Source organism: Apium graveolens, chromosome 3 (assembly GCF_009905375.1).
Source record: "Apium graveolens cultivar Ventura chromosome 3, ASM990537v1, whole genome shotgun sequence".
NCBI lineage: Eukaryota > Viridiplantae > Streptophyta > Magnoliopsida > Apiales > Apiaceae > Apium > Apium graveolens.
Genome location: NC_133649.1, coordinates 146,054,742 through 146,126,830, shown reverse-complemented (window position 1 = coordinate 146,126,830; position 72,089 = coordinate 146,054,742).

The window sequence follows — 72,089 nt, the reverse complement described above, 5'->3', positions numbered from 1 at the left end:
ATAGTATCTAAGTGTACTATTAATTAAGTAATAATTGCCATGCCATTTTTTTCTATGTGTTATTTGGATTAAGTGATGCATATATTACTTGTAATTAGTTGAGTTTAAGTGTATATATATATATAGTTATATATGGAAGGGTAGTTAGGAAGCATTGTGACGAGGATACTATATATTATAGGTTCAAGTAGGAGGCTATGAAAAGATCCCATAGACGATTCCATTCAAGTACTTAGTAAGCGTAGCTCAGGCAAGTGAACTCTCAACTTACCTCTATAATTATGTTTCTTGTGATTAAATACCATGTGAATGCATGACTACGGTTTTGATAGAATTAAATAGTCCCTGACATCACCCAATGATTAGACCTTGGATTTAGTTAATCACTTTCATACTTGAATTGACCCATTTTCATCATATATTACCTCATACCCATATAAATACCCTACAATAGTCCCTTAATATATCATGTGAACCCTAAATCCCTCATAAATTTGAATTATTTCTTTTGGGGAACCCTGATCTTAATAACATTCCCTCATTTTAGATAACTTGTCAGTTGAACCTTGACAATACATACACTTGTTATCTTGTCCTTGATCAAGAACCCTTTTGAATTGAAATAAATTGATTAAAGAGAATTGGATGGTATTTTTTAATAAGACTGAGGTTCCAGTCACTGTTATAATTTTAAAACCTCAGTAGCAGGGAGCCTGATGGTTTTATATGGCCAATGTGTGCCGAGGATCCTCAATAGTTGTGAATCACTTGTTATGTGGTTCGGGGCTTTGATGTGGGCTGATCACCTCTCATTGCTCATAGCGCCGTGCAGATTTCCAATTCCAATCACTTATTAAAGACTTGAACCTTTATTTGAGATTTCATATTGTTGATTTACCTTCTGTTATTGTTTTATTGAGCATACGATGAATTGTTATACACTATTATTCACTTGCTGAGCGTTTTGCTCATTCAATTTTGTTATTGATGTTATCCCTTCAGTGAAACCCGAAGATATATCGTTTCAAGCAAACCGCGCGTAAGACATGTGGGGACTCGGGGTATGCCTACAGTCAGATGTTGGAGCAGGTAGGGAACTAGTGGTTCCCTAATGGGTATAACTTTGGGTTTAAAACTTGGTAGTAATTTGACTTAAGATATTTTGGTCTATAATATTAAAAGATGTTAGATGTTGTTCAAACTCATTCCTGTGGATTCGGGGAATTGTGGTTAAGGCTTGTAGCTTTAATATTCTATCTACTTATAGTACTTTGCTGCTTAATCCATATTATGCATATTTCCGCTAGTTAGTAATGTTGGTCCGTCACAGGTTGGTATCAGAGCCACATGTTTGAGTCACTGAACAACATAGGACAAACGAATATGAGATAGGAATTTAGAGCATAGGATGAACTTCCCGTGTATATATATAACTGTTTGACATGCATTATCCTCATCGACTCCTGGATTCCCTACTACTGTGCCCTTCCCTCTTTACGATCATATGGTAATGATGGTTGATCGACTGAAAGGCGAGAAGGTGAAAATTTGACGTAGGGTGGACCAGTTGTACAGCGAGAACTATGATGACGAGCCCAACCGACCTTGACTGATATCCAGGCTCGAGGAGATCATCCAGATGGTTGAGGACCGATTGGCATTGGTGGTACCACACCATGAGAGAGAGAGTCAGATCACTCTTACTGCCATTGCCGACGAGCTTCACCGAGTGATTAGCCGTCTCCGTGCCCCTGTTCCTCCACCACCCTCTTAGACTATCATATAGTCTATTTATTTCCAGCATCGTTGATGATTAGTACTTTTATTTCCATTTGTACCTTGTACCCGGATTGTTTCGGGAAGACTTTATTTGCACTTTATTTCCTGTTCGTACTTTATCCGCACTTTTCATTTGAACTAATGTTAATTTTGCACTTTGATTATCTTTATAATATTGCCATCTCATTACCATGATATATGCTTGCTTAGATAGAATTTTGTTATTTAAATCCTGTTGACCCCTACAGAACTTGATCATGTTTAATCTTTCCCTAAGATATCCCGTGAATATACCTTTGCATATATAATTATATCTATCAGTTGTGATACCTTGTACCTTAATAAGTTGCACCTCATCATGGAATAAAAATAATAGTAGACCCTTGCATTGTTGAACACACCTTGAACAAGTCCTTACTACTTAATATTTACTCTTGTTATAACTTGTGTATGCAAATATTGAACTGTGAATAAACCTTTCTTGTCTATATTCAGTATCATGCCTCCTCGTAGAGCTTGCAACACCAATGCCGGGGATCATGAAGATCCACCACCCAACTTGGCTCAACTTATGCAAATACTTCATCAATAATCTGTTACCCTTGCTCAACAACAACTCCTTCAACAACAACTTCAACAACAACAACAACCACCTCCACCACCCCCAACCCCAACAACTTTCAAATAATTCCAAGCTGTGAAACCACCAGAGTTCTGTGGAACTCAAGACCCTGTAGAATCCCAATCTTGGCTTAAAGAGATGGAGAAATCTTTCACGCTAGCTGTTGTAAGGGAAGAAAAGAAGGTGGATTATGCGTCTTATTTTCTGAAAGGCGAAGCGGACTATTGGTGGGAGTCAGCCCATGTATTAGAAGAAGAAGAAGTTATCACTTGGGATAGATTCAAGAAGATTTTATTAGACAAGTATATTCTGAGGTATATGCAGACTCAAATGGAATTGAAGTTCTTTGAATTGAAATAAGAAGGAATGACTGTGGGAGAGTACGGAAAGAAATTCACTGAGTTGGCTAGGTTTGTTGGAGATTATGTGGACACGGATAAAAAGAGAGCGAAGAGATTTCTAGAAGGATTGAAGCCTTGGCTACGAAGCAGAGTGGTTGCTTTTGAATTGGCCACATATGCTGAAGTGGTCTAGAAGGTGATGGTAATCGAAGGAGAAAGTGATCAAAACTTGAAGGAGAAAGAGAGTAAGTAAAGAAAGTTTGGAAGCAATGGTGAAGGAACAGCTCAAGGGAGCCAAAGTGGAAGGAATTTCAAGAAGTTTAGATTCCAGAACCAAGGAGGACCCCAAAGCTTTGAGAAGGGTGCTAATAAGAGTCAGAAGAATAGGATTCAAGGGCCAAGTGGTCAAAGATCCCAGCAAGCAACAAATCCAGAATGTAAATTCTACAACAAGAGACACACGGGTAACTGCAATAAGGCTGACATCGTTTGTTTCAAGTGCAATTTGAAAGGTCATTATGCGAATGAGTGTTGAAGCCTGAAACCTTCTGTTATGTGCTTTAAGTGTGGAAAGACCAGTCATATGTCGAGGGATTGCAAGGCCCCCGGAAACAATAAGTTGATGCAATTGACGGCCGTCCCTTACAATCAAGCAATGACATCTTCTATTCCAACTCTTCAACTACCTTCAAATCAACCTTTTGAATCTGCAGCTCCAGTGTTCCCTCCCTCCTATCCTGCTCAGGCCAGGACATTCAACATGAATATCAAAGATGTTGTTCAGAGTTCAGAAGTTGTGGAAGGTACGCTTTCTGTCAACAACACTAATGCTAAAGTACTATTTGATTCCGGAGCTACTAGATCTTTCATATCTGAATCTTTTTTTGGCAAGTTGAATTGTGAAATTGAACTGTTAGTTGAACCCTTATCTATCATTTTGGCTAATCGAGAACGAGTATATGTTAAAAGTACTTGCCCCTGGTGTAAAGTAGAGATTTCAGGCTATAGTCTCCCTGCTTCCCTTATACCTTTTCAACTAGGAGAATTTGACGTTATATTACGAATGGATTGGTTAGCAGAACATGGTGCTCAAATAGATTATAAGATGAAGAAAGTGATTCTTAAGTCCCCTCTAGGAAAGAAAGTAGAGTTTAAAGGGAATAAACAAGTTAAAACATTTTTGACGATGTTTCAAGCTAAAAAGTTGTTAAGACAAGGGTGTGAAGGGTATTTGGCTCATGTAATTGATAGATCTAAGGAGACGCCGAATATAGAAAGTATCCTGATAGTTAATGAATTTCCTGATGTATTTCCAGATGAACTTCCCGGATTGCCGCCTGACCGTCAAATTGAGTTTTCTATCGACTTAGCACCCAATGTGGAACCTGAATCAAAGGCACCTTATCGTATGGTGCCAGCAGAAATGAAGGAATTGGCCAAACAACTACAAGAATTATTGGATAAAGGAGTTATAAGGCCGAGTGTATCTCTGTGGGGTGCTCCAGTTTTGTTTGTGAAAAAGAAAGATGGAAGTATGAGATTGTGCATCGATTATAGAGAGTTGAACAGATTGACAATTAAGAACAAGTACCATTTACCTCGTATTGACGACTTGTTTGATCAATTTAAGGGAGCAACTTACTTCTCGAAAATTGACTTACGATCGGAATATCATCAGTTGAAGATTAAGCCGGAAGACATACCAAAAAGACTGCTTTTAGAACCAGATATGGACATTACAAGTTTCTAGTTATGGAATTCGGATTAACAAATATGCCAGCCGCCTTTATGGATTTGATGAACCGAGTATTCAAGGAGTATTTGGACAAGTTTGTCATTGTGTTTATTGACGACATTCTAATATACTCAAAGACCGAGGAAGAACATGTTGAACATCTGAGAATAGCTTTGGAGACTTTAAGAAAGGAGAAGTTATATGCCAAGTTTTCGAAGTGTGAATTTTGGCTGTGAGAAGTTCAGTTTCTACGGCATACCTGAATTTTGGCTGCGAGAAGTTCAGTTTCTAATTCAACCCTTAGAGATACCTGAATGAAAGTGGGAGCACATTGCGATGGACTTCATAGTTGGATTACCAAGGACAAAATCTAATCACGACGCTATTTGGGTAATAATTGATCGATTGACTAAGTCGGCTCATTTTCTACCAATCAATGAGAGATTCTCAATGGACAAGCTGATTCATATGTATCTAAAGGAAATGTTACTCATCATGGAGTTCCCGTATCTATTGTGTCGGATAGAGACCCCCGTTTCAACTCCAGGTTCTGGAACCAATTCCAAGAATATTTGTGAACTCGACTTAAGATGAGTACTGCCTATCACCCACAGACGGATGGACAAATTGAGCGCACAATTCAGACCATAGAAGATATGCTAAGATCTTAAGCTTTGGACTTCAAAGGAAATTGGGATGAACATTTGCCTTTGGTAGAGTTTCGTATAACAATAGCTTTCATGCCAGTATTGGAATGCCTCTGTACGAAGCTCTTTATGGAAGGAAGTGTTTATCACCTTTATATTGGGATGAAGTTGGAGAGCGAAAGGTAATTGGCCCCGAACTGATCCAACAAATGAAAAAAGTGATAGATTTGATTCGAAATCGATTGATCGCGGCTCAGGATAGACAACGAAAGTATGTTGATCCACACAGAATGGACGTAGAGTATGAAATAGGAGAAACCATTCCGTTGAACGTGTCGCCCTGGAAAGGGATAGCTAGATTTGGCAAGAAGGGAAGGTTGAGTCCAAGATTTGCCGGACCTTTTGAGATTTTGGGTAAAGTCAGAAAAGTGGAATACGAGTTGGCCTTACCGCCTCAAATGTAGCACATTCACAGCATTTTTCAGGTATCATTGCTTAAGAAGTCCAACCCCAACACCAAATGTATCATAGAAAATGAACCCGTAGAGATTGAGCCAGATTTATCTTATGTCGAGCAGCCGGTTAGCATTCTAGATAGAAAAGATAAAGTGTTAAAGAATAGAATAGTTCCTTTGGTTAAAGTTTTATGGAAAAATCCCAAAGTTGAAGAGTCAACATGGGAATTAGAAAGCGATATATTGGATAAGTATCCTCATCTGTTTACTTAGATTCTAGGGATAGAATCCTTTAAGGGGGGAAGGTTGTAACGCCTGCAAATATTTGATATTAATAGTATAATATTCCATTTTGTGCACTATGTAATTTTTTATGTATTAGATGTCAGAAATTGTGTGAATTCAATGTGTTCGTATATATTCTTCGTTATATGGCATTGCGAATATTGTAAGATTATTTATAAGAGTATAATTAATTGTACGCAAGAAAATTTCGTTACGCGATTAAATAATATTTGAGTTTATCGCAACTAGATAATAATAGTTGCGATTAAATGATAAATTATAATGTGTTTAATAGTGTCTTAGAATCAAATTATTTGCATTTTTCTTATGTGATTTAGAATTGTTAATTATATTTTTGTGGCTTGTATATTAGAATATTGATCTTAGAAAATTCTTTTAAAATATATTCTTGCTCAAAATTTTTGAAAACAATTTTATAAAACTTCTAAAATCTCATAGTATTTATGGTATTAATTTTATGATTTATGCAATTATACTTTATTTACTAAAATCTATTCTTTTTAATCATACTTTTAATAACTATTGGATTACTAGTATACCCTTGCATGCATTTTAGCTTATAATGGGGTCCAAGGCTAAGACCGTCAATTCCAACCCCCTAACTTGCTAGTTCACTTCTTTAACCTTGCATGTATTTTTGTCACTACTAGCAAGAGGGATACTTGTATAAATTCTCCATTCCACTACCATTTTAATCAAATTAAAGTCACAAAACCAAGTGAGTGCTCTCATTTTTCACCACACATCCACTCGAACGCCTCACCCTCTCATCTCCTTTCTTCCTCTCGGCCGAAGCTCACCACCACCCCCATTCTTGCCATTTTTCTTCACTTCTCTTCATTTTATTTCACTTCTCAAGGTATTCAAGCCAAGATCTTCATTATCTAGTAGAGTATCTTCATATTGAGGTGAGTTTTGTACATGCATGTTGATGAAGTCAAAGTTGAGGCCTTAGTTCTTTTAAACTCAAGGTTTCAACCATGGTGACTTATATAAATGAGCAATATGTGATCTTAGAGAGGTGTTACAATTCTATTTTTCCAAGTCATTATCTTGTTCATAAACATTTGGCAATGATTTCCTAAGAGCTAAATGTTTAGAGTGTTAATCTTGAGAAGTTTTATGAAAAATGACCATGCATGTTGTCTTTTGAAAGTATTGGCCTTTAAAAATGTTTTTTTTATCAATTTTAAACTCTTGGATGCCATTTTTCCTTCAAGATACATTAGGTTTAGCACTTGCATGTAGGATTTAGCACTTGCATGTCGGTTTACAAGTGGTTTCCGAAGTAAAAACTATACTTGTTAATTTTGTGCTTTGATACTTGAATTTTATGAGATGCATGCTATGGTTTTAGTTATAAAAATGCCATATGAAGTATTCCATGATGATAAGTGATTATATTCAGTAGATATTAAGTGATTATTTTGGATATATAGATCAAATTTTGCTTAAAAACTTGAAAATGTGTTACTTTCTTGCCTTTATAAGTGATCTTCATGCTAAATAAATTGCAAATGGACCTTATAAGTTGTTAGTAAGTATATTTTAGTTTATGTTAGGACTTGCCTTGGTTGGTTGTTGATTGATTTTGGTGTAATGAAGGGAGTTAAGGTGGAAGGAGTTGTATTGGTCTTAGCAGGACAAAATTTTGTACTAGAAGTTTAGGTCATTTTAGGTGAGTTTTAGTAAGTCCTTGGTAGGCCTGAGCTCCGGGGAGTTGGGACTTGGTTCATACATGTGTCCGGTAGCTTTAGAATCAATAAAACCTTGCATTTGGTTAGGCCCACACACACAAACCCGAGAGCAGCTCAGAATAGGGCAGATTTGAGTAAACTTGACTTTTGGTTAATTATCATCATGTCATAGGTTAGGCCTTCATGGGTACTTGGTCTAAATAGATATAATGAAGTCTTAGGAAGCTTAACAAGTCATTAAAACCACTAATTGAATTAGATAAATAAGTTTTAAGTTGGTAAAATTAGGGCAGTTTGGAAATCAGGGGAGGCAGTTTTGTGTCAACTTCCACTTAAGGCCTAGGGAGGTCTGAGTGAGGTCTTTGAGTTATTCCAACTTTGAGAGTCAGTTTAGAGTCTTAATAACCTTTGAGAGTTGTTTGGATTAAAGGACCAAGGTGGAGATACCTTATTTCCACCAAAAACCCCTGAGAGTCACATTAGAGTTACCTTTGGAACTTTAGAGGAGTGCATTGCATTTGTGTATCTTTTAAGTGAGGCCTTGATGTCAAAAAAATTGAAACAATTAGCTTAAAGTCATAAGAATCCATAGGAGTCAGAGTATAGCAAAGGCCCGGGTAGAAATTCATAATTTTGCCAAGGCACACAAATGGTGTCAAAGTGTGCATTCGGGTAAGTTAAGTAGTGTGCATTGCATTTGTGAGTCATTTAAAGTGAGGCATAAGTGTGCCTTACTAAATTTTGGTTAATTTGAGGTCTGTAAAGGAGGATTAGGAGTATTGGTCATGATAATTGTATGTTATATGGTTAATTGCTTAAGTGACTAAGGTAGTAAATAGAATCTAAGTGTACCATTAATTAAGTGATAATTGCCATGCCATTTCTTGCTATGTGTTATGTGGATTATGTGATGCATATATTACTTGTAATTAGTTGAGTTCAAGTGTATATACATATAGTTATATGCGGAAGGATAGTTATCAAGTGTTGTGACGAGGATACTATTTATTATAGGTTCAAGTAGGAGGCCAGGAAAAGAGCCCATAGATGATTCCATTCAAGTACTCAGTAAGCGTAGCTCAGGCAAGTGAACTCTTAACTTACCTCTATAATTCTATTTCTTGTGATTAAATACCATATGAATGCATGACTATAGTTTTGATAGAATTAAATAGTATTTGGCATCACCCAATGATTAGACCTTGGATTTAGTTAATCGCTTTCATACTTGAATTGACCCATTTTCATCATATATTACCTCATACCCACATAAATACCCTATAATAGTCCCTTAATATATCATGTGAACCCTAAACCCCTTATAAATTTGAATTATTTCTTTTGGGAACCCTGATCTTAATAACTTTTCCTCATTTTAGATAACTTGTCACTTGAACCTTGACAATACATACATTTGTTATCTTTTCCTTGATCAAGAACCCTTTTAAATCGAAATAAATTGATTAAAAGGAATTGGATGGTATTTTTCAATAAGACTGAGGTGTCAGTCACTGTTATAATTTTAAAACCTCAGTAGTGGTGAGCCTGATGGTTTTTATGACCAATGTATGTTGAGGATCCTCAATAGTTGTGAATCACTTGTTATGTGGTTCGGAGCTTTGATGTGGGCTGATCACCCCTCATTACTCATAGCGCCGTGCAGATTTCCAATTCAATTCACTTATTAAAGACTTGAACCTTTATTTGAGATTTTATATTGTTGATTTACCTTTTGTTATTGTTTTATCGAGCATACGATGAATTATTATACACTGTTATTCACTTGCTAAGCCTTTTGCCCATTAATTTTGTTATTGATGTTATCCCTTCAGTGAAACCCGAAGATGGTTCATTTCAAGCAAACCGCGCGTAAGACATGTGGGGACTCGGGGTATGCCTACCGTCAGATGTTGGAGCAGGTAGGGAACTAGTGGTTCCCTGATGGGTATAACTTTGGGTTTAAAACTTGGTAGTAATTTGACTTAAGATATTTTGGTCTGTAATATTAAAAGATGTTAGATGTTGTTCAAACTCATTCCTGTGGATTCGGGGAATTATGGTTAAGGCTTGTAGCTTTAATATTTTATCTATTTATAGTATTTTGTTGTTTAATCCATATTATGCATATTTCTGCTAGTTAGTAATGTGGGTCCGTCACAATGTGACTGAGTGCTGACTAGTTGGCACTCCCCATGAGTTGGCGGATCTTTGATTTGAAGATGGGGTTCTGTCAAACAGTGATCTAGAATGACTTTCAGCGTCTATTGAAGAATGATCATCAACGGATGTTGTATTTTGTCTTTCAATGGATGATGCTCTTTGTCTTTTAACGGATGCATTTCCTTGTCTTTCAACGGATGCTGCACTTTGTCTTTCAACGGATGCTAAACTTTGTCTTTCAACAGATGCAGCTCTCTGTGCATCAACTATTGTTGTTCCATTTAAATATTCCTTTTCCATTTCTTCTTGATCACTTTAATCATCACTATCATCATAATATATCTCAACATTATCAAATTTGAGGCTTTCATGGAAACCTTCATCCTTTAGTCTCTAAATCTTTTTATCATCAAACACAACATGTAAAGATTTCATAACAATGTTGGTTCCAAGATTGTAGACTTTATATGCATTTCCAACAGCATATCCAACAAAAATTCCTTCATCAGCTTTTGCATCAAACTTTCCATGTTGGTCAGCTTCATTCCTTAGAATATAGCACTTGCATCCAAAAACATGCAAAAAATTTAGTATTGGCTTCCTTCTCTTGAACAATCAATAAGGAGTCATGCCTTTGGATTTATTGATCAAAGAAATATTCTAAGTGTAACATGCAATGTTGACAGCCTCAGCCCAAAAATATGTTAGCAACTTTGACTCCTCTAGCATAGTCCTTGCAGCTTCAATCAATGACCCGTTCTTTCTCTCAACCACTCCATTTTAAAATGGTCTCCTTGGAGCTGGGAACTTGTTAGGAATATGTTGTGAACTTGATGATTATATTAACAAAACACCTTAGTAGATTTAACTTAGTGAAAAATGTAGCACCCGATGGATGAATAATTATAGTCTCGACGGATGACTAATTGATATCCATCGGGTGAGTAGCATATGTAACAATAAGTCATGTAGCACATTTCTGCAAACATCTTTGTACATATTCTGTAGTAGCATATAAGTCATGTTGACTTTAATTAGATATGCAGAATAAGTTGATTAATTGTAAATATAAGATGTCTTGTAATTCTGCATAAGTCAAATGAAGTCAAATGTCAAATAGCTACCCGACAGATGATCAACAAAGCTACCCGACGGATGATTAACAAAGCTACCCGACGGATGACAAGCATGTACCCGACGGATCATCAATTCAAATGTCTGTTGACAGTGATAACACAGTCACATGCGTTGGGTGTTTGCAAAAGGAATGTGGTAGCCTGTTTAACAGGAAATGAAGAACAAAGAAGCATTACCATTTCCATGCAAGTTAAGAAGGTTTTCAAAGATGCTGGAATAGAGTAGTGAAGCAGCATGGAGTTTGACTTGATAGTTTTGTTTTAATATCCAGTCTTATTACCATGTAAACTTGGTGGTATATAAACCAAGTGTTGCAAGTAGAACAAATAACTAAGCAAACACTTTTAGAAGAGAAATAGAAAAAGTTGTAACTGTTAAGAATTTCTCTGTAATTTATTTGTTCACTTGTAAAGCAGTTGTGAAACAATTATTCTTCACAGAGTTCTTAAATTGATATATATATATATCTGGTGGATACTTTCAAATCCACTAGAAATTTTTTAAAGACTTATGTTTTTAATTACTTTGAGTTTTTGATTTATTTAACTTGTGATTCCGCACCTTGCAAATTAAAACACTTATATATATAGTTTGAGTTAGAACATTTTATGATTCAGAAAAAGTTTACTAGAATTACATTCAACCCCCCTTCTGTAATTCTTGTTGCATTGTTAGGGACTAACAATTGGTATCAGAGCAAGCTCTTGAAGTACAAAGAGTTTAAATATCACAACAAACAGCAAGATGAACAAGAAGGATGTTGGAATCAAGATTCCTTTTCTGGACAAAGATAATTACCATCACTGGAAGGTAAAGATGCATCTTCATTTACTTTCTCAAGATGAGGCATATGTGGATTGCATAGAGAGAGGTCCTCATGTACCAATGAGAGCTGCAGCTAGAAATGAGCCATCAGTTCCCAAGCCAAGGCATGAATGGTCAGATCCTGATATTGAACAAGTCAGGAAAGACAAGAAGGCCATAAATATTCTGTTCAATGGAGTTGATGGTGACATGTTTGATAACATCATTAACTGCAAGACAGCCAAGGAAGTTTGGGATACCATTCAAATAATCTGTGATGACACTGAACAAGTTAGAGAAAACAAGATGCAGTTACTAATTCAGCAATATGAGCATTTCCAGTGTGAAGAAGGTGAAACTCTCACTGATATCTTTAGTAGATTTCAAAAGCTACTAAATGCTCTGAATCTGCATGGAAGAGTCTACCAAACCAAAGATTCTAACCTCAAATTCCTGAGATCCCTTCTAAAAGAATGGAAACCAATGACAGTCTCCTTGAGAAATTCACAAGAATACAAGGAATTTATACTGGAGAGACTGTATGGAATTCTAAAGACTTATGAGCTTGAAATAGAGCAAGATGAAAGAATGGAGAAAGGGAGGAAGAAAGGAGAGTCCATTGCACTGGTTGCTGAATTAGAGAAAGAGAAGGAGATGAAGATAGAAGCTGTTGAGTCTACTTTAAAGGTTTGTGAAAACAAGGGCAAGGGGCTGGTAGCAGAAAATGAAGATTCTTTGAGCCAAGATGATATGGATGATATTGATGAACATCTTGCATTTCTTTCCAGAAGATTTGTCAAGCTCAAGTTCAAGAAGAACTTTGGAGCAGCTAAGCCAAATAGAAACATGGTGGATAAGTCAAAATTCAAGTGTTTCAAATGTGGCTTGGCAGGGCACTTTGCCAGTGAGTGTAGAAAGTCAGATTCCAGCAAGAAGAAGTTTGAGCCTGTGGATTATAAACAGAAGTATTTTGAGTTGCTCAAACAAAAGGAAAGGGCTTTTATTACACGAGAAAATGACTGGGCAGCAGATGGTCTGATGAGGATGAAGATGTCAGTTATGTCAATCTAGCTCTAATGGCCAAGTCTGATGAAACAGAGACAAATTATTCAAGTAATCAGGTAATCACCACTAACCTTGCACATTTATCTAAAGCTGAGTGTAATGATGCAATAAATGACATGTTTATAAAATTATATCATTTGCGTGTTACACTTAAGTCCCTCACTAAGGAAAATGCTAAAATCAAAGAAAACAATTTGTTTTTAAGTGTATGGAATAATGTGCTAGAGTCTCAGTTTATTGAATTTGAAAAATTGAGAATAGAATGTAAGATTGCTAAGGATGAAATTAACTAAGTCCTTGAAGAAAGAAGAAATTTTGAAGAAGCAGCTTGAACGAGAACAGGAGGTGATTAAGGCATGGAAATCATCTAGAGATGTCCATGCTCAAATCACCAAAGTTCAAGGTATTAAGTCCTTCTGTGATGCAGCTTGGAAAAAGAGTAAAGAGAAGCTAGAATTCAATTTGGTTAAAGGATTGCTAAAAGATGTAGACTCGACGGGTGATGAGAGTCATCCGTCAGATAATCAAGAAGGTTATCCTTCGAGTGACATAAATCCTCATCCGTCGGCTATGAGCAAACCTGTGAGTAAAGCCAAACTTTCCAAGTTAAATGAAAAATATGGATCAGTTTCCAAAAACTTTATTTTAGGAGAATCAAGTCAAGTGAAGAAGGAGAAGAACGTGAATGTTGGTCATCTGTCCATCAAGCAATTGAATGATAGATTAGAAAAGATTGAGGTTAAAACAGAAGCTAAAAAGAAAAACAATAGAAATGGGAAAGTAGGAATTAACAAACATAACAACTACACACCTGATAAGTATGCTCCAAGAAAAATCTATGTTAAGTGTGGTAGTACTAATCATTTGTCTGTTAATTGCGAACTTGCCATGCCTACTCCCATATCTTTACCACCTTCTTTTCCCAATATGAGTGCTATGCCTTCTATGCCTTTGAATGCTATGTCTGCACAGAATACGAATGCACAATTTGCTAATATGCCAATTGTACCTAATCCTTATTATGCTGAATTTAGTATGCCTCAAATGTCATTTAGCATGCCCTACTGGAATAACATGTTTGCAAATAGCATGCCATTTCCTGTTAATCAAAATGTGCATGATAATTCTGTTTTAATGACTGGTTTCAAAGGTCCAACTCAGATGACTAAGGATGAATCTGATATCCTTAAGTCAAATGAGATAAAACCTAAGAAACAAAAGAAGAAATCTAACAAGGCAGGACCCAAGGAAACTTGGGTACCAAAATTAATTTGATTTGGTTTTGATGTGTGCAGGGAAATCAAAAGAATATGTGGTATTTGGATAGTGGTTGTTCAAGACACATGACTGGAGATTCTACCCTGCTCACAGGGTTCAAGGAGAGAGCTGGCCCAAGTATTACTTTTGAATATGACAGCAATGGTTATACTGTGGGATATGGCTTGATTTCTAAAGATAATGTCATCATTGAGGAGGTTGCCCTAGTGGATGGTCTCAAGCATAATTTGCTGAGTATCAGCCAGCTTTGTGACAAGGGCAATTCAGTAACCTTCAATTCAGAAGCCTGTGTTGTGACAAATAAGAGGAGTAACAAAGTGGTTCTCACTGGAGTGAGAAAAGGAAATGTGTACCTAGCTGACTTTAACTCATCAAATGCAGAATCTGTTACTTGTCTTCTAAGCAAGTCAAGATGAAAGTTGGCTATGGCACAAAAAGTTGTCCCATCTAAACTTCAAGACCATGAATGAGCTTGTCAAGAAAGAACTGGTTAGAGGTATTCCTCAAGTGAAGTTTACCAAGGATGGACTATGTGATGCTTGTCAAAAGGGAAAGCAAATCAAAGCATCATTCAGAAAGAAGCTTGATTCAACAATTGAAGAACCTTTGAAATTGCTACACATGGATTTGTTTGGACCAGTCAATATGTTGTCCATCTCAAGGAAAAGATTTTGCCTAGTAATTGTGGATGATTTCTCAAAGTTCTTTTGGACATATTTCCTAAAGTCTAAAGATGAAGCTAGTGAAATCATCATCAATCACATAAGGCAAGTCAACAATCATCCTGATTTTAAAGTAAGAAGAATCAGGAGTGACAATGGAACTGAGTTCAAGAATTCTGTGATGAGATCATTTTGTGAAGAAACTGGGATTATGCATGAATTTTCTATAGGAAGGACTCCACAACAAAATGGAGTGGTAGAAAAAAAGAACAGATCCCTTATTGAAGCTGCAAGGACAATGCTTGAAGAATCAAAGTTACCAACACACTTTTGGGCTGAAGCTGTGAACACTGCCTGCTACACCCAAAATATATCTTTGGTGAATCAAGCAAAATGCATGACTCCCTACCAATTGTTCAAGAACAGGAAACCAACTCTAAATTTTCTTCATATCTTTGGCTGTAAATGTTATATCTTGAAGAATCAAACTGATCAACATGGGAAGTTTGATGCTAAAGCAGATGAAGGAATTTTTGTTAAATATGATGTGGGAAAAGCATATAGAGTCTACAATCTAAGAACAAACATTGTTGTGGAATCGATACATGTTGTGTTTGATGATAAAAAGATTGAAGGACTACAAGATGGAGATTTCCATGAGAGCCTTAAATTTGACAATGTGGAGATGGTAAGTGATGACAGTGATGATGAAAGTGATCAAGGAACTACAACTAAGGATAGTGCAAAAAAATCTACAACTAATGAAGCTAATAACTCAACATCCATCGAGTTAGAAAATGCTTCATCCATCGGGAGACAATCTGCATCATCCATCAGGAGACAATCAGCCTCATCCGTCGGAACTCAAAGTGCTTCATCCATCGGGTCATTGAGAGAAGCTAAAAGTCAAGGTAGATCACTCACAGAAAGTTCCCCTCTCTCAAGTCAAAGATTCACTAACTCAGGGGAAGTTTCTCATTATCAAAACTCAGTCACACATCAAGACAACAATGAGGCCTCTTCATCTAGAGCAAATCTACCACAATAGAGAAAATGGAAAAGAGATCACCCCTATGAGCTAATTATTGGTGATGCATCTTCTAGAGTTCAGACAAGGAAAACAACTCAAGAAGAATGTCTATATAGCAGCTTCTTATCTAAGGAAGAACCAAAGAAGGTAGAAGAAGCTCTGTTGGATCCTGATTGGATTTTAGCTATGCAGGATGAGCTAAACCAATTTGAAAGGAATAAAGTATGGAAGCCGGTACCCAAGCCTAAAGGAAAGAATCCAATAGACACCAAATGGGTATTCAGAAACAAGATGGATGAAAATGGCATAGTAGTCAGGAACAAAGCTAGATTGGTTGTTAAGGGCTATTGTCAACAAGAAGGAATAGATTTTGATGAAACCTTTGCTCCTGTTGCAAGACTTGAAGCCATCAGAATCTTCTTAGCCTATGCAGCCCATGCCAATTTCAAGGTCTATCAAATGGATGTCAAGAGTGCTTTAATGGTGATTTGGAGGAGGAAGTCTATGTCAGTCAACCTCCTGGTTTTGAAGACCCAAATTTCCCAAATCATGTCTACTATCTTTTGAAAGCACTCTATGGACAGAAGCAAGAACCTAGAGCCTGGTATGACACTTTATCAAAGTTCCTTTTGGAAAATCACTTCAGAAGAGTTATTGTGGATAAAACTTTATTCTTTAGAAATGTTAATGGCTCTAGTATACTTGTTCAAATCTATGTAGATGATATTATATTTGGCTCTACAGATGAAAAACTTTGCAAAAAGTTTGTCAAATTGATGCAAAGTAAGTATAAAATGAGCATGATGGGAGAACTAACTTACTTTCTTGGTTTACAAGTTAAGCAAGTTAGTGATGGAATATTCATTAGTCAAACTAAATACATTCATGATCTTTTAAAGAAGTTTGATCTAATGGATTGCACATCTGCAAAAACTCCCATGGCCACTGCAACTAAGCTTGAATTAAACACTACTGAAAAGTCTGTGGATATTTCAAGTTATAGGGGCATGGTTGGTTCACTTCTGTACTTAACAGCTAGTGGGCCAGTTATAATGTTTGCTACTTATCTTTGTGCTAGATTTCAGGCTGATCCTAGAGAATCTCATTTAATAGCTATTAAGAGAATTTTCAGATATCTCAAGGGAACACCAAAACTTGGCATTTGGTACCCTAGAGATTCTGGTTTTGATCTAACTCGTTATTCAGATGCAGATTATGCAGGTTGTAAAATAGACAGAAAAAGTACAACAGGAACCTGTCAGTTTCTAATAAACAAGCTTGTGTCCTGGTTCAGTAAAAAGCAAAATTCAGTTTCTACTTCTACAGCTAAAGCTGAATATATTGTTGTTGGTAGTTGCTGTGCACAGATTCTATGGATGAAAAACCAACTGTTGGACTATGGTCTACAAGTGGATAGGATTCCTATTTTCTGTGATAACACAAGTGCAATTGCCATCACTGAGAATCCAGTACAGCATTCAAGAATAAAGCACATAGACATCAAGTACCACTTCATAAGGGAACATGTGATGAATGGTACTGTAGAACTACATTTTATTCCAAGTGAAAAACAGCTTGCAGATATATTTACCAAGCCACTGGATGAATCCACATTTTCAAGGTTGGTAAGTGAGTTAGGTATGCTTAATTATTCTTGAATTATTTCAGATATTTTTGCAAGTTGTAATACAGCCAGAAATTTAATTATTTTTTCAGTCTTGGATGAAATTTTGGGTAAGTCAAAGTTTACATCCCGACGGATGATCATTATCATTGAGTTTGATCATCCGTCGGAATATAATTTGTTAATAAAATCAATTATTTTTCTGGAATATTTTATAACTCGACGGATAACTGATTTATCCTCATCCGTTAAATTGTCTCAATCCTAGCCGTTAATTCTCTGAACATTATCCATCGAGTATACTTACAGTTTGTAAGCATAACACGACGTATAAGTGAAGGAATTTTTACAGTTTATTTTTTAAACGGCTATTTTGGGCAACTTTTATTGGTCACTTTATTTTACTTTATTATTTTTTACAGTTATTTTCTGAGATAGTATAAAAGCAATTTCATTTTTATCCATTTCTTTTATCATTCTCAATTTATCTGCTCTAACTTTTTTCTTTCTCAAAAGCAATTACCCTCTCTCTCTCTGTAATTTTTACTCTTTAACAATGGAACCAGTCGTCCAAATCATGTCTCAAACTGGGTTTATCTATGAGAAGAACAATTTCACAGCTCTAGTGAGCAAGGGGATTCAACATTCTGGCGACTACCACAAAATGATGGATTTTGTGCAAGGCTGTAAGCTCAACTATGCCATGCTAGAGTCTCCCACTATCTACTGTGAGGTTGTGGAGGAGATATGGATAACTGCAGTGTACAACTCAACTGACAAGACCATCACTTTCACTATTAAAGGTAAGGAATTTTGTGTTAATAGTGACATTGTTAAAGCATGCTTTAGGATTCCTGATAATATTGTCACTGCTCCACACACAGACACTAATATTGTTAACATGTTAAACTCCATGGGTTATGCACTCACCATCTCTAAATTAAGTGAAATTAGGAGATTGGATCTTAGGAAAGAATGGAGTTTCCTGTGTGATGTAGTTACTAAAGTATTTTCTGTAAAAACTAGCAAATTTGATTCTGTTAATGTTATTCCCAGTGGACTAACAATGAGATTTACAGAAGGGGGGTTGAATGTAAATCTCAAAACTTTTTCAAGTTTTGAGCAGTTTCTAAGGCTAAGTGTTTGAGTGATCAAATGTGTGTGAATTGCTTGAAGCTGATGCAGACAGATATATATTCAAACACAAATGTAATGAGCACAAAGAACTTAAAAACTTTTCTGGTGGATTTGTTGTTCCACCAGAGATGTGTTATTTCAGAAAATCTGTGATTCAAAGAATTAAATCACAGCTGCTTCCTAGTACAAACTAGATGATTTTCTCTTTTGATATTTCTAAACAGCTCAGGAAAATTCATATCTAATTACTAGCTGCTACTTGGTTTATATATCACCAAGTTTACAAGTGAAGATAAACTGTAAAATACAATTGAAAAGATTCTTCACATGTTTCTTCTTCATTTCTCTATCCAATGCAATCTAGGATAATCTGTAAATCTTTGAATACTTCCTTGTTTGCATCAGAATGGAAATGCTGCATTTTCTTGATTCTTCCTAGAGGCTTCCACATTCCAGTATGTCTCTGTCAACCCATGTGCCTCTGTCAGCTTGTGAATTGTCACTATCAACTGCTAATGAACTAAGCATCCGTTGAAGCTTTCATCCGTTGATGCCTTATCCGTTGAGGCTTTATCCGTTGAAGCTTTATCCGTTGATGCATTATCAGTTGAAGTCTTTATCCATTGAAGCACTTATCCATTGATGGATATTATCCGTTGAAGCATTAGAGACATCCGTTGAAGCTTTGTTTCTTATCCGTTGAAGGTCTTCAATATCCGTTGACACTTCTTCACTTATACAAAATTACAAGGCATGAAATATTTACAATTAGCCCTCCTATTTGTACATCCATTAGTAGTCAACATGACTGATTATTTCCTAACAACATCTAAGAATTACAGCTTGAAACCAGAGAGTGGAATGTGCTACAATACTAAACTTATTGCTAAGTACAGCTACTCCTTCAACGGATAGCCAAGATGGTCTTATCCGTTGAGGCTACAAACACTAGATTTCTACTTAAGTGTTTTGCTTAACTTATCATCAAACTAATACACATATTCCTAACAATCTCCCCCTATTTATGTCTACTAGAACTGTAGGCATGGGTTTAGCTTGATGATAACAAAACACTTAACACATATATAAACTGTAATAAAGCAGAAATTCAAAAGTGCTACAAAAATGTATATGCTGAGATGGAATTGAAGAATTACATTATTTCCAAGGGTGCTCCTTTAGCCTGAGCAAATTACTTTCTTTTCCTTTGATCCCTGGTTTTCTTTCCTAGCCTCCTGTCATTCTCCTCTATTTGAAGTTGAAGTTGTCTGTAGAATTCAGCTTCATCTTCTTCATTGATATCTAACTTAGATTACATATCCTTGAGAGTTTCATTACTGGAAATCTTTAGCTGATCTTCAATTCTGAAAAATCTTCTGACTCATTTGTTGTCTCTGAACTCCATCAACCAATGAGGTGATTTGTGAATTGTAATTCCTCTTTCTTGAATGAGTAAAGTTCTAGGCAAAGCATTGGGCTCCCTCCAAGTTTTCCTTATGTTGGCAATCTTGTTGAGAATCTCAGTCTTGGCAGTCCTGGTAAAGCTAGAATCCCTTTGTATGGCTGAGTAGACTCTAATCAAGGTAGAGTAGCCTTCATTCAGAATTCTGTGAAGAGGCCATGTTCTTTCTCCAGCTCCTTTGTATTTGAACACTAGTCTTTCTGGTAGCTGTCTGTAGGCAGCTATTCCCCTTACTTCCTCCAGCTCATCCAGATAGAGTTCAATGTCTGAAAATTCTTTTATGTCACAGATGTGAACATAATCATCTTTAGATGTTTGAGGTTTAGGCTTAGGCTTCTGTGTGAATTTGATTGAGGCTTTAGAGGGTGTTGATTTGATTCTTCTTTTCTGCTTCTTTGATGGTGGAGAAGAGGTTAGGAAGGTGGGCAATTTGATGGTGTCCCAATCAATTGGTTCCTCCTTGGGAATGATTGTTTCACCATGAATGTTCATGAAGGGTTCAGGTATAATGGGTTCAGGAATAGAGGGTAGTGGTTTGGATATTGATTGGGTTTCTTCAGTCTTATCTACCTTCTTTCTCTTTGCATTGACCTTCTTTCTTTTCCCTTTCTGCCATTCTTCCTTACTTCTTTCCTCCATCTCAGTACCAACCATGTCCCCCATAGCTTCATCTTCACCTTTGTCTTCAATTTCTTTCTGTTCTTCAGCCTGACTTGACTTTAGCTATTTTTCAAGCTTTGCTTGTGCTCTTTTGTCAGCCTTTAGCTGTTTGGCTTCTTCCTTCAACCTTTTGGTTTCTTCCCTCTTGTCTATTGAGAATTTGGGATGTCCTTGCATCACACATATGCTCTTTCCCTCTCTGAAGATAATAGCCATGTTTCTCCTTACAGCCTCATCCATGGTCTCTTTGAGATATGCAATACTTCTACCTAAAAGCTTGTCCTCATCAGCTTTTGGAAGAGGAAAATCCACCTCTTTTAGAGGATTCTTTGTAGAGTCCTTATTGGATCTGTTGTTGGGCTTGAGAACCATAGGTTGCAGATCTTTGGAAGAAGTTTCTCCATCCTTATGCCTCCCTACTGGCTTGAGTTCCATAATAATTGATTCCACTTTTGTGCTATGCTTCACAGATTGTGATTGAGAAGTTGTAGAACCAAATATTAGTTACATCTTTTCATCAATCTTCTTCCTTTGCTCTTTGACTTGCAATTCAGCTGCTGCTATCTGGATTAGATCAATTCCATCTAGCTTTCCTTTGACTTGAATTGTTGGAGAAGTTATGATGACAGGAACTAGCACTTGAGAAATCTGAACTGTTGTAGATGGCTCTCCTTCCCCTTCCCCTTTATTCTCCCCCTTTTTGTTATCATCAAGGGTAGGGGTCAAGCCTTGTGCTTTTGCCAGCTGCATGAGTAGATTTGTTTGAGTTTGTTGATTCTGAAGAATGGTGACCATAGATTCTTCAATGATTTGAGCCCTATCTTCCAATCTAGCCAGCCTCTTGTCAGCATCAGATGCTTTCCTCAGTCTCCCCAACAAATCTTGCATAGTACCATAGGGTATAACTGAATCCAATTTCTCAGCATTGTAGGATTTCAGATCAGCAATGTCCTGCTTGAGCTCATCCACACTTAGATTTTGCTGGTAATGCTGCAACTGGAAGAGATGCAGAGATTCCAGATGAGCTTGAAGAATCGCCTTGGTACCAGCATCTTGAGTCTCCTGAAGGGCCTTCAGAATTGTCATGACTTGTCTGACCAAAGTGACACCAAACTCTCCTGGTGTTGATGGTTTTGCCCATACCCATTCAGGAAGATCAGGAACAGAACTTGGGCCTGCTACTCCCCCTAAGTTCATGCTCTCATTCAAAGAATTAGAGTCATCATCATTAGAATTTACTCCAAATTCTTCAGATGGCTCACCAGCTTGAGAAGGCAGCCTGTTGACAACAGCATTGTCTCTGAGAAGAGATTCTGAAGTGTGTACAATGTGTAGTGTCTGTTCTGCCTCCACATTGCCCTGTGCAGCTAATAATTGATAGGCTGAAATAGGGTGAGTAAAAGTGTCAGCATCCAAGGAAATGTTATCAATGACAGCTTTGTAATGTTGCTGAAATTGTCTTTCCTTTTCTGCATCATCCACTTTCATTAACTCACTAGCAATGGCTGGATCCACCCTTATAGCTTCTGTACCTGCCTTTCTCTCAATTTCTCTCTGTTCTTGCATCAGGGGCTCCCCCTGGCTCACACACACCCTCACACCCTCACCCTCACCTTCTAAAGTGGCACTCCTCTCACTCACTTTTGCCATGCTGGAAGAAATAGCATGCATATGGTGACTCTCAACCTCTCCTTTTGCCTGGGAGCAACCCAGCCTCTCACTCAAAAGATCACTCCCTTCCCTCAAACCTAAAAGTGATTGTACAGTTGCCATATCCTCTACAGTTGGAATTGTTTCTGTTAAGTGTGTAGAGACCATCAACGGATAGGGAATATCCGTTGAAGTGGAAACTGATGGTATCAACGGATAACTGCTGTTAAGCTTATCCGTTGAAGAACAACCACTTATCAACGGATGAGAGATATCCGTTGAAGAAGGAAAAGATGTAGATATAGAAAGTGACATAATTGTTGAATCTGTGTGGATTGATTTTAAGTGTGGTGACACAGATTCTGCAACTACATCTGAAAGAATTGGCTGATGATCCAACAAATCATCTAAAAGATGATGATCACCAGGTTTTGAGTGGGGCTCCTCCCTGAGTTTTAATGAGGGAGAATCAGGAATTGATGTGAATATCATATCCACATCCAGAGAGGGTGTTGGAGAGTTTGATGAATGGTGTGTTTCTATATTGAGAGAATGGGGCTGTGATTCCACATTTGCTGGAATCACATCAAGCTGAATTTGAGAAGGCACAGATACAGGTGGATGTATCTGTGCTGTGTGTGTCCCTTGTGTGGAAACTAGGGTCTTGGCCTTCTTCTTCCTTGAAAAGGCTTTAAATGGTAAATGTGTGGCTTCAGTGTCCCTCCCTCTTTTGTTCTGTGTCCCTGGTTGGGGACTATTTTCAATAGTTACAACCTTTTGGGAGGATGCAACTAGGGATGTGTTGGACTCCTTTTGAACCACCACAGTCTTTTGAGAGACTGTGGCTTGGCTGGTTTAGGTACCACTCACCTCTCCCACCTTATCCTGGGGGGCTTTTTGATGTTCACCCCTCCCCTCACCACTCACACCCTGTTCACTCCCTTCAGGGTTTATGGTAGTTGTTACAACTGTTGTCTTTTGAGAAACAACAGAGGTAGGTTTCTTTGACTTGACTTTGGAAACTTTAGATTTGGTGGCTTTGGTAGGAGCCTGTTTGGACAAAGACACAGGTTCCATAGCCACACTAGAAGGCAAAGAAACATTGGGGTTGGAAATAGTAGGAGTTATAGAAGTATTTACCTCACTTACCTGTGGTGCATTCATGATTGGCAAGTATACCAATGGCACCTGGCTGTTGAGGTTCATTCTCAAAAGGTCTGCAAGGACCCTTTTCTCTTGTGCCCAACATTTGAGTTTATTATTCTCATTGGATATAACCAAACCTTCAGCAACATGGTTAGCCAATAACATAAAGAATCTAGCATAGTAGATGTTATGTGGTCTATTAGCTTTGTTACCTAATCTGGAACCTAATTCTAGCATAACACAGTTGCTAAAATTAAAGTACCTATCAGAAACTAGCATATAGAGCATATTAACAAGAGATGAAGTGATAGCATCAAAATTGCTAATCTTCCCAGAGAAAACCTTAATAAAGGCATATCCAAGAAAACTCCATTCTTTCCTAAGGCCTTTCCTTCTAATACTACCTAAACTAGCAGAATCAAAAGCATAGCCTATGGAATCTAGCATAGCAGAGACATCTTTATCAGTGTGTGGTGTCATGGCATTATTCTCAGGCAATTTAAAGAAAGATTGTATATCATCACAATTAATGCAATAGTCCTTACCTTTGAGAGAGAAGGCAATAGTCATATCTGTGGAGTTGAACTCTGCAGTTGTCCAAATCTCCTCAATCACCTCACAGTAGATGGTTGGGGCTTCCAGCATTGCATAGCTTAGTTTGCAGTTTTTGATGAAGTCCATCATCTTGTGATAATCAGAATGGGCTTCATTCTTTTCAACCAAGGCTATGAAATTATTCTTTTCATAAACAAATCCTGTTTGAGACATAATTTTGACTACTGGTGCCATTGTTGTGAGTAGAGGTTGCAGAGAAAAACTTGAGAATTTAGAGAGAAAGAGAATAAGAATTGCAAGAAAGCGTAAAGTGAGAATAAGAGTTCAATTGGGCTTTTATACTTTCTTGAATTAAAACGTAAATAAAATGATTAAATGATACTTTTAAGTAAGTTACAGCCGTTCAAGAATAAATAAAACTGTAGAAATTCTGAAAACTACCTTAAATACAAATACATACAACACTGTATATCTGTATCAACGGTTGAGTAAAAGAATCAACGGCTGTGACTCACTTATAGTAACTGACGTGACACTTCAACGGATAAGGGAAATAGTTATCCGTTGATGAACAACACCATTTTATCATTTGAAGGATAAAATTACCAGAAATGTATTTGGCTTTCAATGGATAATGAACATCCGTTGATAGAACAATTTTGGCTTTCAACGGATAGAGAATATCCATTGATAGGATAAGTTTAATTAAAGCCAGCTTTGTTCTTGCAGCAAATTCATTTTAGGCTTCAAGACAGATTATATAGATGACATAGATTATGAATAATTAAGCATACCTAACTCACTTACTAATCTTGTGAATGTTGATTCATCAAGTGGCTTGGTAAATATGTCTGCAATCTGCTTTTCACTTGGAACAAAATGAAGTTCCACTGTACCTTTCATCACTTGTTCCCTAATGAAGTGGTACTTGATATCAATGTGCTTGGTTCTTGAGTGCTGCACTGGATTTTCAGTAATGGCAATGGCACTTGTGTTGTCACAGAATATTGGAATTTTGTCAACAGTCGGACCATAGTCAAATAGTTGATTCCTCATCCATAGTATCTGTGCACAGCAACTACCAGCAGCAATGTACTCAGCTTCAGCTGTTGATGTGGAAACAAAATTCTGCTTCTTGCTGAACCATGATACAAGCTTGTTCCCTAGAAATTGACAGGTGCCTGTTGTGCTTTTCCTGACTATTTTACAACCTGCATAATTTGCATCTGAGTAGCCAATTAGATCAAAACCAGACTCTCTAGGGTACCAAATTCCTAGATTTGGAGTCCCCTTGAGATATCTGAAAATTCTTTTAATAGCCACTAAGTGAGATTCTTTAGGGTCAGCTTGAAATCTAGCACAGAGACATGTAGAAAACATTATATCAGGTCTACTAGCAGTTAAATATAAAAGTGAGCCAACCATGCCTCTATCACTTGTAATATCCACAGACTTTTCAGCCTTGTTTAATTCAAGCTTAGTGGCAGTGGCCATGGGAGTTTTTGCAGGTGAACAATCCATTAAGTCAAACTTCTTTAAAAGATCATAAATATATTTAGTTTGACTAATGAAAATTCCACTACTAACTTGTTTAACTTGTAAACCAAGAAAGTAAGTTAGCTCTCCCATCATGCTCATTTCATATTTACTTTGCATTAATTTAGCAAACTTTTTACAAAGCTTATCATCTGTAGATCCAAATATAATATCATCTACATAAATTTGTACAAGTATCTTAGAGCCATTAACATTTCTAAAGAAGAGATTTTTGTCAACAGTACCTCTTGTGAAGTGATTATCTAGAAGGAACTTTGACAAAGTCTCATACCAGGCTCTAGGTGCTTGCTTTAGTCCATAGAGTGCTTTCAACAGATAATACACATAGTCTGGAAAATTTGGATCTTCAAAACCTGGAGGTTGGCTTACATAAACTTCTTCCTCCAATTCCCCATTTAGAAATGCACTCTTGACATCCATTTGATAGACTTTGAAATTGGCATTAGCTGCATAGGCTAGAAAGATTCTGATGGGTTCAAGTCTGGCAACTGGAGCAAATGTTTCATCAAAATCTATTCCCTCTTGTTGAGAATAGCCTTTAGCAACCAATCTGGCTTTATTCCTTATGACAATGCCATTTTCATCCATAGAACTCTTGTTCTTTGGCTTGGGTACCGGCTTCCATACTTTGTTCCTCTCAAATTGGTTTAGCTCCTCTTGCATTGCTAAAATCCAATCTGGATCCAATAGAGCTTCTTCCACTCGCTTAGGTTCCTCCTGTGATAGAAAGCTACTATACAGACATTCATCTTGAGTAGCCCTTCTAGTTTGTACTTTTGATGTAGCATCACCAATGATCAGTTCAAAAGGGTGATTCTTGGTCCATTTCCTTTGAGGTGGTAGATTAGCCCTAGATGAGGTTGCCTCAGTATTGTCATGATGTGAGATAGAATGTTGATTTGTTGAAACTCCCCCTGAGTTGCTGATCCTTTGAAAGGAATTGGGAGCTCTATCAACTGATGAAGTAAATTGATTATCCGTTGACAGACTGTGATCAACGGATGCTTCATTATGAACTTCAACGGATGATGCACTTTATCTTTCAACCATTGCTGCATTGCTTCTTTCAACGGAAGCTGAATTATGACTTTCAACGGATGCAGCATTCTGTGCATTATCCAATGGCAGATTCTGAATTCTTCTTGAGATGCCTTCTTTATCATTCTCATCTTCACTATCATCACAGTATATCTCAATGTTATCAAATTTGAGTCCTTCATGATGTCCCTCATCTGTTAGTCCATCAATCTTTTTATCATCAAACACAACATGTATAGATTCCATGAAAATGTTGGTTCTTAGATTGTAGACCCTATATGATTTTCCAGCAGAATAACCAACAAATATTCCTTCATCAGCCTTTGCATCAAACTTCCCTTTGTGATCAGATTGATTCCTTAAGATGTAGCATTTGCAACCAAAGACATGTAGAAAGTTTAAAGTTGGTTTTCTTCTCTTGAATAATTGATAGGGAGTCATGCATTTTGCCTGATTGATTAGAGAAATATTCTGAGTGTAACATGCACAGTTAACAGCCTCAGCCCAAAAATAAGTTGGGAGTTTTGACTCTTCAAGCATTGTCCTTGCAGCTTCAATTAGTGATCTGTTCTTCCTTTCCACCACACCATTTTGTTGTGGAGTTCTTGGAGCTGAGAACTCATGCATGATCCCACTTTCTTCACAAAACAACTTCATGGTTGAATTCTTGAACTCAGTTCCATTATCACTCCTAATATTCCTTACTTTGAAATCAGGATGATTGTTGACTTGCTTGATATGATTGATGATGATTTCACTAGCTTCATCCTTTGATCCAAGAAAATAAACCCATGAAAACTTTGAGAAATCATCTACAATCACTAGGCAGTATCTTTTCCTTAAAATTGACAATACATTGACTGGTCCAAAAAGATCCATGTGTAGAAGTTATAGTGGTTCATCAATTGCAGATTCAAGCTTCTTACTGAATGATACTTTCTTTTGCTTTCCTTTATGACAAGCATCACACAGTCCATCCCTTGTAAATTCCACTAGAGGCATTCCTCTAACTAAGTCCTTTTTGACTAGATCATTCATTGTCTTGAAATTCAAATGGGACAGCTTCTTGTGCCATAGCCAACTTTCAACTGGACTTGCTTTGCTGAGAAGACAAGTAATGGATTCTGCAATTGTAGAGTTGAAATCAGCTAAGTACACATTCCCTTTTCTAACTCCAGTTAGAACCACTTTATTGTCCTTTTTACTTGTGACAATACAGGCTTCAGAATTGAAGGAAACAGTATTCCCTCTATCACATATTTGACTTATGCTCAATAAATTGTGTTTGAGACCATCAACCAATGCAACTTCATCAATGATGACATTTTCTTTTGAAATCAAGCCATATCCCATAGTGAATCCTTTGCTGTCATTTCCAAAGGTTATGCTAGGGCCAGCTCTCTCCTTAAACTCTGTGAGCAGGGTGAAATCTCGTGTCATGTGTCTTGAACAACCACTGTCCAAGTACCATAGATTCCTTCTTTGTCCCTGCACACAACAAAATCAATCAAGTTGATTTTGGTACCCAAGTTTCCTTGGGTCCACCCTTGTTAGTCTTTTTCCTAGACTTCATTCCTCCTGCATCTTTTGACTTAGGTAACTTTGGGTCAACCTTGGTCTCAGATGTGGTTGGTTGAAGTGTAGGGTTAATCACAGAATCATTTAACACATTTGATTGAATTTGATAAGGCATAGGTTGTGCAAATATGTTATTCCACATAGGCATATTGTATGGCATTTGAGGCATACTAAATGCAGTAAAATAAGGATTGTTAATATATGGCATGTTTGCAAAATGTGTATGGGGATTCTGGTGAGACATAACAGGCATAGCATGCAGAGGTGACATAGACATGTTAGGCATGGAGGGATTTGAAGGCATGGGAGCATTTTTAACAGATTTGCAATTATCAGATAGGTGATTAACACTTTTACAATGCACACAGCTTTTTCTAGGAGCATACCTATCAGGTGTGTAATTGTTATGTTTATTAATCCCTACCTTCCCATTTCTTTTAGATTTTCTTTTAGTTTCCTTCTTATCCTCAACCAACTTAAGCCTATCTTTTAGCTGATCTAAAGTCATGTGTCCTATATTCACCTTACTGACATCTCTGGATGTGCTAGCTCCTTCTTTGACAAAGTTCTTGAGAGTTGAATCATTCTTTTTATTGAGATTTTTATTTTTAAAAGAACTTGCCTGTTTTAATTGATGAGCCTTCAACGGATGCTCCTTTTCTTCCTTCAACGGATAACTTTCATCATCCGTTGATTCCACATCCGTTGACAATCCATCAATTAATTCTAACTCCTTTTTGTTTTTCTTCCAGGCATCCTCACAGAATGATTCAATTCCCTGAACCTTTGCAATCTGAACACTAACATCCCTAGATGTTTTCCAGGCCTTGATTACCTCTTGCTCACTTTCTAACTGTGTAGAAAGAATTTCTACTTTCTTAACAGCTTCTGCTAGTTCACTCTCAACAGTCAAGCATTTAAGTTTTATCTTTTCAAGCTCAATTACCTGATCCTCTAACACAGCATTCTTATCACTTAAAAACACATTATTCTCCTTGATCCTAGTGTTTTCTTTTGCTAGTGATTTAAGGGAAACACGCAAATGATATAATTCATTGTTCATATCATTTATGGCTTCATTGCATTCATGTTTAGAAAGCTGAGAGAGATCAGTAGTAATTACCTGGTTGCTTGATGAACTAGTTTCATTTTTATCAGAATTAGCCATCAGTGCTAGGTTGACATATTCCACATCATCATCTTCATTTACCCCATCTGCTACCCAATCATCTTGAGTGAGAAAAGCTCTTTCCTTTTGTTTGAGCAAATCAAAATACTTCTTTTTGTAATCAACTTGCTCAAATTTCTTTTTCTCAGAATTTGGCTTCCTACACTCACTTGCAAAGTGTCCACTAATGCCACGGTTGTAACATTTGAACTTTGATTTGTCCATCATGTTTTTGTTTGGCTTAGTGAACTTTGTGTTTTTTCTGAACTTCATTTTTGCAAACCTCCTGGACAGAAAGGCCAAATGTTCTTCAATATCATCAGATTCATCCTGACTGGAATTGTCTTCATCCTCAGCAACTTGCTCTTTACCCTTGCTTGATTCTGATTTGCTTGTGCCAATTTTGAGACTTGGCATTGTCTTCTCCTCATTCCTGGCTTCCATCTTCTCACTGTCAGCTACAAGAGCAACTGTTCCTCCTTTTCTCTTTCCCTTTTCCAACAGCTCATCCTGCTCCATTTCAAGTTCATAAGTCTTCAGAATTCCATATAATCTTTCAAGTGTGAAGTTCTTATAATCTTGAGAATTTCTCAAAGAGACAGTCATGGGCTTCCATTCCTTTGGCAGAGACCTAAGAAATTTTAAGTTGGAATCCTTGACTTGGTACACTCTACCATACAGCTTCAATCCATTCAACAGTTTCTGAAACCTGTTGAAGGTATCATTTAATGATTCACCTTCTTCAAAGTGAAAATATTCATACTGTTGAATAAGAAGCTGCATCTTGTTCTCTCTGACCTGCTCAGTACCTTCACAGATGATTTGTACAGTATCCCAAACTTCCTTTGCAGTTTGGCTATTGATGACATTGTCAAACATATCTTGATCTAAGCCATTAAACAAAATGTTCATGGCTCTCTTATCCTTGCGGATTTCTTCCATGTCTTCAATAGTCCATTCTGCTTTTGGCTTGGGAATAGACTGTCCAACAACAACTATTGCAGTAGCAGCTGTGGCTACTTTATGTGGGATGTGAGGACCATTTTCAATACAGTTGATGTAGCTTTCATCTTGAGAAAGAAGATGTAAATGCATCTTCACTTTCCAGTGATGATAATTATCTTTTTCCAGGACTGGGATCTTTACACCAATATCCTTCCTACTCATGATGGTAGCAGGAGGATTCTTCTGTGCACTCATGATGTTAGCAGAATAGATCTTTAAACTCTTTGTATGTTAAGAGCTTGCTCTGATACCAATTGTTATTCCCAGTGGACTAACAATGAGATTTACAGAAGGGGGGTTGAATGTAAATCTCAAAACTTTTTCAAGTTTTGAGCAGTTTCTAAGGCTAAGTGTTTGAGTGATCAAATGTGTGTGAATTGCTTGAAGCTGATGCAGACAGATATATATTCAAACACAAATGTAATGAGCACAAAGAACTTAAAAACTTTTCTGGTGGATTTGTTGTTCCACCAGAGATGTGTTATTTCAGAAAATCTGTGATTCAAAGAATTAAATCACAGCTGCTTCCTAGTACAAACTAGATGATTTTTTCTTTTGATATTTCTAAACAGCTCAGGAAAATTCATATCTAATTACTAGCTGCTACTTGGTTTATATATCACCAAGTTTACAAGTGAAGACAAACTGTAAAATATAATTGAAAAGATTCTTCACATGTTTCTTCTTTATTTCTCTATCCAATGCAATCTAGGATAATCTGTAAATCTTTGAATACTTCCTTGTTTGCATCAGAATGGAAATGCTGCATTTTCTTGATTCCTCCTAGAGGCTTCCACATTCCAGTATGTCTCTGTCAACCCATGTGCCTCTGTCAGCTTGTGAATTGTCACTATCAACTGCTAATGAACTAAGCATCCGTTGAAGCTTTTATCCGTTGATGCCTTATCCGTTGAGGCTTTATCCGTTGAAGCTTTATCTGTTGATGCATTATCAGTTGAAGTCTTTATCCATTGAAGCACTTATCCGTTGATGGATATTATCCGTTGAAGCATTAGAGACATCCGTTGAAGCTTTGTTTCTTATCCGTTGAAGGTCTTCAATATCCATTGACACTTCTTCACTTATACAAAATTACAAGGCATGAAATATTTATAATTAGCCCTCCTATTTGTACATCCATTAGTAGTCAACATGACTGATTATTTCCTAACAACATCTAAGAATTACAGCTTGAAACCAGAGAGTGAAATGTGCTACAATACTAAACTTATTGCTAAGTACAGCTACTCCTTCAACGGATAGCCAAGATGGTCTTATCCGTTGAGGCTACAAACACTAGATTTCTACTTAAGTGTTTTGCTTAACTTATCATCAAACTAATACACATATTCCTAACAGTTAATATCTATATGCTCAACATGCTTTACATGCTAGTAACTGATAAATAATTAAATTTTAGTGATCTAGTCTTGTTTGAGTTGGGGTTTAAGTTAGGGGAGCTTAATAAGAGGGGTAAAAGTGTGTATTATGCTAAATTTTTCATGATGCTTGCTAACCACCTCTCTGAGGACATTGTGCTTGAGAACCCAACCAATAAGTTAAATTGTTGGGTTCAAGAAAGAAGAATTATTGTAGATCTCAATAGAGCAGATCACCACAAAGAGGTGCCACTCTTCTACTTTCCAGTAATAGAGGCACCTCAGGTAAGTGAGGTAATTTCAACTGTCTCCACTCTTCCAACCTCAAACATTTCTTTGCCTTCTAGTGTAGGATTGGCATCTGTGTCAATGACCAGACATATGCCTACTCAAGCTACCAAAACCAAAGTTTCAAAACCAAAGACAAAGAAAGCCCCCTCTGGTGTCTCTCAAAAGATGCCAGTTGTAAAATCCACTAAACACAAAGATTAGAGTGTGAAGGTGGGAAAGACAGGTGAGGGACAGGGTGAAAATCAAAGAAGCCCTAAGAATAAGGATGGTGAGCATAGTGTACCCAAACCAAGCCACACCACAGTTTCCCAACAAACTGTGGTTGTTAATAAGGATAAAAGCTCAATTATAGTTTCATCCTCCCAAAAGGATGTAACTATTGAAATAGGCTCTCAACCAGGAGCACAGAATAAAAGGGATAGGGGCACAAGTTCACCACAAACTTACACAAGAAAGAAGAAATCTAAAACTTACACAAGTTCACCACACAGTGTAAACTGGAGCTAAAGACCCAGTCACTGTACTATCTCAAAGTCAAATTGATGTGGCTCCAACAAATATGGAGTCACAGCCAAAATCTATAAAAATTGAAACACCTCAAACACCAAATTCTCCCACACACTCTTTGGATGTTGACATGATTCAAACATCACAACCATATTCTCCATCTTTAACTCTGTTGGAGAAGCCAAAAATCCATGCAAGTGAGCATCATCTTCTAGATGATTTGTTGGCTCACTTGCCATTTCTTTCTGAGAATGTTGAGACATCTTTGCCAAAATTTTCTTCAATCTGCACAGAGTCTACAATAGTCTCCACTCCACACTCATTCATTTCTATTCACTCGATGGATATTGTTCATCCGTCGAGTAGTGATTTTATCCCGACGGATGTGCCTAACAGCAGTCATCCGTCGGATAGTCAAATTACTAACCCGATGGATATTTCTCATCCGTCGGGTGTCTCTGCACAACTCCAAAGTTCAACTATAGTTACAAGTGCAGATGACTTAGTAATTATGCAATCACTATTTAAGATTGAGGGAAGGTAGTGACTTGAGCGAGAATCTAGGTTGCTCTCAGGAAAAAGGAGAGAAAAAGAGTGATCCAATATAGTCCATTTCTTCAGGACTGGAAAAAGTGAGTGTGAGGAGTCCCACCTTAGATGGTGAAGGTGAGAGTGTGAGGGTGGGGAGCCAAGGTGAGACCTTGATGCAAGAAAAGAGATAAAATGAGAGAAATATTGGTACTGGGATATAAGGCTGGATGTCATTGTAAGTGAGTTAATGAATGTCCAGGATGCAGACAGGGAGGGACTATCTCAGCAAACTCAAGTTGTTATAGATTCTACCTCCTTAGATGCTGAGACCTTTACTCACCCTGTTCTAGCATATCAACTTCTAGATGGACAGGGCAATGATAATGCTAGAAGAATGCTCAATTTGGTGCACACCCTACAGTCCATGCAAAGAACTAAGGATGCCATCACAGCTTTGCCCTCAACAGCAGGTGATGTTGATTATGAGACTGATGGTTCAGAAGAATTCTTTGGAGGTGAAGGTGGAGATAGTGAAGAAGAACCACTGGACATAGGGGAGAAGTAGGCCCTAGTTCCAGATCAAGCATGCCATCATGGGCCTTCTCCAGAAAATAGGATGATCATCATTTCAAGACCACACTCATCCAACTTATCAGCCAAACACAGTCTGCACTTCAATCAACCACAAATGCTAGCACCAAGAAGCTTCTGCAAGCACACCTTGCTTCTCTGCAACTACAATAAATCCAAGGTTTTCAACATACTCAGGATGTCACTACTATCAAAGGTGAAATTGATCAAATGAAAAGGGACATTTCTGAAAGGTTGGATTCTAAACTTCCAGAGGCTACAATGTTTGACATTAAGAGATAACTCAGGAAGAATTCTGGTCTTGCCACAAAGATAGATGCCTTGGATACAAGAATGACAGCTATGGAAGCTTCTCTTACAGCAATCCATCTACACCAAGCTCAATAAACATTCTTTCTTCAGAAACTAGTGGTTGCACAAACCTCCTCCTCTACTCAACTTGCTGATAACAAAAAGGGGGAGAAAGAGAGTTCTAGGAGTGAGGGGGAGCAAAAAGCAACAATTGCTTTCACAAAGCCACCAGCTAAAGATAACATTGATCTGATAAATGAAGCAGCAGCCACTTTGAGAGCAGCTGAGAAGAAGCGGTTTAGTCCAATCAACTCGGAGAAAATTTGATGAGGATATTCAAAAGAAATTTGGTCTAGCAAAGAAGCCAGAAAAATCAGTCATTCATCACTCTCAAGTCAGGCAAATTTTTGTGATATGAGCATGAACTATCTGGAGAGAGGCCAGAAATCCTGCATCAAATCCCCAAAGGCAGATCTAATCAAGAAGCCAAAGGTGAACTACCCAAAGTCTTCACTCAAGAACCCTTTGGAAACAGTGTATGAAACACCAAATCCTGATGAGAAGAAGTTGTTGGCCAGGTCTATAGCATTCTACAAAGATCCTGCAGATTCAGCTCTAAAAAGGAGAATTGCCAAGGTTTTCAGAAATGGTAAGGAAAATTATGTGGTGGTTGGACACCCTCAATTTGCTGAAGCAAAAATGTTGGATTTTTAACGCAGCAGGGGCATGGCAAAACACTTTTACACATATAAAATCCAAATAAAAGCATATAAATCGTGAATAAAAATTCGAGGGATCGAATCTAACCTTTTAAAATAATTCGGAGACAACGATCAGAGATCCTTAGCAGTTGCTCCTCAAGTGTGAAGCACTCCACCGGTATCCACCAAGAAAATGATGTTAAGGAGGAGGAAGGAGGTGGAGAGAATTGGGTTTACCAAACTTTTTGGGTTTTCGGGTTCGATGTGGGTTAGAATAAAATAGGGTCTATAATAGTGTATTTATAGGTAAAATTTTCAGCTGAAATTTTCCCATAAATAATATTATTATTATCCCATTTATTATTCTCATTAATAATTAAAACACCTTTTAATTATTAATCCTTTTTCTAAACACTTTAGAAATAATTCTCTCTCTTGATTTAATTTCCAAAAATTAAATCCTTAATTAATAATATTAAGAACTTTTCTTAATTAATTTATAATCAATTAAATCTCATTTAATCAATTATTTAATTTGCTAATTAATTATTTATTTCATAAATAAATAATCATTAGCCATTATTAATTAATTCCTCCACCATTAAATCATTCTCTTTTTATGGTGTGACCCTGTAGGTTCAATATTAAGCCGGTAGTAGAAATAAATAATAAAAAAACTATTTTATCATTATTTATATAAATTCTCTAATTTATTAAATATAATTAATTAATTAATCGCATTTATTCTACATCGTGAGGGATACTTCTCAGCATATCGCGACTATCCGGATAATATGAATTCACTGCTTAGAATACCAAGAACCTATTCAGTGAATAGTTACCGTACAATAAACTCCTTCTACCCTACAATATCCCGATTAAATACAAGGCATGGATTTTGTGTCAAGCCTATCTAATTCAATCACTTGCTTACCATTTACTATGCGTAGTTCTATGCAAATTAGAAACTCCTTTCTAATTTCATTCACTCTGGCCAGAGATTCCTGAACTAGCATAAGTGGATCAGCCTTGAACATTCGCTTCCTTCACTGGAAGGGGTAGATCTTTTATTGATCATACACTATCTTCGTGTATAAATTCCTATACCCAGAAGAGCCCTAATAATTGTCCCTGGAGACTAAGAACTAAACCAAAGCATAGTTCAGTGTACACAAGATGACTATGATGACCTCAAGTCTAAGGGTACTTGTACAACTATCACTAAGCGAATAACTGCTGACACGTGAGTGCACTCCATCAGTTGTTCAGCTGGGCGAATCATGTTCAGTGAACTTATTCCATAATAAGCACCTACATACTAGCTATAGTGTCACCACACAAATGTCTATGAGAACAGACATCCTTCATAATGAAGCAAGCATAGTATGTACCGATCTTTGTGGATTATTAATTACCAATTAGTAATCCTATGACCAGGAACTATTTAAGTTTAGAGTTATCATCTTTTTAGGTCTCACTATTATGATCTCATCATAATCCATAAAAAGCTTTACTCTAAACTATGGTGTATCTTATTTAAACACTTAAATAGATAAAGCCCGTAATAAAAACAAAACAAGTCTTTATTAATATCAATGAAATCAAAACAGATTACATAAAAGTTATTCCTAAATCCTAATTCATGATTGGACTTAGGACATATTCCTTTCAATCTCCCACTTGTACTAAAGCCAATCACTCTGGTATATAATACCCATCTAGTCTTTATGACAATCAAAGTGACTTTCAGAAAGTAGCTTTGTGAGTGGGTCTGCTATGTTGTTATGTGTGTCAACTCTAATTCAATACAATACAAGAAATGTTACCGCGCTCCCACTAACCCTTTTGTAGACGTATGGTTCATCTTCATTTTTGATAAAATCAAACTCTTTGATTGTCTCATCAAAATGAATGTTCCATCTTTCGAGAAGCCTGCTTTAAACCACATATGGTTCGCAGCAGCTTACACACTAGGTTTTCATTTCTCTTGGAAAGAAAACCATTTGGGCTAATTGTCAGATCTCATACTCGTAGTAAGCAGCATTCGCAAGCAAAATCCGAACTGATTTTAACAGGGCTACAGGTAAAAGGTTTCATCAAAGCCAATTCATTGCCTTTGTTTGAATTCTTTTGCCACAAACCTGGCCTTAAAGGTCTCCACCTGGCCATCTGCTCTAATCATTCTTTTGTATCCCGTATACATAAATTTCTTTCCGGATTTCATGGCACTATGCCATTTCTCTGAGTCAACACTATTCATAGCCTCATTATAGGTCACAGGGTCGTCATCATCAATGATCGACAATTCGTTGTCATTCTCAATGACAAGGCCATATTACCTCTCAGGTTGGCGAGACACTCTCCCTGACCTACAAATGGGTTGTTCCACAAAAGTTTCTTCACTCAGAACAGGTGTTTCCACTTGATCCGTAGTAGTTTGTGCTTCTTGAACTTCATCAAGTTCAATTTTGCTCCCCCTGTTTCCTTCAAGGATAAACTCCTTTTCCAAGAAGGTAGCATGTCTGGAGACAAACACCCGATGATCGGTGCAAAAGTAATACCCTAAAGTCTCTTTAGGATATCCCACAAAACTCATTTTACGGATCGATATTCCAGCTTATCTGGGTCAACTTACTTGACATAAGCTGGACATCCCCAAATCTTAACGTGTTTAAGACTCGGTTTCCTTTCTTTCCATATCTCATACGAAGTTTGAGGAACAGATTTGGAAAGCACCTTATTCAGTAAATATGCTGAGCTTTCCAATGCATAACCCCATAGGAATACTGGAAGATTTGCATAGCTCATCATGGACCGAACTATGTCTAACAAAGTTCGATTTCTCCTTTCAGATACCAATCTGGAGGAGTCCACTGGGAGACTATACCATTTACTTTGAGATAATCTAGAAACACTCCATTAAAGTATTCACCACCTCGATCTGATCGAAGAGTTATAATACTATGTTTGGTTTATTTCTCCACTTCATACTTATATTCTTTGAACTTTTCAAAGGCCTCAGACTTGTGTTTCATCAAACACATATCCGAATCTAAATCTATCATCTATGAAAGTAATGAAGTATGAAAATCCACCCATGGCTTGCTTAGACATTGGTCCACATACATCTGTGTGTACCATTCCTAGCAAATTTGCAGCCCTCTCTCCATGTCTACTAAATGGAGACTGCAATGCCACTTTAAAGTGAGACTTTCATCATCCCTTTTATTTTATTAGTTTGTTCAATCTGAAGTAAATTATGTCACATATATACAGACCATTATTTAAAGCACCACATCCATAAAGAATATTATCTCTAAGAATAGAACATTCATTATTCTCAATAATAAATGAAAATCCAGCCAAGTCTAACATGGGAATAATATTCCTCACAATCGAGGGAACAAAATAACAATTATTTTAAAAACAATAGTCTTGCCCGTAGGCATATGTAAATGAAATGATTCTACATCTTCAGCAGCAACTCTTGCTCCATTTCCCATCAATAGAATCACCTCCTCTTCCTCAAGAGTCCTACTTCTCCTTGGTCCCTGCAACAATTGTAGATATGAGAACCACAGGCGGTATCGAATACCCAAGTAGAAATTTGATTTAATGACATATTCACTTCAATCATGAACATACCTGAATCAGAAGCGGTAGTCTCACTACCCTTCTTCTTCTTCAATTCTGCAAGGTAAACCTTGCAGTTAATCTTCCAGTGCCCCACCTTGTTACAGTGAAAGAAAACAACTTTGCTCTTGGGGTCTTCAGCTTTTGGTCGAACCGGCAGTTTTCTCACCTACTTTCTTCTTCTTGGAAGAGTTCCTCTTCCTTTTCTTAGGATTGGAACCTTCACCAATTAGAAGAATAGAACTCTTCTTAGGGGGAAAATTCGATTCCGCAGTCTTCAACATGTTATGGAGTTCAGGCAGGCTGACATCCAACTTATTCATGTGAAAGTTCACAACAAACTGCGAGAACGAACTCGGAAGCGATTTCAAGACCAGGTCTTGGCTCAGCTCCCCATCCATGACAAAACCAAGTTGTCCAAGATGTTCAATCAAATTGATCATCTTGAGTACATGGTCATTCACAGATGATCCCTCAGACATCCTACAACCGAACAACTCCTTCGATATCTCATATCGAGCTGTCCTCCCCGCCACATCATACAACTCTTGTAGATGCATGAGGATAGTGTGAGCATCCATATGCTCATGTTGCTTCTGTAGCTCAATGTTCATGGAAGCTAGCATGATGCATTGAGCAACATTTACATCATCTATCCACTTATGATACACAACATGTTCATCATTATGTGCATCACTAGCAGGTTCAGTAGGCTTAGGTGAGTCAATCACGTATTCCAGCTTCTCAATCCTGAGAACAATTCTCAAGTTTCGAAGCCAGTCAGCATAATTAGGACCAGTCAATTTGTGAGCATCTAGTATGCTCCTGAGTGATAGTGCAGAAGACATAACGTACAAAGTAAATCTGTAAATGATAAACACATAACAACACTTAGCAAATATTCGATTTCATTTCAAAACACTATATGAATCGGGTCTTTATTCATAAGTGGCTCCCACTAGTTTTCCTAATTTATTCAACCCCCTACGTGAAAAATTAAGCATTCATAATGCTAGTGGGAATAGGGATCCTACATTCCATTACACAACCCCGGCTGTGGCACGAAATGCCATGTAATGTTCAATAGGCAGACAACTCTTGTCAATTACATCTTATGTTATTCCCTAATCAAACTTTAGCCTCTTGAATAATTGAGTCACGGCTGTGGCATGACAAACTCAATATTCTAAGTCAAGTCTAACCCAACATTCCGTACAATTGAATCAGTCCCCAAAGGCCCACGGTTGTGGCACGTAACGACCTTTAGATTCTTATTCAATGTACACATCTCTATGTAATAGACAAGTATTTCTTATTTCGAAATCAAAGCCCTCGGCTGTGGCACGAAACGACAATGATTCAAAAATAAGAACTACTTTCTACCATGTTGGAAGGCTATGACCGACACAAGCCCGTTCTGTCATTGGCCAATTACTACTTGATATTATTTAATTTTAGATGGATTATATTACGTTACAATCATAATCATATTATAAAGAGATTCTTCCTTTTAAATTAAATATTTCAAATCAATAATCAATAATCAGATGATTCCCAGATCGGGTGGAGCATTGTCAAGAGGCGTCACTTAATAACCCTTTCTTACAGATAGAAATCTGTTGTTGACAGAATCATCCTTTCTCTCATATCAAAATATCATTTTCAATTACGTGTTTCATAAACACAAGAATCTCATGAGTTATTCATAATATTGTTATTAAGGTTATGAAACAATTTCACTATACTAGGTTGTCTAACAAACGCCTTATGTTCATTCAAGTTCACCTAAATCTATCATCGCATGATAAACTAAGCATATATCACATATATAAACATGAATAAACATCAAGGTAGGCATGTTACATCATCTAGCACATTAGTCTAAGCATTATACATCTCTATGTATCACATAAAGCATTTAAAATCAATTCAAACGATCAATACAGCTTTAAAATACTTCATGGAATAAAAACAGTTCAAAACTTTTATATAAACTAAAATTGATCACTCCATTAGATCCGTCTCAGAAAAACGAATCCAACGGTATATTGCACGCCCAAAACGGAGTTACGAAACTCCCAGAAAATCAATTTTAAAATTAACAGAAGGGCTGTAACGCATTACAGGAACGCGTTACAGTACCTGTAACGCATTCCGGTGATGCGTTACACCCCTTTTCAACCATTAAAGGGTGTAACGCATTCCGTGAATGCGCCATAGGTGTGTAACGCATTCCCGGAATGCGTTACACCCCTATTTTTTTTTCAGCCGCCGCAGTCTTTCTTCTCGATCAGCGTGCCGCACCTGTCAACTCTGCCATGTCTGTCTTCTTCCGTGCCATTCTTGTTTCAACAGCAGATGTAGTAGATGTATATACAAATATATATATATACTATATATACATATATTTACTTATTTAATTACGAATTTTAATTACAAGAACTTCAAAAATTCATAATAAAAAATCTATACATCATAAAATTATGAAAAAAATACCCAGACGATCTACAACACTTGTAGAACCCAGATCAAGATTCAAAATTATTCTGAGAAATGATTTCTCATCAGACAAAATTAATCAATGATATAACTTGTAAAAATCATAATTAATTCATACAAGCACATAAAATTCTAAAATATTTATCACAGATCTATATGCATACAACCTATGCTCTGATACCATTGTTGGATTTTTAATGCAGCGGGGGCATGGCAAAACACTTTTACACATATAAAATCCAAATAAAAGAATATAAATCATGAATAAAAATTCGAGGGATCGAATCTAACCTTTTAAAATAAGTCGGAGACAACGATCAGAGATCCTTAGCAGCTGCTCCTCAAGTGTGAAGCACTCCACCGGTATCCACCAAAAAAACGATGTTAAGGAGGAGGAAGGAGGTGGAGAGAATTGGGTTTACCAAACTTTTTGGTTTTTCGGGTTCGATGTAGGTTAGAATAAAATAGGGTCTATAATAGTGTATTTATAGGCAAAATTTTCAGCTGAAATTTTCCCATAAATAATATTATTATTATCCCATTTATTATTCTCATTAATAATTAAAACACCTTTTAATTATTAATCATTTTTCTAAACACTTTAGAAATAATTCTCTCTCTTGATTTAATTTCCAAAAATTAAATCCTTAATTAACAATATTAAGAACTTTTCTTAATTAATTTATAATCAATTAAATCTCATTTAATCAATTATTTAATTTGCTAATTAATTATTTATTTCATAAATAAATAATTATTAGCCATTATTAATTAATTCCTCCACCATTAAGTCATTCTCTTTTTATGGTGTGACCCTGTAGGTTCAATATTAAGCCGGTAGTAGAAATAAATAATAATAAAACTATTTTATCATTATTTATATAAATTCTCTAATTTATTAAATATGATTAATTAATTAATCATATTTATTCTACATCGTGAGGGATACTTCTCAGCATATCGCGACTATCCGGATAATATGAATTCACTGCTTAGAATACCAAGAACCTATTCAGTGAATAGTTACCGTATAATAAACTCCTTCTACCCTACAATGTCCAGATTAAATACAAGGCATGGATCTCGTGTCAAGCCTATCTAATTCAATCACTTGCTTACCATTTACTATGCGTAGTTCTATGCAAATTAGAAACTCCTTTCTAATTTCATTCACTCTGGCCAGAGATTCCTGAACTAGCATAAGTGGATCAGCCTTGAACATTCGCTTCCTTCACTGGAAGGGGTAGATCCTTTATTGATCATACACTATCTTCGTGTACAAATTCCTATACCCAGAAGAGCCCTAATAATTGTCCCAGGAGACTAAGAACTAAACCAAAGCATAGTTCAGTGTACACAAGATGACTATGATGACCTCAAGTCTAAGGATACTTGTACAACTATCACTAAGCGAACAACTGCTGACACGTGAGTGCACTCCATCAGTTGTTCAGCTGGGCGAGTCATGTTCAGTGAACTTATTCCATAATAAGCACCTACATACTAGCTATAGTGTCACCACACAAATGTCTATGAGAACAGACATCCTTCATAATGAAGCAAGCATAGTATGTACCGATCTTTGCGGATTATTAATTACCAATTAGTAATCCTATGACTATGGTGTATCTTATTTAAACACTTAAATAGATAAAGCCCGTAATAAAAACAAAACAAGTCTTTATTAATATCAATGAAATCAAAACAGATTACATAAAAGTTATTCCTAAATCCTAATTCATGATTGGACTTAGGACATATTCCTTTCAAAAAAGGGAAGAAAAGGCAAGATTGAAGAAAGAAAAGAAGCAAGCTGCTCTAGATGCTAAAAAGCTCAAACAAAAGAAGGAGTAAGCTGCTATCTTGGCCAAGTTGCAAGCTGTGAAACCCACACAACAAATTCCTGAACAACCATCTGAAACCACTGAATCTAAGGATCTGAAAATGCAAGAAGAATCACAGCAGAAAAGTAGGTTTAGATACAAACTTCATTCCAAGAGAAAAGTGAACTTTGATGAAGAGGAATTGGAAGATCAGTTTCCCAAAAAGTCTACTTCTACGACAACTCAAACATCCATGCCCTTTGTTGCACATAAAGAATTCAAGATAGATCCATCCAAGAATTTCCATGGTGAACCTATCATTCCAAAGGATGAGCCAATAGACTGGGATAGTCTACCAATTCCTGAACTCAATATACCTCATTTCATGAACCAAAAGAAAACAAAGACCAGAGCAGTAAAGAAAGTAAAGCCCTCAACTCTCAGATCCAAGTCCCTAACCAAAGCTCAAACCAAGGTCAACAAGGGAGATATCATGTACATCTGTGACATCAAGGAATTCTCTGATCTAAATCTCTATCTAGATGAACTGGAAGAAGTTAGAGGGATTGATGCTTAAAGGAATCTACCTGAAAGGCTAGTATTCAAGTACAAGGCAGGAAAAGAGATGACATGGCCACTTCACAGGAATTTCAAGAGAGCCAATCTAAACTGATAAAAGTCTATTCATCTTTCAAGAAGAAATTTGGATTCAATGTGACAGCTAGAAGACTAGTTCTAAAGAATATTGAAGAACTGAAGAGTATTAGAGCCAAAGATGCACTCCTAACGACTTTAACTATTTCTTACCCAGGAAGTAGAGTGCATCTAAGGCCCTACTGGCTGATGGAATTCTTTAATGATAAGGGAGTTCGAAGATTCTTCAGACTAGAGGACCAGCTGAGCATCTCTAGCAATGAGACTCTACTGGAAATGCAAGAAATGCTAGATCTGTCAGAACCTGATGAACTTGAATTCCACAGACAGCTCCAAAATCAGATAGAAGAAAATAACATGAAGCTTGGAAAGAAATCCAGACCATCAAGGAAATAAATCAATCTGCTCAGACCAGAGGGGCACCTTGAAAATGACTGTGAGCAAATCTTTGTACACTTTGTCTTGTGAATTCTTCAGTAAATATTGCAACACTTTTTAGTTTTATCTACTACCTTTTAAAATTGTATTTTTAGGGTGTTTTGTTATCATCAAGTTTCTCTTAATTTATGACTACAATTCTAGTAGGCATAAATTGGGGGAGATTGTTAGGAATATGTTGTGAACTTGATGATTACATTAACAAAACACCTTAGTAGATTTAACTTAGTGAAAAATGTAGCACCCGGCGGATGATCAATTATAGTCCCGACGGATGATTCAATATAGTCCCGACGGATGACTAATTGATATCCATCGGGTGAGTAGCTTATGTAACAATAAGTCATGTAGCACATTTCTGTAAACATCTTTGTACAGATTCTGTAGTAGATATAAGTCATGTTGACTTTAATTAGATATACAGAATAGGTTGATTAATTGTAAATATAAGATCTCTTGTAATTCTGCATAAGTGAAATAAAGTCAAGTGTCAAATAGCTACCCGACGGATGATCAACAAAGCCACCCGACGGATGATCAACAAGGCAACCTGACATATGACAAGCATGTACCCGACGGATGATCAATTCAAACATCTGTTGACAGTGACAACACAGTCACATGCGTTAGGTGTTTGTAAAAGGAATGTGGCAGCCTATTTAACAGGAAATGAAGAACAAAGGAGCATTACCATTTCCATGCAAGATTAAGAAGATTTTCAAAGATGCTGGAATAGAGTAGTGAGGCAGCATGGAGTTTGACTTGATAGTTTTGTTTTATTATCCTGTCTTATTACCATGTAAACTTGGTGGTATATAAACCAAGTGTAGCAAGTAGAACATATAACTAAGCAAACACTTTAAGAAGAGAAATAGAAAAAACTGTAACTGTTAAGAATTTCTCTGTAGTTTATTTGTTCACTTGTAAAGCAGCTATGAGACAATTGTTCTTCATATAGTTCTTAAATCGATATATATATATATATATCTGGTGGATACTTTCAAATCCACCAGAAAGTTTTTAAAGACTTGTGTTTTTAATTACTTTGTGTTTTTAATTTATTTAACTTGTGATTCCGCACCTTGCAAATCAAAACACTTATATATATAGTTTGCGTTAGAACATTTTGTAATTCAGAAAAAGTTTACTAGAATTACATTCAACCCCCCTTCTGTAATTTTTGTTGCATTGTTAGGGACTAACATAACTAATGCATGATTCCATTTTCTTTACAAAACAACCTCTTTGTAGAATTCTTGAACTCAGTTCCATTTTCACTCCTAATTCTTCTAACTTTGAGATCAGGATAATTATTGACTTTCCTAATGTGATTGATGATAATTTCACTAGATTCATCCTTTGATCCAAGTAAATATTTTCATGAAAACTTTGAAAAATCATCTACAATCACTAGGCAGTACCTCTTCTTGGAAATTGACAATATATTGACTGGTCCAAATAGATCCATGTGCAATAGTTGTAGTGGTTCAATTATTGTTTCAAGCTTCCTTTTGAATGATGCTTTCATTTGCTTTCCTTTCTGACAAGAACCACACAGTCCATCCTTTGAAAATTCAACGTGAGAAGGTCTTTCCTGCCTAATTCATTGATTATCTTGAAGTTCAAATGAGATAACTTCTTGTGCCATAGCCAACTTTTATCTTGACTTGTTTTGGTGAAAAGACAAGTGATTGAATCTGAATTTGTGGAGTTGAAGTCAGCTAAGTACACATTTCTTTTTCTTACTCCCGTAAGAACCACTTTGTTGTCCTTTTTGCAAGTGACAACACATGCTTCAGAATTAAAGGTACTTGAGTTGCCTTTATCACATAGTTGACTGACGCTCAATAGATGGTGCTTGAGTCCATCAATTAGTGTAACTTCATCAATGATGATATTCCGTTTTGAAATCAAGTCATATCCCATAATATATCCTTTGCTATCATCTCCAAAGGTAATGTTAGGGCCAGCTCTCTCCTTGAACTTTGTGAGCAGGGTAGAATCTCCAGTCATATGCCTTGAGCATCCACTGTCCAAATACCATAGATTATTTATATTTCCCCACACACATCAAAACCGAATCAAGTTAATTTTGGTACTCAAGTTTCCTTGGGTCCTGCCTTGTTAGCTTTCCTCTTAAGTTTCTTGGACCTTCCACCACTAGACTCAGGTAATTCAAGATCAACCTTTATCTTGGGGGTAGGTCTTTGAAACCCATGATTAGTTTGAAATTCATCAAGCACATTATTATTAACATGATATGGCATAGGTTGTGTAAACATGTTATTCCATAAAGGCATGTTATATGGCATTTGTGGCATATTAAATGCAGCATAGTAAGGATTATGTGCAAATGGCATATTAGCAAAATGTGCATGTGAATTCTGTGGAGGCATAACAGGCATGTCATGCATAGGTGATATAGGCATGTTAGGGAAAGAATGAGGCGCATATATGGGTGCATTCATAAAAGACTTAAAATTAGTAGATAAGTGATTAACACTACCATAATTTATATATGTCTTTCTAGGTGCATACTTATCAGATGTGTAATAATTGTGTTTGTTAATTTCTATTTTCCCATTTCTATTGGTTTTCCTTTTAGATTTTGCTTTGACCTCAATATTTTCCAACATGTCATTCAATTGCTTCATTGACAGATGCCCTACATTCACTTTTCATGCATCATTGGTTTTGCTTTATTCTCCTGAGACAAAATTCTTGGTAACTGAACCATATTTCTCATTGAGCTTTGCTAGCTTTCCTTTGCTAATTGTCTTTTTCTTCTTCAATGGATGAGTTTATAAACTGCAGAATGATCGAGGCTTTAGTGCTCAGAACCCTTGAGCCTACAAAGAGTGGACCCTAAATCAAAATATTTTAATATTTTAGTGTTTAAAATTTTTCCATTTAGGTTTTAAAAATACATAGTTTAAAAAAATATGGATTTTAAAAAATATACAACTTTATAATTTTTAATTTTTAAATTTTAATGGGTGTGTATACATAAATAATGGAAAATGTAACTAGTGGAAGAGTGTGTTTAGAAACCCGAAAAATGAGATGTGTGTTGAGGAGACCGAAAAATAACTGAATCCCTTCCCTGTTTGGAGCCGTGATCGATTCAAGGATGTGTGGGCCGAATTTAATGACTATCCCTAATCATCACTAACACACTATTTTTTCCATCGAATAGAAAAATGCATCTTAAATAAAATATGAGACGGCGCTGGGAGGCGACATTAAGTAATGCTCTTTGATTAAAAAATATACTAAATTGTTTTACGGTTTAAGAATTTTATTTGACAAAAAATGATCATATTACATTATTTTTTAAAGTTATTTATCAATAATATAATTATATAAATCATTTAAATTTTCCTGTTCTCATAATGCTTCAAATCACGATTCTCAAGGACATCGAGTTACTTCGCATTCAAGAAATTTCAGTTCACGATCCCTTAATGAGGATTTTTTTCTCGCTTTGATCCCCGCCATTAATTGGGGTTCAACAATTCTTAATTTAGGTATTATAAAAATTTAGTTGTTAAAATTTTGAATTTAAGAAGTATAATTTTTTCTAAAAAACTTAATATTTTATAATTGAAGCGAGGATATTAATTCGACGATTTTTAATATTTTAAGATTTAATAATTCTCCATTTATATTTTAGAAATATTTGGAATAAAATAAATAAAATATATAGTAATTTAGGTGTACAGCTCAAAACCCTTGAAAATATTATGAGTGTACCTAATTCAACCATTTTTAATATTTTAGGGTTCAATGGTTCATCATTTTGGTTTGAGAAATATTTAGTTTTAAAAAAAATAGATTTTAGAAATATACAACTTTTTAATTAATATTTTATAATTTTTAACGGGTTTGTGTACATAAAATATGAAAAACATGATCGGAGTGGGTATGTATAGAGGAACCCGAAAAAATGGGTGTGTCTGGAAAAACTTGGAATATAACTGAATCACTTCCCAGTTTAGAGCGGTGATCGAATAAACAATGTGCAGGATGGGTCAAGTGACTATCCCTAATCATCATTAACACAGTGCTCCTCCACCAAATAGAATAATATATCTTTAATAAAATGTGAGATGGAGCCGGGAGGCGACGTCGAGTTACGCTCTCTGATAAAGTCATTTTATGATAATGTGTCCGTATGTTACTATTTTTATAAAAATATAATAATATTTTTATATGGTACAATTTCTATAAAGACTTTCATATTTTTATAATCATAAATAAAATGTGTACATATGGTACTATTTTCATAATAAAATGTGAGACGAAGTCGTGAGATGCTGTTGAATAACATCCATTATATAATTAGGTCGAGTAAATTTACAATTTTGTGAAAATTTTATTCTATTAACAAATTTTTGAATCTTATTGAAAACTTTTGAAATAACTAAATCAACTACACATAATTAATGAATATAGTTAATCCAAATATACTAAATTTTAACTTGTTAGGTTTTTCAACATTTCCACATTTACTTATACTTAAATAGTTAAGCCAATATGTGTATACATGCGTGATTAGTTTAAGTCTACTTATTATTTTTCGCTACACCGTCCTTCCATTTTGTTGAATTTTTAAAAAATAACGACTTTATATTCATATATAGTTTTTGTTAAATAAAATATTAATTAATTTAATCAATTATATCAAAATTTATAGATATAAGTATTAAGAGAATTACATTTCATTCTTTGTTCGTGCCATATGACACATTAACTACTTTGACAATTCAGGTATTTGTGTGAACAATGCATGTTACAAGTGATCTAACGTTTTATTTTCAAATTATATGGTGTGGAACACGGGTTTGAAATGTCCAATTGATTACAACTCTATTTAATTTAATATTTCGTGCTGTTATTTACGCGTTTTGTGCAAGAAAAGCACTTAAAATTCTATTAACGTATGATTAACATACGATTTGGATCATATAATCAACTCCAAATTTTATGCAACACGGAATAATTAAAAACTTCAATTTCAATGCCAAGTTTAACAGAATCATATTCAGAGTAAAATTTGGTATTAGATTGAACTTGATTCTATATTATACATATAATCTTCAAACAAGATATTACTAAATGATATACATGATTAATATGATATCAGTTAAAATGGAAGTTGTATCAAAATCAACTCCGAAACTTATGCAAATCTAACTATGTCCTATAGTACGATATCAATATTATATATTACTCAATTATATGGCAAATGAAATCTATTCATTATCAGTAAGACACCACTGCATCGTCTGCCTTGCAATCTAACCACAACAAAACTATAGATTAGTTATTAAATTTAATCTACAACATTTGTTTGTAGATAAAAATGAACGTGTTTTGTTATTTTAATTATCTTACTAATATAACAAATTCATATTCAGGTCTGCATTAATCTTAACAAATACATGTACTATTGTTTCTTTATAATAAGCATGTTTCATCCTTTATGATCACTTGACATATCAGGAATGAGCGAGAGAATCAGGGTTCGCGTAACTCACATGTGGCTTTCAATAATCAATGGTGGTTTAGAGTTAGCATGAATTAATATGATTTTGCTTGATGAAGATGTAATCATTCGACAAATTTTGAACTCTCGGCACTGTCATCAGTTCTATTATATTTCGAACATTAACCTTACTTTGTTGATTTTGTACACATGTAAAAATTATGATCTTCGTGTTGGTGCACAAACTCCAGTCTAGAGATTCTTTGAGAAGGTTGTGGAAGAAGTCTATTAGACATGGTAGATTACATGATGATAAAAGCAAGAGGATCTCAAATGTCTGTTTCAATGGATGTAAAAAAATTGTTTATATACAAAACCATATTACAAGCCATCGTTGATCCAAGCGTAAATATTCTGTTACAGAAATTTGAACTGAAGAACATTGATGAATTAGGCGAGTATGTGTTCTTTTATGCTCCCGAACAAGTTCCCACATTGGCATCAGGTAAGTAGTTATTGGCATTAAATATGTTCAATTCATATATGGTTTAATTTATCTATTTTTTTATAATTTTATAGATGTGGTTGGTATTGTTTCCGACATCAAGCAACGAGATGTATACATAAAGTGGGTGGTTTTTTGCCACGCACAAGTGGGGTTTAAGAGAATATGTTCATTTTAATCTTCGTGATGAAAGGTAATGATAATTATTGATCAGTTTTTATATTTATGTGAGGAGTTTTACACCATACGTTCATGGTTATTAAAATGTATGTATCTTGGTTGACTAATATAAACATGCAATGTTGTCTCACTCTTCCTTCAATTTGAACCTCTAATTAATCCGGTACATTGTAATGGCCATTATCTTTAACAACAGAATATACAAATATTTTCAACAAGTTCTTGCATTGCTCAAAGAAATCATTGTTAGTGTTTGTGCCCTTTAGATAGCACTATGATGTTTTAGTTTAAGACATTTGGTTTATTAATATTTATGTTCTATCGATTATTCCTTTTAAAATTTATTAATTCTTAATTTATTACGATATAAATGTCAGATTAATAAATATCCTTGGAATATGATATGCAATTCTATATCTCTAAGTATGTAACTTAGAAATGAGATTATGAGAATAGTATCAATATTCCTAAAGGTCGATAGTCGAGTATTATTATAGGGGACAATAATTATGTATTAAGACTAGTATGTTTGTTGACTGATGATCACATCTCTTTCATCCTAGGTATGGTGATACTAAAGTCAAAACACAGGCACATGTATTAGATATATGGTGTTGGATTAACCCATTGTGAGATACATGTTTATAGTGTCATAAGTTATTTTCACAGTGATAACGATGTATTGGTTCTTAGACTTGAAGTCATTATATTTCTATACGAGAATTAATATACTTTGATTTCATTAAAAGTATCCTTGACCGAGTAATGATAAAAGTGGACATTGGGTATATTATGAATCGTATGAGAAATATGAATGATCTAGATGGGATTTAACATCCTATTTTAGGAGTGATATTATTGGCTTCTTGTGTGAGCTAGACTATGAAATGCGTGGTCGCGCTCAAATATTGATTTGATATGATAGTCTACTCATTGATCAAGGAAACTAGGATTAATCTACTATGAGGATGACACATTACATGCCTCTAGTTTAATCTATAATATTTGATTAAAGGGATTATATTACATTGTACATTATCACGAAAGGTTTAATCGAATCACCGATTTAATTATTATTACTTGGGTGGCAATGATGTATTACTAGATGCCGCTCATTATTCATAATTTTAATGTGAGATATTAAAATTATTACCAATATAATAATAACCTACAGGGTCACACACAAAGAACGCTTGAAGGAGAAATAATTTAAATTATGAATTTAAATTAAATAAGTAATTTATTTTATTTATGATATTAATTAAGTATGACTTAATTAATTAAATAAATAAAATAGAGAAATTACTTAAACTAATTCTGAAAGAAGTTATTAATTAATTAAGTGTGACTTAATTAAATAATAAATTGGGAATTCGGATTAGTATTAATTATAATTAGATTATAATTAGAAAACTCATTCTTCGTGCTATAAAAACTCTTTGGGGATTGATATATATATATATATATATATATATATATATATATATATATATCATGATACATGGTTTATAAAATCCTAGCCGTTAAGGAGAAAGAGCAAGAGTGGTAGAGATGGAGTTTTTGGGTGCTAGTACACTTTAAATCTTCAAGAAAAGCGTTCGTGTAGATACCGTAGAGCGTAGATCATGAGAGCGGGATACGTGCTTATTCACCAAGGTTTGGAACTCCATTGATCCTCCATTATTGAACTCTAAAATCTTCTTTAAGGTAAAGATTCTTACTACGAATTAAATATCTATTTTCGCATGGATCTTGCGTAGTGTTTCGATTTTATTCTGGTTTTAATTTAATTTTACATCATTTTCGTTGCATTTATGTGCTCGAAACTCTTCAATGGCATCAGAGCTACTTGCGAAAGTGTTTAATTCGTTTATGTGTTTAACCATTTTTGATATACAAGCATGTACGTGATTTTCCATATTTTGATGTTGATACATTATGTTTGTGTATGTATGGTTTGAAAATATGATATTCATATGAGTTGTATAATCATATGATGATTATATAATCTGTATATATACTGATATACATGATTTATATTTGTTCTTATTATTAGAATCGTATTAGATACGGATTTTAAATCAAATGTTGCAGATTTTCTGAAATATGGGTCCGATGTCCGATTTTCGCGAATGAATGCCCTATTCGATAGGGAATCGAGCGTCTGAACAAAAAAGATAGCTAAAGCTATCATTGACTCGTATGTAAGGCGTTTGACGTCGTTTACTGCCTGTAAACAGCAATTTAATGTTTTCATAATTTGATTCTGATTTTTCTGATTTTTTTTCCATATTTTGTTTTTATGATTAGATCATGATGGGTATGATATGTATAGATCAGATTATGTAATCTAACATGTTATTATGTGTTAATTGAGCATTGTGGATGATTATGGCTTATGACCTTAGGTTAATGGTTTTGGTTCTTTGGATACGACTTGCATGTCGTTTAATCTTGTAATTATAAATCTCGAATGTAACTCGAGATCCTGTTGTAAGTTCATTAGATTAGTTTTTATATTTCATTCTTGTAATGTACATGAAGACATAAAAATTTAATATCAAGGAAGGGTAATCTCACATGGAGGCCATCCAAAGAAGCAATATAAGGAAGAGACAACTCAAGAAAGAAGACATGTAATAGTTAGTTTGTATTTATTTTTCACCTTAGATTGACCTAGATATTTGTCATTAGCTTGATGAAGATCACATAAAATAAAGCCATAACCAGCCACGTTTACTTATTGCACTTTACATATATATGCCCATATGATTAATGTATTTGTAGAGTAGTTTAATGATGCATTCTTAATTAGACTAAGGATGTATGTATTAGATACGACACACATGCCATGCTTGCTAAACAAGATAAAATATGTAATGATTCAAGATTTCAAAATAAACAAACGATTATGAGATTCTCGTGTTTATAAAATATGGAATAAAATACTAATCTTCTTTATTTCCGACATGGGATGATTTTGTCAAAAGCGAGTTCATTGAACTTGTAAGGTTGTGGGTTTTAAGCGAGACCGTTGTGACTCCCTCACTGCATGGAAATCAAAGCATTGACGAATACTAATTTGAAGTATTTTATTCAAGGAAAAATTGGGAATCTCTTTATGATGGGATCATGATCATTTTAAAATTAACAAAACCCTAAATTTAATATTAAGTTGATCAAATGCCTTCCAATGAGTCCAATGCGTTAACCCTAGATCGATAAGGAGTGGGTTCGCCAAAGCGAAGTACTCTCATCTATCGTGGGAGATGTGTTGAAGTATATTGATACTTTTTGACTATTGGGTTTGACTTAACTAAGTTATCACAATAGGATTGTGAACTTAAAGGCATAGAGTTTGGCGAGATTTATTAGATAAATATGAACAAATACTCTTCCACCAAGCTATCCAAGAGTTATATAGTTGATATAATTGACAAATGGTGTCTACCTAAATAATCATATTTTAGGAGAAAAGCCAAAGCTGACCTAACGCATGGTAAAATATGGATCTTGGCTCACTAGAAAGGATATAGAATATATTCTTTCCGAATTAATAGTCAGGGCTATTGATTTGATAAAAATAGTGGGAGGTATATATTGTGAATATATATGAATAATCACTTGAACATAATTTAGTGATCATCTGTAGACTAATTCATTTTATGCAACGATCCCCAATAGAATAACTAAACCAATCAACAAGCAACATCTCAACAAATGCAGTTATTCGCATAAGATCAATCAAACCTCACAAATCAATCTACAAACCAGAGACGTGTGTGTGTGCAACTGCTTACAGATATACTATCGTGCAATGAGTGAGGTCCACAAAAGACTTTTACAATAGTACCCATGTAACGAGCGTTAGCTTAGCGGATCCCAGACTATAAAAGCCTTAGGTCACTAGGCACAAAGTCCCCTAAGAACTTAATAACTCGAGTACTAAAGAGCCCACTCGTGATCAATTATACATAACACTTATGAATTTTTATATTATTTTTTTTTCTTTTTTCTTTTTTTCATAATTTCTGAACGAGTGTGTTTCGCTCCATCTCGTTCAACCCTAGACTACTCATATAAATATGAGCCGGCTACTAACCATTTGACACCTAGCCAACACAATTAGCAATGAAATCCAACTTTTCTCCAATTTCTAAAAATTCATGTTATATTATTGTTAAGAGAAAATCCTAAATTCTTAATATAAACAAGTGATTAAACCTCGACAAACAAACAAACCATGACCATGATCTAATACTTTAGCAACCTATAAGACTTAGTGAACTACAATTGTCTCTAGCATGCAAATCAATTCGATAAGACTTAACATCACTAAATACGACATCACTACACTAACATTAATATCACACGTCAATCGGAAAAAATTATCTCAGGGATCATGTTATTATGCAAATGCATGAAACTACATGAACAAACTAACATAAAAACTACCAAAAATAAAAATAAAAAACTACATGAACAGAATATGCAACTATATGAACTAAACTATCATGAATATGCAAACTACATGCGACTCACACAAACATATTCCTTGAACTACTACCCCCAAACTTAAAATATTCATTGTCCTCAGTGAAGATAATAGTAAGAAATCAGGCATACCTACTCGGAATCGGGATCCTCACCCCCAACGGGTGGAGTGTCAGGTGTGTCTGGAGGTGGATACATGGAGTCCTCACTAAATACTGGCCACTGGATGTCAACACCGGTGGCTCTGAAAGCTGTCCCCAATGCCTGGGTGAGATCACGTGCAAACCTGCTGTGGATGTCATGCATCGCATCCATCCTCCTAGCCAAATGCCTATACTGCATCATACCCTTCTTCGATGGTTCCTGTAACTGTGACGGCTCTATCTCCTCACCCAGCTGAGCTCTCCAACCCACTTCACGGGAGAACTTTGACCCACTAGCAAAATACTGATCAGCTAGTCGCTTGCCCGGAAGCATATCAAACAAATAACCAAGCCCCTTAAAATCGGGCTTACTACCATACCACTCCACCATGTTCAATATAATCAAACAATAAATAGCCGCACTAGGGAGCTGAAGCTGCTCATGTACGGCCCAACGAACACGAACTGCCGTACACAACTTCATCACTATGGACGCATAGGGTATAGAACCCGTAGTGCTCCCTCTCAAAAATCTCAGAATACCATGGTGAATAATCCTACCAATGTCCACATAATCACCCTTCAGAATACCCCACAATAAGCGTGCTCGCTCCACAGTAACCTCATGCATATGAGAAGGTGGCAAGATATTAGCACAAATAAAGGCATTCCAAGCGTGCAAACCTGTTCATACAAGAAGCGGGAAATGTGGCATAATTAGTGGTGCCCCTCTTGAGCTTCCAATTAGTCTTCGGCACACATAGAGTAGCAACAATCAAATCCAAATCTGAAAGGATATCTTTGATATATAATTTATTTTGGTATTTGTACGATTAAACATAAAATTAATAACACATAGATCCTCTCCATTAGGACATGAATTTAATTGATCCAAATCAAAGTCAAAAAGTCAAACTAGCAAAATCATGTTTTTTAAATAGATAAAAGAGATATTTCATTCTTGCAAATTATCAAAACTATATATTTATGGAATATATCTCTAAGGAAATATGTTCAAAGAAGAAACAACAAGATATGATATTTCTTAGATCTGTGTTGCAACAGGAATATGGGCAACAAGCTCGAATAAAGAATATATCAGAAATATTCTTTAGAAGTCTCGTGCTATATCAAAAATATTTAAACTCTTCACTCCAAAATATATCTCTACATATAATCGAAAGAGTTTTTATTCAAAGATTATTAATATTCATGATTGGAATATTAATATCCAGTTCTGCAACTCAATTATATATACTTACTGTATTTTTCTCCTGTTTCGTAAAATCAGCATTTCTCGGAGAAAATTATTCAAAAAATACTCAAACACATTTCCTATCACCCAAATATATCACATATATTGGGAAATATATTTTAAGTATTTATACAAGTCAACACTTTGGTCAAAAGATCCATCTCCTTTAATTCAAGACCAATGGTATTTTTACTTGGAAGAAAGCTGACAGAACAGTTCCAATTTTAGATATACTTCCACATGCTAGAATGACTTGAAATTTGGCATGGATCATTTAACTGGTATTTTCTAAGTATGGTAAAAATTTCGTAGCTTTTAGAGATTTTATGTCCGGGCACAAAAATTGAGGCAGTTGGTCCCACAGTTGACCAAGTTTGACCTAGCTACCATTGACTAAAGTTGACCAAAACTTGCAGGACATCATTTTATATTATTTAACTAATTATCATATTTTTTATGGTATTTATTTAAGAGTTTTTGGGGTGGTCATAATTAATGGTGCTTAATCCTTAATTAAAGTAATTAAGGAATGATTAAAAGAAAAGGAAAATATATATTTAATATATATATATAAGATGAGATTTGAATGAGTACTAGCTTGTGCTTCCTTCCCACTTGCAAAGAAACACAACCTACTTGCCATGTCATCAATCCATGTGATACACTCCATCCACCATCCATTCCTTCTCAAATCTTCACCATTCATTCCACCCAACTTCTCCTATAAATAAACCCCCACCCAACCCTTTTTCTTCAAGCTAAAGAGCCAAATACTTGCTGGGATTTTTTCAAAAAGTGCCTCTCTTCATCTCTTTCAAATTCTATACACACACTTCTTCTAAAAAACATTCTTTCTCTTCTATATACTTACATATATACAAGGTTTTTGAAACCCAAGCTTAGCTTCACCCAACCAAGCTTTATCCCACCAAGTGAGCTCATCCACTACCACTTCCCGGCCACCCGAAGGGCTGTCCAAGTTCAGCCAATAGCCAAAATCTAGCCGAACCTCCGACGAATTTTTCCGGCAAACTTTTCCGACCGTTTGTCAATAGTGGTTAGTTTTAGCTTCTTATTTGAGTTTTTTGTATTTAAGCTTTGTACTTAACTTATCTACTTCATCTTAAGCTCTAATACAAGCTCTCTTATAAAGGAAGTTCTCAGGGAGAACTTAGATTCGAACTCGGAATTCGAATAAGTACTTGATCTTCGTAAAAAATCATTCCAACGAGAAGATCTAAAAAGAAAAGTACTTTATCTCCAAGGGGAGATTATATTTGACACAAGTTGAGTTAGCCAATTATTTCTTGCACTTTAATTGGATCTTGGCTAACATTCATTCGTGCTCATAAAATAATTACGAAGTAAAAGTGTAATCCCTTCTATCATCTCTAGTGTTCCGGGGGATTATTACTTGTCTCATATAAACACTTCGTAATTTGTCACATCTTAAAATGGATCGTACGAGTTAGACAATTACTTAACGCTCTTTAACTGGATCTTGTCTAACTAATAACGTACATATAAAATATTATGAAGTAAAAGTGTAATCCCTTCTATCACCTTTAGTGTTCCGGGGGATTATAGCTTGTTCCATATAAACTACTTCGTAATCATCCGTTAAAATTAAGGACGAATCAAATCCACGAGTTAGCCAATAGATTAGTGTTCCGGGGGATTATAGCTTGTATTTTAAGTCAAGTATAACTAATTAGTTTTAATATTCTTATTTGGATATTATACTACTTGTGGGCTAGTACAGTAACATACTAGTTCAAAACAAATCTTTTCCTACTTGTTTTGTTTCGTGGATTGTCTTGTTAGTTTTGTAGTGAGGTGAAGTGACGTGAGGTGATTCTCGTTCTAAGACCCAAGTCCTAGATGTACTAATGGGGAGTTAGTAGTATTCGCACCGTGAAGAAGAGGAAAGACCCAAGACCGGATCACTAATATCCAAGACCGGCAAAAGCTAAGGAAGCCAAGTCCACACAAAGGCTCTACAACAACTTTGAAGAAATAGCGGGGAGTTATTATCTAAGATAAGTTGTGTAGGTAATACATTTATTTTGAGGTGGTGACCCTTGTGTTACGCACCAAGATAAATACTTGTAAAGGGTGTAAAGGTTTCTCCGCCTATTAAAGGAGCGAGTTTATTATAAGGAAAAATCCCGAGTCCGGGAGAGGAGCTCGGGGACTGGAGTAGGGGTGAGCGAATCTATTAGAGGTTGCGCCATCGCGAACCAGGATAAAATCACCGTGTGGTATTTTCTTTCCTTGCACTTTATCTTCCGCACATATAAATTGCATAACCACTCGGTAAAGTTTTAAAAAGGGATAAAATATTTTTAAAATGCCACAACAATTTTTAAATTGGTAATTAAGCTATTCAACCCCCCTTATAGCTTAAAATAACCCTCAGACGGGACCTTACAATTGGTATCAGAGCAGTGCTTTTTAACGTGTTTGTTAAGTGATTTGCAGATTTACAGGCACAACAAAAAGTGATCCGGAATGGCGTATATTAATCCCGTTGGATGTGGTGAAGGTCTATCTAGCTCACGACCTCCTCTATTTGACGACACTAACTTTGCAACAAGGAAAATAAGGTTTCGCATTTATGCTAGATCTCAAGGAGTCAAAGTTTGGATGGCTATCGAAGACGATGTTCGCATTCCTACCAAAACTATCGATGACACCATCGTCGAAAAGAAGGTTAGTGAATACAACTTAGAGGAAGAAGCCACAATGAATATAGCTGTAAAGGCGGAAATGGATCTCACAAGTGCACTTGCAGAAAAAGAATACAAAAGAGTAAATAATTGCAAGTCGGCACAAGAAATGTGGAACAAATTAGTGGTAACCTATGAAGGAACCACTGATATAAAAGATTCTCGGATGGATACATTGATCCAAGAATATGAGAACTTTAAACTCCAAGAAGGATAAAATATCATTGATATGGAAACAAGATTTACTCGTATAATTGATGAGTTATCTCAACTTGGAAAGAATTATACTCAAAATGAAAAGAATAGAAGAGTGCTCAAATCTCTACCTCCTAGTTGGAAGGTTAAAGTCACTACTATAAAAGAGATGCACAACTTAAATGAGTATAAGATTGATAACCTATTCGTAAATCTTCGTGCTTACGAAGAAGATAATGTTCCGAAAAAGGTTGCTCCAAAGATGGAGGATAAAAAGAAAAATATGGCTCTAAAGGCCATATTAATTGATGAAGATGAAAATGACGAAGAGTTAAACGAGGAACTCCAAAATCTCGATGAGAGTGAAATTGCTCTACTCACAAGACAACTTCGTCATGTGCTTCAAAGCAAAGCTCAAAGATACGGAAAGGGCTTCCTAAAATCAAATAATCAACAAAGAGTTTTTAACTCAAATGGAAGGCCAAATTACTCTCAAAATTATTCTTCCAATTATAAGAGTAATTATTCATCAACGAGCTACAATAAAGGCAAAGGCAATCAAAATATAAATACCTATAGCAATGCCAATGCCTCTACAAACCATCCGGTTTACACTCCTCCAAAACCCAAAGAATCATCTCCGGAGGATACACAAGATGTGTGTTTCGAGTGTAAACAACCCGGTTATTATAAAAGAGAATGTCCTAAACTTTCAAGGGGACGAAGCCTCGTGGCCGAAAATGGTTGGGATCTAAGTGAAGATGAAGAAGCTCTGGAAGCTAGTGAAGAAGTGATCAATCTATGCTTGATGGCTCTCGGAGATGAAACCACCTCAACGAAAATCTCCTCTTCAAATCAAGAGGTAACATCTAACTATGTCTCAATTAAATCTTTATTAGATGAATCTAATTTATCTCTCGTAGATATGAATAAGCATGATTTAATTGAACTTTTAGTAAATTATAAGAATAAATATAAAGATGTTGAACAAAGGTTTCATTTGTTATGGTCTGAGAAGATGAAAATTGAGGAAATTCATCATACTCAAAATAAAGAATATACTCGGATGATGGACTCAAAAGTCCAAGATGAGAATGAGATTACATCTCTAAAAGATCAAAACCATCTCATCAAGATTGAGGTAAATAAACTTCAAGAAAACATACTCAATCTTGAAACGGAGAATATATCATTAATTCTCAAAGATGAAGAGATGGAACGTGAAAATATATAATTGAATGATAATATTTGTAAACTTCACGTTGATCTATTGAACTTAAAGATTCTAAATGAATTAAATGTTCAAGATATAGAAACATCTTATAAAATAATCTTGATAAAGAAAGAGAGCTATTAGAAACCAATGAACTTAAAAATGAAGCTCTAAGGTTAAAAGAAGAAAATTATAAACTCATAGCTCAAGTTAAGGATCAAGAAAGAATCCTTAACAACAAGATTGATGCCTTAAAGAAAGAAAATGAAAATCTTGAAAAAGTCATTCAAAGATTTACAAAAGGCAATAAGATGTTGGATTAAATGGTACATACAAAAACCTCATATAATCATGAAGTTTTGGGATATAATAAGAATTCTCCTCCTAAAGACAATACTCGGAGATTTGTATCACCAATAAAGGCTTAACCCGAATCACCATCTTATAAATGTTCTTATTGCAATAAAATGGGACATACCATTCAATATTGCAAATTCAAAAATGGTGAAATTAAGGGGAAGCATGTATGGATTCGCAAGGAATCATACAAGAAAGATGATAAACATGTGCCTCACAAAAATATGGAATATAAAAATCCAAGGCAACAATGGTCTCATCAACCAACTATGTTTCAAAATAGAAACACACAATATCATGTAAATGGTAATGTATTTAGAAGGCAACAACCTCTTAGTAGAAATGCTTATGCTAATTACCATGTTAATAATAGATATAATGTTTATCATGCTCCATCAAGATTTCATGATAGCTCTAGGTATTATCTACCTCAAACTAGGCCTTATGCATCTAGAAATACTTACATGCCTAATGATAATTATACCATGCCTAGATTCTTTCATAAATCAAATGTTATATATGATGTACTAACCTCAGGACCCTCAAGACAAAGGGGTACCTATAAATTTAACTAATCATGAATGTAGGTCTGTCTTGCCGCAAAACAAGACATATGGTACCTTGATAGTGGATGTTCAAGACATATGACCGGTAATAAGTCACTCTTGAACAACATTAAAAAGGTTACCGCGGGGAGCGTAACATTTGGTGATAGTAGTAAAGGAAACATTGTCGGCATCAGAGATATCAGAAATGGGAAAGTTAAAATTTCCAACGTTCAATTGGTCAACGGGTTAAGGTACAATCTTCTCTCCATCAGTCAACTATGTGACAATGACTACAAGGTAATTTTCTACACTACTCATTGTTCTATATTAGATAAATTTGAAAGTTGGTTCTCACTTGCCCTAGAAATAAAAATGTGTATACATGTGACATGAGCAAGCAAGTAAACGTATGCCTAATCACTATAAATGATGATCCATGGATATGGCATCGAAGATTAGGACATGCCAACATGAAGTTGATTAAGAATATATCAACTAAAGACCATGTCTGAGGTATACCAAAACTAAACTATCATAAAGATCATACTTGTGAAGCTTGCGAAGTTGGTAAACAAATTCGAGCTTCTCACAAAGCAAAGTTTATGGTATCTACCTCGAGACCTCTTGAGCTACTACATATGGATCTTATTGGTCTGATTCCAATACAAAGTCTCGGAGGTTGCTCATATACGTTGGTAGTTGTGGATGATTATTCACGATTCACATGGACTGAATTTCTCAAAGCCAAAAGTGATGCTTTTGAGTCCTTCTCATCCTTATGTAAAAGGATTCAAAATCAACAAAATAAAACCATAGTCTATATAAGGACTGATCATGGTAAAGAATTTGAGAATTCAAGTTTCACCAACTTTTGTGATGAACATGGCATCACACATAATTTTTCCGCTCCATACACTCCTCAATCCAACAGAGTAGTTGAACGGAAAAATAGAACACTCCAAGAAATGGTTAGCATAATGCTAAATGAATATCGTCGACCTAAATATTTTTGGGCCGAGGCTATGTCAACCGCTTGCCATATTCTTAATCGGGTTTTGCTACGACCTATAAAACAAAAGACTCCTTACGAGTTATATTTTGGCAAAACTCCGAAACTAAGTTATTTTCGAGTATTCGGAAGCAAGTGCTTCATATTAAATTCAAAAGAGTACCTTACTAAGTTTGATCCTAAATCAAACGAAGGTATATTTCTTGGATACTCGAACAATAGTAAAGCTTATCGAGTGTTTAACCTCAAATCGCTTGTGGTGGAAGAATCTATGAATGTCGCTTTTAATGAAAGTAAACCACTGGCGAAATATAAAGATCTTGTTGATCAAGAAAATGTTAAACAAGATGATATTGAAAAGGTTATTTGACAATTCGAAAATATGGATTTCGGGACTCTCGTACATAAAAATCCATTAGAATTGGACGAAAAGGAAGATGAACTTCCTCAAGCAATTCCCACTATAAAAAGTCATCCATTAGATAATGTACTTGGAGACTTAAGGAAGGGAGTTCAAACGCGATCACAAGTTCAAAACGTTGTGAATCGTCTTAGTTTTCTATCTCAAATAGAACCTAAGACCGCAAAAGAGGCTTTATTAGACGAGGATTGGATTTCTGCTATGCAAGATGAATTGCTCCAATTTACTCGTAGTAAAGTATGGGAACTTGTCCCTAAGCCTCATGATACTTCCATTATTGGCACAAAATGGGTATTTCAAAATAAATTAGACGAGAATGGAACGGTAGTTCGAAATAAAACAAGGTTAGTTACACAAGGATATACCCAAATGGAAGGTATAGACTTTGATGAAACATATGCACCTGTAGCAAGAATTGAATCAATTCGAATGCTATTGGCTTATGCTTGTCATAAAAAATTCAAAGTCTATCAAATGGATGTGAAATCTGCATTCTTGAACAGAATTTTGGAAGAGGAGGTATATGTGAAACAACCTCCCGGGTTTGAAGATGCAACACATCCCGATTATGTCTATAAACTATATAAAGCTCTATATGGCTTAAAACAAGCCCCAAGAGCATGGTGCGAAAGGTTGAGCAGGTTCCTACTAGACAATAAATTTAAGATGGGACCGGCCGATAAAACCTTATTTACGAGGCAAGAAAAAGATGATATATTGATCGTACAAATATACGTAGATGACATCATCTTTGGGTCAACAAATGATGCAATATGTAAAGAATTCTCTGATAACATGAGTAAAGAATTCGAGATGAGTATGATGGGAGAATTAAACTTCTTTTTAGGATTGCAAATAAGGCAATCCGATGAAGGCATCCATATCTCTCAATCCAAGTATTGTAAAGAGATGTTGAAAAAGTTTGAAATGGATAACGCCAAACCCATCTCTACTCCCATGTCTACATCCGATAAATTAACGGAAGATCCAAAAGGAATTCCCGTAGACACAAAGAAATATCGAGAAATGATCGGTAGCTTGCTCTATATAACTGCAAGTCATCCCGATATTCAATATAGTGTTTGTAAGTGTGCTAGGTTTCAAGTAGCACCTAAAGAATCTCATCTATCCGCGGTAAAAAGGATATTGAGATATCATAAAGGAACCACCGATGTTGGTCTTTGGTATCCAAAAGGAATACCATTTGACTTAGTATGTTTTTCTGATTCGGACTATGTCGGGCATTTAGTCGACAGAAAAAGTACTAGTGGTACTTGTCAGTTTCTCGGTGGATGTTTAGTCTCGTGGTTTTCAAAGAAACAAAATTCCGTATCCATCTCAACAACCGAGGCTGAGTATATAGCAGCTGCAAAGTGTTGTGCTCAAATACTGTGGATGAAGCAAACACTAGCTGACTATAATATAAAATTTGATGTGATCTCAATCTTATGTGATAATACGAGTGCTACTGATCTTAGCAAGAATCCCGTATTACACTCTAGATCTAAACATATAGATGTGAGACATCATTTTTTACGTGATCATGTCAATAAAGGTGATATAAAAATGACTCATATTGATACAGAGATCAATCTCGCTGACATATTCACAAAACCATTAAATTCCGAGAGATTCACTAAACTCCGCTTGGATTTAGGAATGTTGGAATTTATGAAATAATGGTTTATATAAAGAACATTTGAGAATTATAAAGAAGTCTCAACGATAAGGATATTTTCCCGATCAAGTTATTAAGTTTATCTGAAACTCAGATTTGTCAATAAAGAAATTAATTGATCGGGTTAAGATAACTTAAATAGCCCAGAATAACCGGGAAAATAAACTTATTCGAGTGAATATTTATTATTCCATGAGATTTATAAATATTTAGAAGTCTTTCTTATACTTACTAATAATTATTTTCTAGTTAATTATATATATATATATTTTTTGGTCTTAAATATATGATCTAATTGATTCTATAAATATATGTTATTTAAGTACATACATACATATATTTATCTCTCTTTAATATTTATATATTTAAAAATTATCAAAATTTTTAAAGGATAAATATAATCCAGATATATTTACAATTATCTCTTAATTATCCAGCCCAAAGTTATAAATTAACCATGCCCATATATTTTTTAACTATTTAAATCCAACCCAATTTGGTTTTAAGCCCAATTTTTATTTAAGCCCAAATGCTGATTGCATTTTTAAATCCCAACCATCCATATTTTACCCTAACAAATCGTGTGCGTTCATTTCCTAAAATATAAAAATGTACACTGTTGGAACAGTGCACGCTCTTGTCTAATCCTAATCTCTGAGTCTCTCTCTTTCGCCTCTTCTCTCCGCTTCTCATCCGAAGAACCCTAATTCAGTTTCTTCGTTCTTCAATCTTCAATTCTTGATGAAACTTATCAGATACTATACTTATAATACAATAATCGTAGTTAAGAGTATACGATTAATAAATCGTGGATTGGTTGGTGAAATCAAATCAATTTCCGATGATAAAAATCGACGATTTATACTTAAATCGAACGAGAATCATCAAATCGGACAGTTTATATATATATACACTCAATTATTTTTTATTTGAGTAATTGATTCAGCAAAAACCTAACTCGATTTCAAGTTGTGTGACAGGAGAAGACTGGTTATTGCGATATATTCACGGAGAAGAAGATACAACGGCTGCATGTGAGGAAAAATGGATGAATCGGAAGTTGACTCAGTCCGCGACTGAGTCAACCAGGTAAGTCCTACTAGTCAGGCCAGACTGTAGGCTCAGGTGAGGTTTTCTTGGTTATCTCAGTCTCAATTTATTGAATCTGTGGTTGAGGTCATTCGACTGAAATTGAGTCGAACGTAAGTTGATTAAATCGTATCTAATGTTTGATATGAATAATCTGTGATGTGATTGATGCCAGTGTGATTTGATATTATTCTGTGTTTGCTCGAATTAAAAGTATTAAGTTTCGGAATATTGCAAAATCATATGGTTGATATTGAATTTGTGACTGTTTATAAGTTCAGTTTGAAAACCTTCTCTTTAAATTCCATTAATCTATATTGTTTAAATCTCTGAAAATCTGTGTTGAATTGATTTAATAACTCAATTCTGCTTGTCTTTATAACATGAACCCTGGATAAGAATTATGATTGATGCTTTGATTTATATTAATGTTAATGGTCAAATTGGAATTGATAAGTGTATTAAAAACTAAGTTGATTTGAATTCGACTGTATTTTTGTTGCTATGGTTAATTGAAATAAGATTCATGAATATTGTATGCTTAACAGTCAAATTCTTGGTTTGTTTATATATATTGGTACCTTGTTCTAACTGATGGTGTGTACTTATAAATATATAACTAGATTTTTAACTATGAGATTTGATCTGTTTAACAAACTGAGAATTGCTAAAATGACTTGTATGAACTCTAGTTGTTAAGCACTGGGAAGCTATTTAGATATGATGGTTAATCAATCAGAGCCTGATTTAATTGATATTTTTGTGAAGTCTGTGTTTGGTAACCTGTTGGAAAGTTGTTGTTAAACCTATACTAAATCATAATCTGTTGGTTTAATCAAACTTATTATGGATTAACTGTTTTAATAGAGTAAAAGAATCTTATACAGTTTAAGGTAAACTTTGGAAAAATCTGAGTTATAAATCTTGAATGAAGTTTATGTATAAAGACTCTGTCATGCTTCTCTATGCTAAATGTATGAATAATTATGTATCAATAACTCTGCAAAATGTAACTTGTTTAAATAATCCAGAGTATGGATGTGTGATAAACTTGTATTTATGCTACTAATCTGATTACTTGCAAAATATGAGCTGTTCAATAAAGATATATCATGTCTGTCAAATCAGTTTAGCTATCACCTCTATGAGCTACTTTCTACTGTGTATATCTGTATTCATTCAGTCATTTTTAAGTGCTATGAAATCTTGTGATAAAATAAATGCAATATCATCAAAAACTCTGTGTTGTTTGGACTATTTGTTTATTGCTACTTACATGCTAAATTATAATTATCTGAGATCATACTAGTTAATAGTATTCCATCTCTTAGATTATTGAAAGGTTAAGTCTACTTAATTGTGTGATCAAATGAATGTGCAAAATGTCCTGATTACAGTCTTAAGCTGAATACATTGAATCTGGATAAGAAATGTCTTGTGTACTGAGTCTGTGCATCATGGTTGATTGAATATATATAATCTGTGGACTTATAGTGCAACCTTGTTTACTATTCTGTGTTTGTTTGTGCTTAAGCAGTTATAAGAAACCAGATAAGGTATATTGTAGACTGGTTTGTGTAATAATAAAAAAATTAATACACTCACACACCAGCCCTCACAGTAAGACCTGGCAGGGGAGCCTTGAGCATCCCTGTATCTGGATCACTGTTGTGATTAATGGCCACTTAGAACAATTAGGTGACTTTTTATAACTTATTGCATTTAAAATGTAATATCTGTTAAAAATGATCTGAGTGTTTCATTGCCTTGAATGCTATGTGAATTAAATGAAAACTGATTGTATATGCTCTGTTATGTGTTTAATGTGCATGACATTCCTTTGGTTGCATCTCATTAATAACATAATTTCTTGAGAAATAAATGTAACAGATCTTATTCGCATTAAAAAATTCAGTTCTTCTAACAGATTCACTTCACACACAGCTCATCCTTAAATGCTTCTACAGTACAAGTACAGTTCATGTGTAGTAGAGTAAGCTAGGATGTCAACTTTATGTCTCACAGTTTCCAAAATCTGTACTTATGTACTGTGTTGTTTTCTAAAGTAGACACAAAGACAAAATTTTAATACATATTCTATTTGCTTGCTGGAATAATTTAAGAATCTGTGTCAATGTGCTGCATTACATCATTCTCTCATATGCATCATCCTAGTACCTACTTGGATTTTTGTATAACACAGCCATGCATGCATTAAATGTGTTTCACTGTTCATGAACAGTATTTTTTAAAAAAAACAAAAAAAAATACTTAAATTTTAAATCTTTTCTCTTTGCATCTGTGTTAAATGGTTATATATACTTGCATATCCTATGTGCTGCATTCACACACACACTAGTTGCATAAATTCCACTTCACTTGCAACATGAACCCAAATTCTAACCCTTTTCACCATTAACCAAGACCACTGATTGAAAACCCATATCTTCTTGAAGATATGGAGAAAAATCAGTTTCATCACCATAAGACCTCTGCCTTCAAACCTGTTCCAACCTCTCTGCCCAAACACCATCACAAAAGACAACTCCCTCCAAGACAATACAGAAAGGGATATAAAAACCATACCATCCCTTTCTATCAAAGCAGAAAATATCAAAATCCTAAATCCCCTAACCCTAGACCTCCTAAACCTTTGCAAGCCAAAGTATACACCAGAAAAGCTAACCTAAAACAAAACACAAACAACTCTATGAACACACCAAAGCCCCCTCCACCAAAACTGTCAAACCCTTCAAACACCAAAAAGTTTCTTGAACTTATCAAAAATGTTCAACCTGGTACTTGTGTTGATGTGAAGGGTGAAGTGGAATTCTTAATTAGAAGGGCTAGGTGGGATGGTCTCATGTATAACTTAGGTAAGCATTATTTCACACACCTCATGGGAGAGTTCTACTGTAACATGAATGTCATCAAAGGGGTAGATAGTATATTGCATTTCACTACATCTGTCAACAAAAAGATCATTTGTGTTGATAACAAAAGCATTATTAGGGAACTGCATTTACCTTTGCATCTGTGTGAGTTGCCTTGTGAGGACATCTTCTCTCTGTTTGTTTTTAACAAATCTGAATTTGAACTAATGTTTGGCACTTTTTGTAAATCTGACATTCCTGATGGTTTATATGACATTAACTGTGGTATTCATTTCAAACACTTCACTGACACTTTTCAGCATATTGCTCTAATCATTAGGGCAAATGTTATGCCAAAACCAAATCAAAGTAAGTACTTTGATTTCTTTGATATGAAACTCGTGTACCTTTTATTCACAAAAAAAATCCACTTCAGTATCTCTTATGTTATTCTTCTAAACATGATCAATGCACATCTTGTAGATTATATGCCTTATGGTATGCTAATCTCATCTTTCTTTGCACTTTGCAACATTAACATGCCTGAAGCATTTTCTAATCTTGCTGATTCTCAAATCACTAATGAACACATTAGGCCACAAGTGCCCCTGATGCACTGTGAGCCTCAAGAGGCAACTCCCACAGTTATTCCTCAATTCATTAGAGAGGAAGATGTGTTTCTGTCTAAGTTTGAGTCTGTTAAAACCATGTTTCATGAACTAAAACTTGAACTTAAGAGGGTTAAGGAAGAGAATAATGAGATTAAAGAGAAAGTAGGAGCACTAGAGAGTCTCACTGCCTCTTGCAAACATAGAATTGCATATTTAGAGCATTTGGCTGCATCTACTCTAGGAACTCCCTGCATGAATGATCATGATATTGTCTCTTCTTTTCAAGTCCCTATGCATGAAAACACTGCTATGATTCATGAGTTAGAAGAAGTTAATGTGGGTGCTAGAGGTCAACTGATTAATAACTTGCCTGATTTGGTTCATATTTGTGATGTTGATGGAAATGTGATTGGTTAAGTCTGGTTGAGTCTGCTGTTTGATGAAGTCTACTATGTGATGTTGTACTGGTACTTGCTGTTATGTACATGTTTTGCTACTTTTTGATGTTGTTGTAATTTGTAAGGATTCTGTGTCGGGGTTTGTAATATTTAAATCTTATGATCTTTGAATTTCAGAAGTGTATGCACTTCTTTGGTTTGTAATGACTTAAAACAGGTTCAGGATTTTGTTCTAATTAATCAATGAACCACACTGATTATTGAGAACACTTTTGATAATATATCATGGCTTGTTTATTGCAAATCTGTTGTTATCTTTCTTATGCAGGAATTTGTAAAGCTCTACCCTATGTCTCTTGTCTAAATTTGGTTTATACTGTTTGAATAAGGGTCAATAATGCTCATATCTGTCTAGTCCAGTCTCTTGTGACAATTAATAACTTCTGAGTTATATTTTTAAAATAAAGTATATGTTGTTATCTGTTCTACAGGAAGTTCATAGTTAATAACCTTAAACTGATTTGATACATATATTATGAACAGACTCTGTATACACTGTATAGATACTCCATCTTTGATATCCTACTGTGAACTATTATGACTAACAAATTACCTCAGGGTAGTTTTTGTCCTGCATCTAATTAACCTGCAGGAACAGTCACATGTCCCAGAATGAACTCAAGAAGAAAAGAATGGCTAAATTAAGTTTTGTGCATCCAGCAAAAGCTTCAAAATAGTCACAAGGAACACCACCTGCATTCCCAAGCAATCTGACAGAATCCATAAGGTAAAAATAGGTATATACTTTTCACAGCCTCTCATTTTATTTCACATACACACACTAGGTTGCAATATTATGTTCCAGTCTCCAACCATTCCAACTGCACCTTTGTGGTAATTGGCTGTGTAAAAGTTTTAGTAATATGGATTTCTAAGTATTATTGTTTTTGGTCAATTTAGACATTTGATTCTTCCCTAATATGTATTTAGATTTCCACACTATGTAGTCTGTTACTCAAACCTAGATTAGACAGATTGTATTAGTGTTAGAATTTGTCAACTTAGAATTGTCTAAAGGGCAAAACAGATTGTATTAGTGTTAGAATTTGTAAAACTTAGAATTGTCTAAAGGGCAAAATAGATTGTATTAGTGTTAGACTTTGTACCAAGAACACGGTTTGTACAGTCTTTGTAATTTGTGGTTGAATTATGCTCTCCAGTATATATAAAACCTTTAGACTGTTGTTTGTACTAATTCAGATATACTCCAGAGTACAACAAAATAAAAACGGCTTAGTACAAGTTGTCAAAAGAATAAAGAACTTGCTACAATCTTAAACTGACTTTTCAAATATAAGTTCAATTAGATGGCTAAATTCACACCTTCTATAAAAACTGTTCTAAAAATACATATATGGTAAATCAAATTTAAAAGAGGTTTTACCATTCACTTCTTATCTTTTAAAATCAAATCATGCATGCTTAAATACAGTTATTATAATTTGCACAAACTATATCAACTGTTTTCCTACATACATGCATAGATTAAAAATACCATGCATGCAATATAGAATTCTTCCTTATATGCTCAAACTGCATGCACTTGACTAGATTTATGATCAAATTGTCATGCTTCCTCATAACTATATATCCACTCTTTTTGGCATATACCAAACAAAAGGGAAAGATAATGTGTGATCTATTTCAACAAATAAAAATTTGGACCCCTAAAATTCTAATCTTTCATACTTGCTATTTTTTTATACAAATGATCTATCTGTGTTCTATTATTGTATGATACATCTAACAAAGTATTTTGCAGGATCTCAAGAAAGAGACTCAATCTCTAAGTAATTAAATGCTTTATTTGCAAAATATTTTTCAAAAATTCATGCATACACTAAGGGGAAGCACACACTGATAATTTTATGTTTGTTTGGCAAATACCAAAAAGGGGAAGATTGAAAGGATATCTTCGATATATTATTTATTTTGGTATTTATACGATTAAACATAAAATTAAGAACACGTAGATCCTCTCCATTAGGACATGAATTTAATTGATCCAAATCAAAGTCAAAAAGTCAAACTAGCAAAATCATGTCTTTTAAACAGATAAAAGAGATATTCCATTCTTGCAAATTATCAAAACTATATCTTTATGGAATATATCTCTAAGGCAATATGATCAAAGAAGAAACATCAAGATATGATATTTCTTAGATCTGTGTTGCAACAGGAATATGGGCAACAAGCTCGAATAAAGAATATATCAAAAATATTCTTTAGAAGTCTCATGCTATATCAAAAATATTTAAACTCTTCGCTCCAAAATATATCTCTACATATAATCAAAAGAGTTTTTATTCAAAGATTATTAATATTCATGATTAAAATATTAATATTCAGTTCTGCAACTCAATTATGTATTTTTCTCCCGTTTCGTAAAATCAGCATTTATTGGAGAAAATTATTCAAAAAAATACTCAAACACATTTCCTATCACCCAAATATATCACATATATTAGGAAATATATTTTAATTATTTCACAGTTGACCAAGTTTGACCTAGCTACCATTGACTAAAGTTGACCAAAACTTGCAGGACATCATTTTATATTATTTAAGTAATTATCATATTTTTTATGGTATTTATTTAAGAGTTTTTGGGGTGGTCATAATTAATGGTGCTTAATCCTTAATTAAAGTAATTAAGGAATGATTAAAAGAAAAGGAAAATATATATTTAATATATATATATATATATAAGATGAGATTTGAATGAGTACTAGCTTGTGCTTCCTTCCCACTTGCAAAGAAACACAACCTACTTGCCATGTCATCAATCCATGTGATACACTCCATCCACCATCCATTCCTTCTCAAATCTTCACCATTCATTCCACCCAACTTCTCCTATAAATAAACCCCCACCCCAACCCTTTTTCTTCAAGCTAAAGAGCCAAATACTTGCTGGGATTTTTTCAAGAAGTGCCTCTCTTCATCTCTTTCAAATTCTATACACACACTTCTTCTCAAAAACCTTCTCTCTCTTCTATATACTTACATATATACAAGGTTTTTGAAACCCAAGCTTAGCTTCACCCAACCAAGCTTTATCCCACCAAGTGAGCTCATCCACTACCACTTCCCGGCCACTCGAAGGGCTGCCCAAGTTCAGCCAATAGCCAAAATCAAGCTGAACCTCCGGCGAATTTTTCCGGCGAACTTTTCCGACCGTTTGTCAAAAGTGGTTAGTTTTAGCTT